Source organism: Mangifera indica, chromosome 5 (assembly GCF_011075055.1).
Source record: "Mangifera indica cultivar Alphonso chromosome 5, CATAS_Mindica_2.1, whole genome shotgun sequence".
NCBI classification, from domain to species: domain Eukaryota; kingdom Viridiplantae; phylum Streptophyta; class Magnoliopsida; order Sapindales; family Anacardiaceae; genus Mangifera; species Mangifera indica.
Window position 1 is genome coordinate 20,285,246 of NC_058141.1, and position 58,915 is coordinate 20,344,160.

The 58,915-nt window shown below is 32.4% G+C and overlaps 5 protein-coding genes and 1 long non-coding RNA gene across 9 annotated transcripts; 3 read left to right on the forward strand and 3 right to left on the reverse strand.

Moving 5' to 3' along the window:
- The first annotated feature begins 3,602 nt into the window (after positions 1–3,602).
- Positions 3,603–6,410, forward strand: LOC123217201 (scarecrow-like protein 22). Its single transcript, XM_044638026.1, has one exon. The coding sequence runs from the start codon at positions 4,071–4,073 to the stop codon at positions 6,222–6,224; it is 2,154 nt and encodes a 717-aa protein (XP_044493961.1). The 5' UTR covers positions 3,603–4,070; the 3' UTR covers positions 6,225–6,410.
- Positions 6,411–14,352: 7,942 nt separating this feature from the next.
- On the reverse strand, positions 14,353–18,797 carry LOC123217728 (phosphatidate cytidylyltransferase 4, chloroplastic-like). 2 transcript variants are annotated; one of them, XM_044638833.1, is made up of 7 exons: positions 18,267–18,797; positions 17,679–17,980; positions 16,804–16,994; positions 16,299–16,432; positions 15,795–15,928; positions 15,193–15,308; positions 14,353–14,897 (listed from the first exon to the last, which is right to left on the reverse strand). In XM_044638833.1, the coding sequence occupies exons 1-7, from the start codon at positions 18,528–18,530 to the stop codon at positions 14,806–14,808; spliced, it is 1,233 nt and encodes a 410-aa protein (XP_044494768.1). In that variant the 5' UTR covers positions 18,531–18,797; the 3' UTR covers positions 14,353–14,805. The 2 variants fall into 2 exon arrangements, with proteins under 2 accessions (XP_044494768.1, XP_044494770.1); XM_044638835.1 differs by having other exon boundaries at positions 16,299–16,423; positions 18,267–18,796.
- A 553-nt stretch (positions 18,798–19,350) lies between these two features.
- On the reverse strand, positions 19,351–22,799 carry LOC123215471 (vesicle-associated protein 1-2-like). The gene is made up of 8 exons (XM_044635584.1): positions 22,553–22,799; positions 22,398–22,468; positions 22,141–22,222; positions 21,943–22,058; positions 21,659–21,823; positions 21,467–21,517; positions 20,730–20,807; positions 19,351–19,691 (listed from the first exon to the last, which is right to left on the reverse strand). Exons 1-8 carry the CDS (start codon positions 22,602–22,604, stop codon positions 19,581–19,583), a joined length of 726 nt encoding a protein of 241 aa, XP_044491519.1. The 5' UTR covers positions 22,605–22,799; the 3' UTR covers positions 19,351–19,580.
- A 1,008-nt stretch (positions 22,800–23,807) lies between these two features.
- On the reverse strand, positions 23,808–26,171 carry LOC123215268. Of its 3 annotated transcripts, none has more exons than XM_044635294.1 (2): positions 26,035–26,171; positions 23,808–25,003 (listed from the first exon to the last, which is right to left on the reverse strand). In XM_044635294.1, the coding sequence occupies exon 2, from the start codon at positions 24,998–25,000 to the stop codon at positions 23,996–23,998; it is 1,005 nt and encodes a 334-aa protein (XP_044491229.1). In that variant the 5' UTR covers positions 25,001–25,003; positions 26,035–26,171; the 3' UTR covers positions 23,808–23,995. The 3 variants fall into 3 exon arrangements, with proteins under 3 accessions (XP_044491229.1, XP_044491228.1, XP_044491230.1); XM_044635293.1 differs by having other exon boundaries at positions 26,029–26,138; XM_044635295.1 differs by having other exon boundaries at positions 25,904–26,069.
- Positions 26,172–33,255: 7,084 nt separating this feature from the next.
- On the forward strand, positions 33,256–34,331 carry LOC123215310. Its single transcript, XM_044635350.1, has 2 exons — positions 33,256–33,443; positions 33,586–34,331. The coding sequence occupies exons 1-2, from the start codon at positions 33,280–33,282 to the stop codon at positions 34,064–34,066; spliced, it is 645 nt and encodes a 214-aa protein (XP_044491285.1). The 5' UTR covers positions 33,256–33,279; the 3' UTR covers positions 34,067–34,331.
- Positions 34,332–34,341: 10 nt separating this feature from the next.
- Positions 34,342–35,954, forward strand: LOC123215311. Its single transcript, XR_006502007.1, has 2 exons — positions 34,342–34,564; positions 35,206–35,954. It is a non-coding gene; the product is annotated as an uncharacterized LOC123215311 (long non-coding RNA).
- Positions 35,955–58,915: the final 22,961 nt, after the last annotated feature.

Here is a 58,915-nt window from a genome sequence, read left to right on the forward strand (position 1 = left end):
ATGAATGATAAATTAGATTAATATTGAGAAAAAAGAAAGAGAGGGATAAGAAAAGACTTTGAAAATTTGAATTAAAAAAGTGTAGAGAGGGAAGGGAAGCAAAGTGAGATTAATTTGGATGACTTTACACTTCATATGAGAGAGAGAATAAGAAGAGAAACTTGTTCACATGGGAAGAGAATATAAACTAAGCCTTCACATTGACATGTCCAAGTCATGGTTTTCCTAAAAAATTCATATCAAACCTTAGCATGTCCCCTCATCCCTCTCATTTTAATTCCCAAAATACCCTCTTTCTCATTATTCCCATATTGCCCTTCTCACTTTCGATTTCTATTTAAGATTAAGATTAAACAAAACTCAATTTAATATCGATTTAAAATCAATAAATTAATACTTAAACTTGATTTGAAAACAATTCAACTTTAAATTTTATCCAAGCAAATTTAAACTTGAATTTCCATATTAACTCAAATTCGACTTGTTCTATGAAAATAAAAATTTTTGTTTGAATTTGACTCGTTTAATCAGAATTTAAATTTGAGCTTGAGCATCTCTATGTATTTATTAACTTGGATAACCTCAATCATTTAAATCAGTTCTAACTCAACTTATTCCATTAGAATAAATTAAATCCTTAACTTTAACTCAACTTATACAATCATAACCTGAGCAGCTTAGAGTAAATTGAATCCTAATTCTGTCTCTAGTGTTTTATGAGAATGACTTGCATGATTAATATTTCATTCAATCAAGGATGTATATATGATTAATCCTTGACAACTAAATAAAATAATAACACTGTATGTACTAAAATTTGAGTATATAATTAATTATATATATTATATATTATCATGTAATTATATAATTTTAAATTAATGATAAAATAACATATAATTATATGATAATATATTAATTATGTATGTAATTTTACACCCAAAATCATATGTATATAGTATTGTTCCAAACAAAAAACCCCACCGCTATTAATGGCTCAAATTGCAAGGGCATTTATGTACATTCAATGGAACCACTTGTCTTTCGGTGAACTTGTTCTTAGATTTATTGGTCGAAATTCAATGCGTTCTCACTTTGTTGTCTTACTTTGCTTTACAATTTTTTTAATCCCAACCGTTCAATAGTTTTTGATTTCATCATCATGCACGCAACTGTTGATTATCTAAAAGAGCCGATTCATTGCTTGAAATGTTGCGTTTTACTACTTACTTTAATACTTAATAAGTAGCTGATTAGTGTAAATTATCACATTAATTGACATTTAGAACTTAATTACTCGATGACTATAGTCTGTAGTCTGTTGTCCCACTCTAAATTATTAAATCAAATGGCCAGTGTTTCAAATCAAGGATTAAATTGTTTAATTTGACTGAAAATCTATGATAAGTCCGTTTTGAACCATGGTCTAATCCAAATTAAATTAATTTGAGAATAAATCAGATAAACTATATCGAATCACAATTTAATTATGAAATCAAACTAGTTTAAACAAATATTTAAAAATTGAATTATATTATATCAATTTGATTGAAACATACTAACAATCTTCTATTGAATGTTTGATTAGGAGTTATTATAAATTGAGCTTAGTTCATTAACCTAAAATTAAGATAGTTTAAGTTTAATTTGGTTTTTAAATTTAAAATTTAAAATTTAGTTTTAATTAATCACTCAAGTTTCTAATTCAATTTTGAATTAATCTGAATTAAATTCTGTTTGAATCAATTAGGTTTAATTTAAAAAATAAGTTGATGTTTTTTTATTTGAGTTTTACCAGAATTTAATCCAAATAAATTTGATGGAGTAAATGTGAAATGAGTTGATTTTCAATTCATCTAGATGGATTGAAATTAAAAACTATTTTTGACCGGTCAAAACCTAATTTAGGTCTATTATTGAACTTATAATTATGATTTGATTAAATTTTATTTATAGTCAATTGCTTACATTGAGTATGTAACACTATAACAGATAAAATTCATAATTATAATATGGTTTCAGTTGGGTTTATACTAATATGTATGCTTATCACGATTTATGACATTCTCACAATTTACAGGTTCTTTGGAGCAAATGTAAGCTTTCGATCACAGCCACACAAAATTTTTCCTAAAAAAAATATCACAACCGTCAAAAACTGTCTCGATATTTATAAAACCAGTGAAAGCCCCACTCATTATCTCGTGCCGTCAGATTCAGTTTCGAAAAACAGGCCAGCAGAAAATGTTTCACTGTAATTACTATAAAACCCACTCTTTTAGCTACTTTTTACGAGTTATTACCTAAACAAGCAAGGTTATTTTAGGAATGTACGTAAATTACAAAAAAATCATCTGAGCCAGTTAACCTTTTCTCTGTATCATTGGTCTCTGTAAAAGAAAATAATAAACCAAAAAGCAGTCAGTATGTAACCTTCACGCTCCTTTAACGAGCGTCGCAAGCACACTTCATCAATTGAAATGCCAAGCCTTTCCAAGGGTTGGAAATTCGCTTTCTAGCTGCGGTTTTAAAATCCCAAATCGATCGGCCAGTCTGATCAGATTTCGATACCAAATTTAATTTGATACATAGTTAAAATTTAGGTAAATAAAATAATTCAAGAGTTAAATTATTGAATAAAAAATTCAATTGTTATCATTATATCACTATGGATACAATAATATTATACACAAATAAAGGTTTTTTATAATATAATTAATTGTTATTTTATCTTAAATTTTTAATTATCTAATTATATAATAATACGTTATTGTTCATATATAAAATTATATATAAAAATTATGTATATAACACTATTTTTATGAAATTATATAATTAAAAAATATTTTTAAATTTTAATTATATCATACTAATATTAATTATTTGGTCAATTAATTGACATATTTGACCCTAAACTTAGGGACGGATTTGAACTAACATAATATCTAAGTAAAATTAGTTGAATTCAAATTGGGATAAAACCAATTTGAGTTTGAGTTAAACCAATTCAACTTAATCAAATCCTCAACAAATTTGTTTTCTCCAATAATTTCATTCTTTTCAGATATTTTTTATCATCTTTGATAATTTTTATTTTTATTAGACATTTTTTTTCATCATATTAACAACTTCTCTTATTTTGTGATAACTTCTCAAATTTCTTTTTACAAATTCATTATTAATTCAAATGAATCTTTATTTAAATTTAATTTAATATAATTCACTTGTAAATAGATCAGTCTTTTGATCTGGCCTATGTTGAAATGGAACTAAAAACACTGATTTTGATCAAGTTTAAAAGATTTTTAATGAAATCATTCTAGATAAATTAATATAAATATATATTAAAATTATTAACTCGTTTATAAAATTTTCATGCATAAATGTATATTTTATAATTAAATTTATGATACAGTTAAAATATGAAAATTATGCGAAGACAGTTTGCTTTACGCGCTATAAGTTAGGAGTGAAAACGGTTGGAGTGAAAGAAACCCTTACAGAGATAACTACGTCAACAGACAAAAGCCACATAAAAAATTATAAATAAAAATAAAAAATAAAAAATAAAAAATAAAAAATAAAAAACAAACAACTAGAGAGAGAAAATAAAGACTAGAGAGAGAAAGGTGGAGGGCACTTTACTGCTTTTATATGTTGCACGCATCCATAGCAGAAAACAGAAGGAAGACAGCAGTGGTAGTACAGAGACCAAAGAAGAAGAGAAGAGAAAAAAAAAGTGTATATATATATATATAAAGGAGAAGTAAACATGCACCAAAGTTAACCACAGAGCCAGAAGAAGGAAAAAAATTGTACCAAAAACGTTGTTCTGTGGTACTTTCTCAGTAGATTGAGTTTAGGAAGTAAAGGGAAGAGAGAGCTAGAGAGAAGGTTAGCGGGTTTCTACAGTTGTGCATATATCTTTAGAAGTGTATTGTCGTTTAAAATCTTTGGTTTTGATCTGGGTTTGTCTTTTCTAGCCTAAAACCTTTTTGGTGGTATTTGATTTTGGAAACTGGAGAGATTTAGGTTGTTGGGTTTGTGGGCTTTTTGGTTCTTGAGTTTCTTAGATGAAGGCCATGCCCTTAGCCTTTGAGGACTTTCAAGGGAAGGGGGCTTTAGATTTCTCTTCTTCTTCTTCAGATTCTTTAGTATCAGAACATCAACGACAGCAGCAAAACTGGCTCAACAACAACAAAGAAGGTTGTTGCTATGTGGGCAGTGAGCCCACATCTGTGCTCGATAGTAGAAGAAGTCCAAGCCCACCCACGTCGTCCTCAACGCTGTCTTCGTCTCTCGGCGGTAGTAACGGCGGTGGTGGAGGCACTGCCTCCACCGAAACCACCGGCGTGGCTGCAGCGGCTAATGTCTCTGGCAACCCATCAGTAGAAGAAAAATGCGGGTTGGGAATGGAAGATTGGGAGGGTGTGTTGCCTGGTTCACCTAGTCAAGAACCATCTATTTTGAGGCTAATTATGGGTGATATAGACGACCCTTCTGTGGGATTGAACAAGATTTTACAAACTGGAGGTGTTTCTCATCAAGATATGGAGTTTAATGCAGGTTTTGGAGTTGTAGATCAAGCAGGTTTTGGTTTTGATCCTAATATTGATACTTCACTACATGTCACTGATTTTCCTCATAATATTCATGCCAACAACGCCAGAGTTGGTTCTGTTGCAAATCCAAATCATATTTTTTCAACTTCACCCGCCAATCTTTTGCCTGTTCCACCTCTTGCTGCAACAGTATTTCCACAACAACAGCAGCAGCAGCAACAACCAACAATTGAAGCTCTGGACGAGAAGCCTCAGATATTCAATCCTCAGCTGATAATCCACCAAAATCAAGCTCAGTTTACTCATAATCCAGCTTTATTCTTGCCTATGCCCTACGCACCATGGCAAGAGCATCATCTTCCATCTCCACTACCTTCAAAGCGGGTTAATCTGGGGCCTAATTCTCAGGTTCCAAAAATATCATTTCCGGATTCGGGTCAACAGGAGCTCTTTCTTCGGCGACAGCAACAGCAACAGCTTCAAATGCTTCAGCAACAACCAAGGCAAACAATGGGAGTTCCAGTGACAGCAACGAAGCAAAAGATGGTGAATGATGAATTGGCTAACCAGCAGCTTCAGCAGGCAATTGTTGACCAGGTTTTCAAGGCCGCAGAGCTGATCGAAACGGGTAATCCTGTACTCGCGCAAGGGATATTGGCGCGGCTCAATCACCAGCTCTCACCTATGGGTAAGCCTTTTCAAAGGGCTGCTTTTTACTTCAAAGAGGCCCTGCAGTTACTTCTTCATATGAATACCACTGATTCTTCAGCTTTGTCCACTTATAGCATCATTTTCAAGATTAGTGCTTATAAATCTTTCTCTGAAATCTCACCCATTCTTCAGTTTGCTAATTTCACTTGCAACCAAGCTCTTCTTGAAGCCTTTGAAGGGTTTGATAAAATCCACATTATAGATTTTGATATTGGGTATGGTGGTCAGTGGGCTTCTCTGATGCAAGAACTTGTTCTTCGAAGTGAGGGTCCACCATCTCTTAAAATCACAGCGTTTGCATCTCCCTCCTCATATGATGAGCTAGAGCTTAGTTTCACCCAAGAAAATCTCAAACACTTTGCTAGTGAAATCAATATGCCATTTGAGGTAGAAATTTTAAGCCTTGAATCTTTAAACTCTGCATCTTGGCCACCGCCTCTTCATGCCATGGAAAGCGAAGCAATTGCTGTGAATCTTCCAATTGCATCCTTTTCTAATTACCCGTCCACCCTTCCTTTGGTCCTTCGTTTTGTGAAGCAACTTTCTCCCAAGATTGTTGTGTCTTTGGATAGAGGCTGTGATCGAGCAGATGCTCCTTTTCCACACCATATAATTCATGCCCTTCAATCTTTCTCTGGTCTGCTTGAATCACTTGATGCTGTCAATATGAATATGGATGCTCAGCAAAAGATTGAGAGGTTCTTGCTTCATCCTAGTATTGAGAAAATTGTCTCGGGGCGCCACCGTGCTCCTGAGAGATTGCCTCCCTGGAGGGGTCTGTTTGTGCAATCTGGTTTTGCTCCATTGACATTTAGTAACTTCACCGAGTCCCAAGCTGATTGTTTGGTGCAGCGTACTCAAGTTAAGGGTTTTCATGTTGAGAAGAGACAGTCTTCACTTGTTCTCTGTTGGCAGCGCAAAGAGCTCATCTCAGCTTCAGCATGGAGGTGCTGAGGATTATTAGCATTTGATGTTGGCTGCAAAGGTGCCTCATAACTTACCGCTTTAGTTTCTGATCTTTTTTGAATTTTGTTGTCTGTGGATCCCCTATGCTAATTGTCTATGTGGTTTAGGCGTATTGTTTCCAATTGAAACCAAATATTTAGTAACTGGATGCATGGTTCTGTACAGTCTTTCTTATTTTCAGTTTCCTCAAGATGGTTGTGGCTGCTGCTTCATGGTTGTTCCTTTTTTAAAAACGTTTTCATGGTCAAGCTGCGACTAGAAGAAACGGATATTATGGAACAAGGACTAATGAACTCATCTAAACCAAACTGCTCTTTTCAATGCAATTTGTTCCATAATCGTCTGGTTCAGAATTCTAACTATCTGTGATGAATGAATTGTTACCATCTGTTTCTTAAGACTAAAATGTTTGGAATAATGGCTGAATTGCTTCTTGACTTTCATCTTTTCATTAAGTTTTTAACACACTTGTGTGCAGAGTCTTATATCTTTTTATTTCTGTCGTTACTATGAATGATTGAATTTGTTAATAAATTTTTTGCCAGAGAAGAGAACCAACATTCATGAATTTGTGAAAGAATTGTTTACAAATGAAGAGAACCCTGTGTTTATATACTTAAAATTCTTATGTTCAAGATAAATATTATTGTTATGATTATTATTACGGAAGATATACTACTACAATTCATATTTTGAAAAGTATTTTTTATAGGATTTATCATGGGTTAAGCTTAAATTTGCATATCGGTTTGGGATTGTTACATTAAGGATGAATTCGAGTTGCGACAAGTTTAAATATGGATTGGTTTGATTTCATTTCAAATCTATTATTGTTTATACTAATCGGACTTGAGTTGGTTAGAGGTGTTTGAAGGTCATTAATAAGATGAATAGTTATAAATAGTATTGATAATGAGATAAACAATATTATCGGAAGAAAATTTAAGTTAAACTTGTGTCGAATTATGAAACCAAAATTTTGTTCGAATTTGGTTTTAATCAAGTTGAAATTCCAATTCGGTTAAAGTGTGTGTCATTTGCCTCACCCATTTCCCATGCAGTGCGATCTGTGTCCTTGATCGAGTAACGAGATTCTCTTATGTTAGGGTAATATCTTAGACAAAGTGGTTATCACTCACATTATAATAGAGATATTCATATGGCTTTCGATGAACACATTTCAATGTTACGTTCATTTGGATTTTCATATTTAATTAAATATTTAAATAATATATTATTATATAATTAATTATTATTATTTTAGATTAAAAAATCATCTGGTTACGTTAAGATGTATTTTTAACTTTGGTATAGTTTTATCGAATTCACAAAAGGCCATGTTTCATGTTGATATCGGATAAAATAAGTTTATTATTACCAGAGCTGACTGCATTTGTAAGGCTGGCAACAACCTCCCTCGTTGTTGTCATTATCGGTAATAATATTTTTATTATTATATAATTATCTATTAACAATTGTTTTATTTAATTATTTATTATAGCGAGTGGTACAATTTTGACCCTACCCAAAAACACCGTCCCTCCGCCCGGATAGGCTGGGTAGGCATCCCTTTATTTGGGCAGAAAGAGAATTTAGCAAATCATCCTTAAACGCTGCGTTTCGATGCTCGAATGTGATTCCAGTTTGCAAATGACACTTATCATCAATACGAAAGGAGAGGAAAATTTGCAGAACAGGAAAGCTTTCCTAGTGTGCTGTAAGTGGACGGACGAAAGAAGAGTGTCCTGCTGTTTAATTTAGCAGAGGATTCATGGGGTACATGAATGGAGGAATGAGCTGTGATCCAATACTCACTATTCCAAATTCAGTCCAGACTTTGTACCAGATAACAAGTCTACGATTGTGACTCATTGTCTCTTGTGTTGCATTGTTTGGGGGACACTCTCATTGACAATGACAAATAAGAGTCCTTCCAATTAAATTAAATTTAAATATAGATTGGTTTGAATTTAGTTGAAATTTTAAATAATGAAATTAAATTTAAATTTAAATTTGTTTAAACTAATAAAAAATATTATCAAAGATTATTAATATTTATTATTAATTAGGTAAATAGTATCATCAAATAAATTAAAGCCAATATAAAAGATTACGATCGTGGGTCTTTGCCACTGTATGATAGATGATAGAGTACGAAAATTGGACGGACAAAAATGAAAAAGCAAGGTGGCTCCCATTGCTTGACAATGAATGGGTTAATGCAGTGAAAGGTGTCCCTCCCGATTAGCCTTGATGGTGCAACGTCTTAATCGGAGACTCGTTCAATTGATCATGACCGTTTGATCTTTATGGATGGATTGCTGTTTTTGGGAATGACCGTGTGATGTTAGTCCGAGAAGAAGTGGGTTCATATCAAATCATTCAAATAGTTTGATAAATAATTTACTTGTCTATTGTCGTTGAGCAACTACATATTTTAATAATATTATTTTCATGGTACTAAACTTATCTACAATGTCTTTGTTTGTATCGATAAAGATGTGTATGAATTTCCACGATATTTAAGGTTGATATTATTATTAATTTAGTGAGCTCCCCGTTTATAGTTCAGTTTACCCAAAATATCAGTAAAATTTTTAAAATATTAAATCTCATATCTATCCGTTCAAATTTATAATAAATATAAAAATAATTAATGAATATAAAAGTTATAAAAGTTAATATAATTTAGAAAAGGGAGTAAAATGTTAGTTCTCTTAATTGAGTTTTAACATATCATTTTTGTTTCAAGTTTGAATCTGAATTAAATATTATTTAGGTAATTTAAACTCTTAAAAGTTGACTTTCTAGATAAATAATATTCACATGGCATATTTTATATTTAATTTTAAATAATATTAATTTTATTAGTCGTAACTTTATTTTGGATTAATTATAATAAACTGTATATTTGTTATCTTTATTGTTTATGGTAAATAATTTATTTTATTTATCTCATATTTTATCCAATTATTTTGAATGGGACATGAAATTTCATATAAACTCTTGGACTCATGCATTATTTTTTTTTTATATAACTAAGAATCTATTTATATTTATTAGACAAGTAAACTCAAATAGTAGTAATCATATCAATAATTATTATATCAGATAAACTAAAGTTTTACAAGTGTAACAAAGATTTAAATCCAGATTTTTACTTTAAAAATTTTAATATTTTACTAATTTTATTAACCCTTATTTCCTTATGCATTAAATTTGATTATGATAGGATGGGAAAAGCATTTTATGGTCTACCAAATTTGTCTGTTAATTGTTAGCTTTGCTCATTAGGTCAGACCTAACACCTTTATAACCAGGATTTTATATCAAAATTGGATGTTAACCTAGTGAAAAGGTCACTTTTAGTCAACCAATGGTTTGACCACTTGACCAACACGCACATTATGTTAATTAATGAGATGTTGGTTTTAAGTCCGGATAAATACAAAAAAAAAAAAAAAAATTCCTTATAATACGAAAAAATATAGCTTAAACAAAAATTAATAAAAAATTGAACCCTCAGAACAAATGTAAGTGATTCTCAGTTTCTCCGTGGGTCATTTTAGTTCAAAGTCTCAATCAAGCATAAAAGGTTCTTGGATAAGAGGTGGATTGGCTCTTGAATTCTCGATCAAACAGGCTTGTTTGGTTCTATTTTTAAAACTTTGGCTCTAACAGAACAAAAACAAAGCTGATTACGAAGCAAGGAAGGACTGGGTGATGATTTATGTAATGGGAGAAAATAAGTATTTATTCTTCTATGAACAGAAGGAATTTTAGGATTTTAGAAAAGGCAAATGAAGAGTCCTTTTCTGATTGAGGCTTAAGAGATGCCTTTAAGTATATCGAAGATGTGGAACTCTTGGCCTCCACAAAATTTATGAGCTTTTATAACTTTCAATGGCTTTTCTAGAGCAATCAAAAAGTTCCATATGGACCAAGAACCACCCTCTTCTCTAAAAAACAAACTACACTACCAGTTAAAGCCTAGCGTCCAATTTCTTAATCTTAGCCAATTATAAGACATTTGACACATTAAATAGAGCCAATCAGGTGAAAAAAATTGGAGAACAAAATCAATCATATAAAACATGATAGAGTTACCTGATTCAGCTAATAATGTTTATGTCCACAAAAATATTAGTGTTTCTCGCGATGATTCTTGACCAATCTTACACAAAAGGTTTTTATATGTATAATAAGACTTTATACTCTAACCATAATGTAAACCATTTGTAGGAAAGAAAAGTTTAAACTTAAGAGACTATATCTAAAATCAAAGTTTAAAAATGTTATTTATATGTTGCTACAACCGTTAGGAAACTAATCGAGCAAAAAATGATTGGAAAACCAAATCAATCACGTAAAAAAGATAGATTTATATAGTTTGATTTATAATATATACTTCGATGACTATACTAAAGTTTTTCTTAATTCTTGACCAAACCTATAAAGATATTTTTTAGATATGATCAGTCTTAATATTTCAACATCAACGTAATCCATTTGTAGAAAAAGAAAAAGAAGGAGCACTGACAAATGTACAAAAAAGAAGCCTTTCTTATTTTTTTCTCATTATCGTGATTTTCACCAAACTAAAATGAGATTGAATTTTTGATGGACCTGGCATTGCTGCCTTTAGTCACCTCAATAGTTGAAAGCAGATTCCAGGAGGTAAAGGAAGAGTTAGAGAGATTACCATTTAAGCATCTTCTAGATATGGAAACCCATATAGAAAGTAAAACCCTTTTTTGAAGCTCAAAAAAAAAAAAAGAAAAATTCAGCCTTGCTTGTAAAGTATAATGATACACAACTCTTCATTAAGGAATTGAGAGGTAAGCACTTTTGTCTTGAAGAAGGCTCTTCCTAGGACTGAGTGATGTTATTATTATTATTTTTTTAATTTAGTTATGTAGATTTGAAGAACAAAGATATGCGAGACATTTGCCAGCTTTTGTCTTCTTCAAAACCTGAAAGATGCTAAGTGGGTCATTTACCATGCATCCACCCATCCATCCATCCACAACCACCTACTTACACTCTCCATATCTAAAGCATTCGATTCAAATCATGATACCCTTTTTCGTTATTAAAGAATGAGAATAATTTTATCCTATCACTATTTTACTTTCGCTTTTTACAATATAATAACTATAACCCAAAGACTTACTGCATCCCAGGCATTGGAATGGTGAAAAATCTTCTTTGGTTCTCAATATATATATATATATATATATATATATATATATATATATATGTATATATACGTATATAGATAATAAAGGGAGAAAAAGAAAGAAGATCTAGGGGTAAAGCCAAAAATGTAGTGAGCATCCAAGGCAATGGGCAAGAAAAGTAATAAAAAAAGTAAAGCAAAAGGTGCAAGGAGAGACCAGAGATGAGGTGAGGTGGGTTGGGTGAGACACATGGGTGTGCGTGTGCAAAAAAAAGGTAAATTAGTTTTTTTTAAAAAGATTTTATATATATATATATATATATATATATATATATATATATATATATATATATATATATGTATGTATGTATGTATGTATGTATGTATGTATGTATGTATTCAACTATCACTTTTAATTTGTTAAATTGATCCAACTCTTAGATTTTATTACGAACGAATTAAAATTTTTAATTTTTTTATAAAATAAATCAAATTATTAGTATTTTTTATCAAAAGTATGAACAAGATAATTAGAATTATTTATTTTGTTTTGAAAATAAGATGATTAATTTGATAAATTCAATAAAAATTAGTGAAGTTTAATTTATGTAATAAAAAAATCTAAAAATTTGATCTCATTGATATAAAAATTTAAAAGTTTAATATTCTGGATAGAAAAATAAAATTCGATCCTATCAGTTAAAAAAATAATAATTTGATAACTCTAAACGTGGTCATCTTTTTTTTATTTTTTATTAGACAATGTGTCTTTCTCTTTTCAGTTTCTACACTTTTATAGATGCTTGCTGCCCACCATATCTTCTTCTTTCTTCGACTCTTCTTTAAGTTTCCTTCATTGTTTTTATTTTGTCTTCTTTTCTATCCTTTTCTTTCTCCATTTTTTTCTTCTTAGTCAGCTTAGAAACAACGCATGCTTTGCATCCCACACATTTGTTTTTATTTTTATAGATATAATAATACCAAAACCCTAAAGTAAGCACTCATTCTTGTCAAAAAGACAATCATGGTAGGCCCTCCATTAACTACTAGAAACTGATCTGATTGGTTTTCTCACTACATCCATCTCTTCTTGATCAAGACTCTCTCTCTCTCTCTCTCTCTCTTTCTATTTTGTTTGGTGGAAGTTTGGCTCCACTGCAGTTTTTGCATGGACAAGATGAGTTGGCTGGCTACCCTTCAAACCAGCTTCTTCCTTTCTTATTATAATTAAAAGGTCAACCCAACCTTTCACTTCTCACGTCTCTTTCATCTTTTCTTTTTTATTTTTATGGTTACAATTATTTTGTTTGGATTTATATCAGCCTTCCCATATTGATCCAATCCAACAGTTTCTTACTTATTTTCCCATCAACTTTCTTTTTTTTTTAATAGATATGTTATCTGAATAATTAGATAATGATCATATATTAAATTGTTTAAATCTAATATAACTCAATTTATAATGGTTCAATAGTATTATCAATAAATGTATCTTAAACTCATTCTCTTCACTTGTACCATATATGAAGGAAGATAATTTGATCATAGAGATTGAAACATTGATACAAGTTAAATTCAAAACTTAACAATTCTGTTATTGATAAATCTGGAGTTTCAAATATCAAATTCACGTTCAATTCCAAACTCATATTCAAATAAACAATTTGGTTAAGATGTAAAGTTTTAAGCATGGAGTCAGAGGACTTAAGTTCAACTCTAAACTCACATTAGTAAATTTGAGTGAACATAGTAGCATCTTTTGATATGTCTATATTGAAATAAGAGATTATGACAATAGATCATTAGATTAGTTTTATAAAATTCACTAACTTGTTAGTTGATTTTCATTTGAAATGGGTGATCGAACCCCTCTCAAATGGGATTTCTCTTTGAAAAAAATATAAAACCAGCCAGAAATAGGAAAAGAAGACAACATAAACACATGACATGTAGGATGGGTTGGAAACATAATTCTGATTTGCAATTGGACATTGACCATGTGTAACTCGGTGTACACAAGTAAAACATACACACAAGGTTGAGAAGAAAAGCTAATTAGCGGACAAATCCTGAAAATAAAAAAGGGCCAAGGTTGTCGGTAGTGTTTAGTATGGGCCATGTTTCTACTGGCTCTGTCCTCTAAATTCATGTAACTGGTCAATCCATTCATACCTTTCTTTATTGAAATCATTTTGGTTGTTTCGGTTGTTTGTGGGAAATACAAGAGAAGAGATGACTTTCATGTTTTATTTAATTATATCATGTAGACGGCACAAAGAGTTGACAAATAAATGATAACTTCAGTTGACAACTAAACCAAGTTTGTCTGTGTAATGATTGGTCTCTCTAAACTAGGTTGACATCTTTGAAGCTTCTTCTGCAATGATTTGGGTCAAATTTTCAATAAAGAATTATTAAAGCATTCTTCACTAGTCAACAACCAGATGGACTAAATCATTTATGCATTGGAAATGTGAATGGGGAAGTTTTGGACAAAAAGATAAAGTTAGAAGCTGTTTTTGTTTTTCCCACAAATGAAAAGCAAAACAATTTATTTTTATTATTTTTTAGTTGTATTTTCGTCTAAATGCTCTACTAATATCAGGCCAATACCAAGCCAAAACAACTAAAAAAAAAACCAACTCAACATCAATAAACTTAGATACTTACTCATCATAAAACAAATAAAATTTAATTTAATTCATATTAAACTTTGATTAATTTTATAAAAACAAATTCAATCATTAACTTGAAATTGATTTATTCAATCCAAATCAACTCAAACTCGACCTTTTTTTTTTTTAAATGAATACAAGCATAATATTTAACTCAAATTACACATGTTTAATCTAAATTTGAATTAGTGTTTGAGCTACTCAAATCAAATCCAATTCGAGAAAGAAGTATCCTTCATCAATTATAATAGGAAAATCAATATAAGATGTAAAATTTGTTATTTCCAAGTCTTAAACTGAATACACACATGTAAAATTGGGTATCCAAATATACAATTGAAAATGGTCAGACGAAAGAAGATAGAAAACATACGGGAAATTGATGTGTAATAGTCACAAGTTAAGGAGAAGAAGCAGGTACTGCCCTTGAAGCAGAAAATTATAACAGTAACTACAGCAGATAGATCCAGTGTGATTGAAGACATGTATTTTGGAAGTATACACACAAATTTAGAATCTTTGAAGATATATTTGGAGATTGTAGAGTTGAAATTTCAATCTCATTTCCCTTCCCTAAAGCTGTTGAGGCAAGAATAATCTCTTTTCCTTGCACCATTACTCTGAATTTTGAGCGAAAGAATGAGCGCCCCTAAAAGGGAAAACCATAATCTGTCTATTTGGTAGCTTCTCTAGCCATTAATCATAAAATTTTGTATCAAATTCCATAAAGTGGTAGGAAGGTTTTCACAAAGGAGTAAGCAAGTGCACCGGTGAAAATATAACTGTCAACTCTGTCCAGTATACCACCTGCATTCCATGTTTCATATTTAACATATTAGTGAATAATAGTATGCTTAAATCAGCCATAGAATGGATAAATGAACATCTGATGGTTGCAGAAAAAGGTGACTAAAAACGACAACTGATGGTGATGTGAACTAAGATTGCAGAAGTCCAGTTTAACAATCAGACAAAATTAATCAGAAAAAATTTCTTTATGGTGAAATGAGGTCAAAGATGATAAATTAAACCTGTAGGATTTTATTTGTGCTTATTGTGTGTCCACTAGAGGAACGAAAAATGAAAGAAAAAGGGTGATTACCATGTCCAGGTATTAGGGATCCAGAGTCTTTGACACCAGCATCACGTTTGATCATCGATTCCGTAAGATCACCAAAAATGGACCCAACAAAGTTAAGAAACCCAAAAGCTATTGCACTGACAATTATACACGAAAATAAAGTAAGCAACCTATAATAACTTTGGAAAACATACAAGCTTTCTGATAATTGCATAGGTGTATGATGTATGTTCATGTAAAAGCAAAATAATAAAATTCACAAGCTATACTTCAAACTGATAAAAATGGTGGAAATTGAAAAATTCAATAACTTCAGCCATATCCACCATGCATAAAATAGAAACACACAGCTACAAAAGTATTCAAGTAATTATTACATAGAACCTAAATACAGAATGTTAGACTGGACAATATGATTCAAATATGGAGAATGAGTTTCATGAACTACTGCACAAGAATGGGTTGATATTTGATAAACCCGCCTTCCCCCATATAACTTCTCTCTAAAACTTCAATACATAATGTAAACTAAAAGAGCAACAAACAAATGTTAGACTGCATCTTTTAAATGAAAAGAACTTGTTACAGTTAATTGAACTTTACACACAAGGAAGATTATATACCTAAGCAGAGAGGTTGGCCAGCAAAATATCCTTGATAATGCAATGGAAGTAGCTATACAACCACCCAAGCCAACAATAGTTCCCTCCCATGTTTTCTTCGGACTAATACTAGTAAGTTGTGTTCTACCAAAAGCCTGCATCAGAGATTAAAATCTATCTCATTGTCTTGAAATAATAGGGACCCAAAAGTGCATAGCAACATCTTCCTCAATTCTGCTGAAATGATGGTAAATAAGAAGATAAAACCTAAAATGACAGAAATACACAAATTTCAATTCCACCAATTGTTATAAGAGATCCAAAGAAGTTCATGTGTCATGCAACATTAGATATGTAAATGCTTAGCATTCTTCTTTAAGATTGATCTCAAAGGCAGGAGGAAAATGTTCTCGCAGGTTATGGTCACAATTCACAAAAAACAACTACATGTTTTAGTTCTAATTTGTTATTTAAAAAACATTAGAAAATTAGAAGGTAGTATACACCAAATGAAATGATAAACACCTTGCCACCTAAAAATGCGAATGTATCTGCTGCAATTATGCTGCTGATAGAGATCAAGGTTGCCACAAGACCCACAGTCCAATGAGCTTGGCCACCGAGAAAAATGGGCCATGCAGATCCTATTCCTGCAAAACCTTAAGTGGTTAGGAAACACAGTTTAGCGTAAGCAACGGTAAAAGTGCAATGAAGTGAAGGAATTAAGAGAGGAGATTAAGAGTGAAGAAGGATAAAACATAACCCAGCATATAAGGTCCTTAACCAATCACCTTTAAAAGGGCAGCAACCAACACTTCAGTTCTTCAGTAGTTTATTTTAAAGAAAGCCAGAACACTTATAATCAAAAGGGCAGAACCAGCCTCTTCAATAGTTTCAAGATCTTTTACATGCCCCACTTAAAAGAATACATGTGGTTTGTTCAAGTGAGACAAGATAGGAGAAATTGGTGCATCTTTCAATAAAAATCTATGATATCTAACTTTACAATCAGATAAGCATAGAAACATACTAGTATTTAATGCTGGGGCTGCTAAACCACATCGAAGCTTGACCCAAAAACAAGGAAGATATCCACAGTAAAACAGTCCAAACATGGTGCTACTTAGCTGAGCAAAACGAGGATTTCCTCTTTGTAAAAGCAATGCCATGGCAACAATGAAAGCAGCTGATGTAACTGAAACATCAATTTGGCCAAAGTACCTGACCATATATTACAAAATTTATTAGCAACGAACATCCATCTAATTAATCAGTGACCAAGATTGGTCATTGATCTAGATGCAAAATCATGCACGCAAAAAAACCAATTCGAAAACTATTTTCTTGCAGATCCGATAAAACAGAATAAAAGGTTTTGTTGAAAGAACTAATAATTTAGATGCAGTCAAAACTTAACTGATCAATGATGTCATACCCCACTACAATCAAACAATTCTGGACAAATGCACAATGAAGTTCAGGATAATATTTGATGGGCAAAGAAGATATGAAATAAATATTCTCTAACAAATAGAGGGAAATTCAACTCACTTATTGGTAATTAGTTCAATAAGGACTTAAAATTTGCAGAATTCCCTAATCTCTACTCATGTTTACCGAATATTGGAGTTTAAAGCTGTCCAAGCCGTCTTTCACTAGGGAGCTGAATGATAAATAGGGTTCTCTGTTGCCCCCGCAAACATAGAATAAAAACTCCACTCAAAATGCTTAACACACAGTCAGCTACATCAACCTCAAGAAATGTGTACCCTAAAGAGAGGGTTCCAAAGCCTTGAAGAGAAACACATGAAATAATGTACTACAAGCAAAAACATTCTATTGTACACATCGGTAGACACTTAGACTGTGTCCTAAAAAAAAGTTACAGCAACTTAACAATCTTACAAGGTAAGTATAGGCATGAGGGCACATATAACAGAGCAAACTCGTGACACATATCGAGGTGGAGGAGTCATTCCTGCAGTGATTCCACGACTTCTTACCAGCTCAAAATACTCACGTGCACCGACAAAAACAACAGCTGCGAAGGCCAATGTAAAAACCCATCCTCCAGCCAGTACAATACCCCCGGAAGATATTCCGATGCCAAGTCCAAAAACAATCCTTTTCTTTAACTGACTTGCTTTCTCTTGTCGTTCTGAAATTGAATCCTCAATTACTGGTAAATTATTGCCTTTGTCGAGTTCCTACAACATAACTACTTCAATATTTCCACTCTACTATTTAACCAAAAAAAGTAAACAAAAACACAAACTTAGTTACTTCATAAAAACAGCAATCCCAAATTACCAATCAATTTGCATTAGCCTAAAACCTATGATCATAATGAAGTCATGCCATGTACCACTATCAACACGGACACAAAACAGAACTAAAATTAAACAATACGCATCTCATAATTGAATAAAAAAAAGTCAATTAAAATAAACGAATTTATATACATGAATTAGAAAAAAATAAGTATGTAATTACCTCTTTAGCATCGTCCTCATCAAGCCGGTCCGGCTTAGTTCTCACCACAGCTGCAACAAAGCGGCGGTCACAGGAAACGCCGGATTGGCGAACCCGAAACATGGTTTTGGATCCATCAAAGACTATGCGGAGATTAAATTTCGAATAGCGTCTTTGATTGAGAATTATAATTTTGTTCGACATGGGAAGACATGGGCAAGCACAAAGAGAAGACAGAGAAAGTGGAATTAGATTGTACCTATCGATTTCCACAAACGAGGCCATCGAATTAAGAGAAAATTAATGGTGGATTTAGTTACACAGAATAAAACGCATGTTTTATTGTCGTTTCTAGGGGTTTGACAGTGAATTTTCGTAGGAAGAAGAGAATGAGTTGTGTGACTGAGAGCGGTTTTCAGTGGACTGTGTCTGTGAAGTGTGAATAGCTTTGATTGGGTTTGTTTTGGAGGGATTCTATGCGGAGCGGATTTGAGGGACGAGCCAACGTCATTTTTTTCGGTTCAGGGATTACGTGCTTGAGCCATAGTACAATACACCATACACATTAAATATGCAGTGTATTAAATATTTTTATATATATAATATAATATAATTATATAAAAGGTATATAATTAAATAATTAAATATATTTTTAATTCAAAATTATTTATTAACATTATAATATATTAAAATAATTTTAATTTAATTATACATTTTTAATAAATTTAGTCTAATATATTAAAAACATTTTAATAAAATAATATATTATTAAAGGTTTCTTCCGGAGTGTGTTAGCCCGAGGAAAGAGTTGAAAGCAAAATTGGAAAATACCTCACTTCAAGGAATAACTCCTCCCACGGATGCGTTAGTGATAAATTCTGTCAATTCCTTTCTATAATTATTTTAATTGGTTGTGTGAAAAATACAAATGTAAACACAATTAAAACGATATAAAGTTTACAGAATAACATCTTTGTATGTTTAATTTTAATTTCGTGAAACTGCGTCTTGTAACAAAAAGTAATTATTCTCACAACATCCAGTCTCATGGTAGAGCTTCCCTCTGAAATTACCATCTACAAAACATATCCAAGAGTCTTCGGCATTTAGGTAACATCTCATAATTAAAAACGAGAAATTTTTTTACCTGGTAACTTAATGAACAAAGAAGGTTGCCCTACATACATAGATCACACACTCCACAAAGTTCTGGTTTTGATACAGAACACTAACAGATTGAAGACAAAGTTCCTGCTAATCAGTCACAATTGCTTTTTCAAATTTATGTATTTCATTTTTGCTTGGGTAAGCACAAAAAATAAAATCCTCTGATGGTCAAATCTTCTTCATAAGGTATCCCAAAATGATGCCAACCACACCAACTACAACAATATACATTAATGATATACCTGTGCCACTTCTGTTGGCTTGACGCCTTAAGAGCTCCTGTGAATCAAAAATCTCAAAGTAAAGCTCATGTTTAACATTAATCATGCTATCAATTATGATGCTACGACAATTTAGGAATAAACTCATAATTAGCCACCAGTGTGAACAACTTGTAACTATGGAGGCCGCTATCTGATTCCAATCACATATTGTAGCAACAATATTATATGGCATCCTGTGGGGCTGAGAATGTAATCAGTAGGAAGTTTTGGCCCAGATCCCATTCAAGGTGACATCTACATTAAAGAGAAATGGAGGGATTACAGCTAGCTGCAATTGTTGTATGAGCATAGGAATTGCCCACTGTCCTAAACATTCTCTGGGACATGACCACCCTTCTATTTGTTCTAGACTAACCCTTTTTGGTTGACTCCCATCCACGAGATTTCTTCCTCCCAAACTGTCTCAAGTGTCTTTTCATTTCAGAAAGAAAAGTTACAAACATTATATAGGAAGTTGACCAAAATCTTCTTCCTCATTCCGTGCAGTCCAAATTGTAAAAAACTTGCAAACAATACCCTCTTTCCCTTCCCACAGTTCTTAAGTTACACATAAGACCTAGTTACGTGAATTATGATGATTTCTAATGAGTATACTTGGGCAATAATTAATCAGAATGGTTGTAGCATCAGTGTTGAAATATCTTCCAAACAGTGTATTCCATACATTATTGCATCATACAAACCTTAATTAAACTCGAATTTCTAATGTTGCACATATCAGTTAATGCTTAGGGAGTTTCTGTCAATGAAACTAAAACCAAACAAGTCATACGTATTGATGGTAGTCTTAGTGCCAATCATGGCGAACTTGGCCAACAGGCAGAGCAAGCTAGGCTCAAGAATTGCCAAGTCAACATATAAAAAACAAAGAGATGTATCAGAGTACAGAAAAATAATTGTGCACATCCAGATGGGCCTGATCAAACCTCAAAAAGAAAGGCCAAACTCAGTTTAGCCACTTGATCAACACTACTAACAATATTGCAGATATAGGCTCCACCATATGATAAAATAACATGAAAAAAAACCTTACCAGCTCCTGTTGAAGCTTGTTATTTTGCTGAATAACAGAATTTTTCTCTTCAGTCAGCTTTGAAATGAAAGCCCCAGCCTGAAATTGCAAGCATAACTCAGAATACAAAACCAATAAACACTTTGGATATTTCAGCAATAACTGAGAAAGTTGAATTCGTATGGAAACATTTCTTGGCCCATGTACACCTTAAAATTTCTAAGTGACTCCTTTAAAAGAAAAAGAAAGTGGCAAATTGACCGCTTTAATATGCAACATGAATTATGCGTTGGCCCCGCAGAACATTCAGACAAAAGGCAATTAGGCAAACTTAATGTTTCCATCTAACAGAGGAAGACACATAAAGAAAATTTCATATTTTTATTGGTGAGGAAATTAGAAAACTCATCAAATGCTTGAATATATATTATATGTCAGCTCAATTATGACTAAAAAACTTAACCACTATACAGTCAACTGTTGTATTGAGTTCACGTTATGGTATTTGACTGTTTACTTGGATCAAACATACATACATATTCAGAACCTAGTCTACCACAGTTTCAAAAGGAAACTAACTCTCTAATTACACAACCCCAAAAAAGAACAATTGAAAATCTGAATCAAGTGCAATGACTAACCACTAAGTCTCACATTCATGTTCTGCCAAGTAGAATCTAGATTAAATAGTGATATGGTCTCTATATTTTGAGAAATAAAATACCAAATAGGTTAAAGGTGAGAAATAAAGGGGATACCTCTGTTGAGTTATCTATTCGTTCAGCTCGCTCAACAAAACCTCTTGAAGCCTACAGGAACAAATGCAAAACTCAAAATAAAAACCAACCAAAAAGGACGCAATAAAGTTTACAATACAATACTTACAAAAATTTAGTAACCAAAACCTTGTACTTAATATTCTAATGAAAAATAAGACCTTAAATACTTACAGGTGAAAATTCAGAAGCACCCAAATTTCCATTGTCTGACACAGATGCTCTAGGTGAAGAACCTTCTTCAGAACCTTCTCGAACAGGCGATGGTGCCCGAGGTGGAGCCACATAAACAACCCTCAATTTGCATTCTTCAACATTATGCCCTGCCTCCTTATTGAACTGACAAAAAAAAAAAAAAAACCAGAAAACCCCATTTTCCTAAGCCACAAAACTGAACTAATTAAGCCTTAACACTTAACAGATACTCAAAACAAAACCACGCTCATTTATGTCAATACCATCTCTGGAGTTACACCCTTTGCAGTGGCTCCAGGACTTGTCACTACACTTTGAAGTAAAAATTTGTCTTTGCATTGCATGTCCGGAGGTGCCTCCTTTTGTGCTTGCATTGTAACTAAATCATGTTTTTATCAGTTCTTCCATCAACAAAATCAATTAATGAAAAAAAAAAAGATGATTAGAAATGTGGAAATTACCAATGACATCACATGTAGACCTGGGTAAAACAACTCCAGTATTGGGTCGAACACAATACTTCTTTGGATTAGTCGTTTTAACCTAAAAAGTTCACGAATTTGACAATCACAATTACGGAAATCAAGACTACAAATCTCTAGGGCAAAATAATTTTAAAAATTATTTCGAAGATCTAGGTACATACGTAACTTATAAGTGGAATTTGAACTTGCATTAAATAAAGTAACCTTTGAAAATGGCATAAAACTTAAAATACCTTGAAAGCCACATAATCATCGCTCTTGTTTGACAACTGTAGAGAGCACGAGATCTGCTTCCGTAATTCAACTTTTTTTTATTAAAAAAAAATTAGAACACTTAATAAGAAAAATTAAAACAAAATTACGGATCTGAAAGAAACAAGAAGCTTACATGGGAACCGGAGTTCCTGAGGTTCGATACTGAGAAGATCGCCAGTACTCATCGCTATGAAATCGATTTAGACAGATATCTACTAGAAGTTTCCGGCGCAGGAAAGCCGGTTTAACGGCGCCGGTAAAAAGGACGATCCTGTTTCACCGGCGAGTAACAGAAAGAGTGAAGAGGGATCGCAATGAGTGAGTGTGCAGAGTAAGAACGTGTGACAGTGATGTTTGTCTAATACTTCCAAGTTCAACTAGTATCTGTTTTATTATTATTCCCGTCCGGTACGGAGTTTACAGTTTGTTCAGTGCAAAGTGAGGGTAATACTGTCTTTTAATGCAAAGCTCACAAACGGACCCAGGTGCGTTGACTTGACATGCTATCAATGAAATCAAGAAGACAACAGTACGTGTATATAATAAGTATTAATCCAATTATTATTATTATTTCTCGTTACCTTAAAAGTATTTAATCATATAAATTAATAATTATTATAAACACATATAATATTACTTATAATTAATATTCCACTACAATAAGCTGTCAATCAAAAAATAATTTATTAAAAGGTGAAAACTGCAAACCCAATACAGTTGGTTTATTGAGTTCTACAATGGTAAGTGCATTATATAATATAAACGTATACAAAAAACAGAAATGATTGAGTTTTTATACGAGTAACTTATCTAATACATTAAATCTAGACAACCAAAGATAATGGTGCGAAATGTAATACTTTAAGTAAGAGATAAATATGACAGGTTAAAGAAATCATAAAAAGTGCCAAAATTTATCATTATATAATTTCAAACTCATATTCTGAATTAATTTGAGAATAAATGATGTGTTTTGCATCTTACCTATAGATAACATGACTAATTGCTAGATACTTCCTGCATAACTTTTCGGTTACTTTTCTGCGGCTGGCTTATTACTTGCTCACATCAGCGGTGTAAAAATGACCACAAAACATTACGAATGCTTTTTGGAGAGAAAAAAAACAGTACGTGATTGGAGAAGCAGCTACGATGGCATTACTTTTTCTCTAGATTTTTCAATGTTCTAACTTCTAAAACAGTCACATATCGATCACTTCTTGGCTTACCTCCTGTTTGACTCTTCTGAAATCTCCCCCCTCTGCCCTCAGTCATTTCGCCTCCAAACCAATATACACCCTGTATAAGTTCCATTTAGTGTTGAAACTACATGGAATTTTCATTAGATACAAACCTTATCTTGCCTTTTCATGTTGTCACAAGATAACTGCAAGAAATATAGCACTAGATACCATTTAAACAATTCAAAATAAGAAAGGTTTTCATATATACAACATATGGTATTCATTAATAAGTAAACAAACAATAGCATAATCTTTTCATCATCCACCACTTATGCCTCTCTAGCACTATGCCTATTGAAGAAGCCATCATATTGCCAAACTGTGCATAACTCTTAATAACTGTCGACAGGTGCAGAAGAATCTTGCTGACGAGATTGAACAAAACCAGCAAACCAAGCAACCCTCATGAGTTGTATACCAAGAATCAGAATCCACCAACATACTAGCCCCCTAATGGTATGCACCATCCATGCTGGTGCACTAAGCTCAGCCCCAAGCTTTAAACCCCTCATCAACTGCAACACACGGTAAGACTCATACACAACTGGAGTCACCAACCATACTGGTGACTGCCAATGCCAGGTCAACATCTCGGTCAGAATCTGCACTGACAGAAGAAGTAGGTAGGGACCTAAAAGAACCGCAAATGGGATGAAAGACAGCTGGGGTTGGACAAAGCCCTTTTGGCATCCGAACAGCATCATCAAAGGGATGATAAATCCTGTCACATTTGCAACCATGTTCCAGAATTGATAACTGAAAGGAGGCTTGCTATGGCAGGCCTGAGTTGGGTTTTTTGGCTGAGCACATGAATCTGCCATAAGTAGGAAAAGCGTTGCACCAAGATTGAATATGCAATCAAGTCCAATTAAAGAAAGCAGACTGGCAATGTTGGGGCCAAGAAATATGGATGATATTGGTAGCCACAAAGTGGGCACCATGCCTGTGGTGAGTAGAAGAGATGGACCCAGAAGCCACATTGGCCATTTAAGAAACTGAAACTGCATAAATGGCTGATCACTTGCATCTGTGACTCCTTCAGTATTTGTTACTGTTGCTTCAGCCGAGTTTTCAGAACTCAGTGTTTCAAATAAATTGGATGTTTTTTTCAAAAAACTATAATCAGCATCATCGGGGGCAGCAGGAGCTTTTGTGACTGGTGATGATTCCCAAGGAGTTATGTTTGCACAACAGACACAAAGATGTTTGACATGAATAGGTGAGACAGGCAATAAATGGATCACGTTTGTGAATTTTAGCAATTTCAGGCTTCTGGGGAGTACTCGGCAAACACTGATGGTTGATATTGTGGATGGAGCCTGAGCTAACAATGCCATACCCTGATATTGAAAATTTAGCAACAGTAAGACCTATGCAATTCAACCACAAATGAAAGGAGCTCAAGAAAAAACATAATAATCAGCATGAGATATAAGCAAACATTTAAAATAAAGAAAATCGGCAATCCCAGCATAAGGAAAACCACATGAACACAGAATTTTCTAAAGCATTAGATTCATTTCCTCAAATGTAGAGATATGATTGATTCTTGGTTCAGCAAGCTAATATCAACTTCTAGAGTTAGCCTCTTGCAAAATAAAGTTGCCATTAACTGCCAATGGCAACTTCAATAAAACCAGGAAACATTCTTAATTGGGCAACGACAAAGTGAACACTAATTTCAGGGGAAAAAGGCCCACCGCACTGATAATTGGGCAATGATAATTAAATTATTTCTAAGAATAAAGCAATGTAGTCGCTTGCCACAAGCAGAATATAGCCATCAAAAGTAATTCTACAAATCAAAAGACTAATTATTTATTAATAAACTCGGGAATAATATCATCATTTTTGCCAATTAAAAATAATTAGAGTTATACAACAGATACAAACAGTGGATACAAATAAACTAATATATCATTATGTGATTGAATTAGTTTGTACCCGTAATACCCATCCATCTGCATATGAAGTAATATTGAAATAATAAAAACTTGCATGGTAACATTTTAAGGCATATTAATAATTTTAAATTCCAAACAACAGAAACTTGAAAAGCTGAAATTAAATATAACTAAGAACAACAAATTTAATTCTATTTCTTACACCTCTGTAAGATTTTGCCTATGCCCAAATTGAAATAAGTAAACAAGATTGCAATACTAGACACGATTTATGCAAATTTAAAGTTAAAAATTACAATAATATAACGTGCTCCCATAGAAACCTAGATTTTGAACCTTTTTATTGGCTTTCCCAAATCCCAATTAATTGTCAGCAATCAGTCAGGGCTAGAAACGAGAATAAAGAACTTGAAACCAGTTCTTGTTATAATAACATATATATAAGTGAAAATTTGACAAACCATTACCTCCTCCGCAAAACTCTTAATGAAATCTTGGCCTCAAATCAGATGATTTAGTGAGGTAATCTCACCTTTAGGAGAAACGAGAAACAGGAAAACGAAGAGCATGAAAAATGGATTTTTTTTTTTTAAAATCGGGGAAATTCACTAATTGGGCCCTGACTTTGTGTGATCCAAGCCCACAATAATTTTCTCGGACTCGGTTAGATTGCATATACAGAGTTTTAAACTTGAACCCTTCGAGCCAGCAGGATTTCAGTTTATGTTGGCGTTTAAATACGGCTGGATTCGAACCAAATCAAATTTTAACTCAATTTGATTTACATAAAATTAAGTTTGAACTCTCTTTAAATAGGCTAGAGCTTAGCTTGTTTTAAAAGAGTCAAGCTCGAATTTGACTTGAATCGAGTTTTTAACTAACGCGTTATTAAAATGACATCGTTTTAATATATATTAGTTAAAAAAATATTGTTTTGTATTAAAATTTTTAACTTGCGAGTTTGACAAGCTAAACACTCCAAATTTTGAGTGCAAAAATATTGAACTTTCAAGCTCAAACTTGTTTTGGACTTATTCGAATCGAACTTGAATAAGTTTAATTCGAATCTAATTCTAAGTTTTAAACTGTTTAAAACAGAAACTGTGGCTCAAATTTGGTTTTAAAAATATATCTTTTAATACCTAAATTTTAAAAATTATGTTAAACCTCTATACTTTATATAGGCCAAAAGATTTATTCTCACTTAAAGTTTGATTTATTTCCAAACTTTCACCGACTACGTTTAAAATACTTAAATATCAATTTTTTTGTTAAAATTTTTTATTAAGATTAAGAGTAAAATCGTTATTTAATAAAAAATTAAAAAACTTAAAATTTTATTAAATAACAATCATTTTTAACTAACGCGTTATTAAAATGACATCGTTTTAATATATATAAGTTAAAAAAATATTGTTTTGTATTAAAATTTTTAACTTGCGAGTTTGACAAGCTAAACACTCCAAATTTTGAGTGCAAAAATATTGAACTTTCAAGCTTAAACTTGTTTTGGACTTATTCAAATCGAACTTGAATAAGTTTAATTCGAATCTAATTCTAAGTTTTAAACTGTTTAAAACAGAAACTGTGGCTCAAATTTGGTTTTAAAAATATATCTTTTAATACCTAAATTTTAAAAATTATGTTAAACCTTTATACTTTATATAGGCCAAAAGATTTATTCTCACTTAAGGTTTGATTCATTTCCAAACTTTCACCGACTACGTTTAAAATACTTAAATATCAATTTTTTTGTTAAAATTTTTTATTAAGATTAAGAGTAAAATCGTTATTTAATAAAAAATTAAAAAACTTAAAATTTTATTATATTTTCTTTTTAGTTTTAAAAAATTAACAATTTCTCCTATCAAAAGTTTAGAAAGTTATCTTTTCTCCCCTAAGGTATTTTTTCCTCTTCTCAGACAACCATTTTTGTTCCAACCGACAATAAGCTTTCCCATCATTTTTCTCTTCTATCGATTTTTTAACATTGATAGCTATTTTTGTCAAACAAAAACAAATCGTTTTTATCTAAGCCTAAATTGGCATCAAGAAACAATTCAAAACCCATTGAAATTATCATAAGACGGCTTCAATGATCAGATAATCGATTGGTTAAACCAATCCAGTTTTAAAATCAACGTAAGTTTTAGTTGAACGCATGACGAAATCCAACACAAAATTTTGATGTTACATGTGTAATCCACCAAAGAAAATTTTGATGCAATCGTGCATGTGAATCATTTGTTCTAAAGAAGCACCTGACACTAAATTACTACTTTTTTCCATTAAAGGCAATTCAATGATTAGACATAATATACCCTTTTTTATTATATATATAAATTGGTATGCTATGATTGGATGATTGAAATCAATATAAATAATTTCTTTGGATTTTATTTATTTCATGTATATGATTTTCAATCTTTATTGGGGTTTGAATTTTAACCAAATTGATTTGAGTTTAGAGTGACTTGAATTTATATAGAATCCATGTAAATATTCATTTTGAGTTTATTAAAGTTAATACATAATGCTATTAAAAAATTATTGATAGGATAAATAATATTAATAAAATAAAATAAATAATATTATTTGAAAAAACAATATTATTAGTAAGTTGAATAAAGTCATTGAATAAATCAATAAACAAATTTCAGTCTAAACAAGTGAGTTAGAACTTAACCTTCAAGTAGACTTTTTTGAGCCTTAAAGGGGCGTTTGATTTGGGTAATATTTGATTACTAAAATAGAAATATTACCTTAAAGATAGATTACTTAGAAGATTATTAGGTATAAATGATTACTATATTTGATAAGATTTAATAGGTATAAATAATTATTGTGTTTGTTTAAAGGTAATAAAAGATTACTAGTAAATTATTTTACTTAAATACCCTTGAATATAATTATTTTAAATATTTTTTATATTATTTGTCATATTAATTAAAAATAAATTTATTTTTATCTCAAAAAATTAATAAATAATAATATAATTATAATAAACTCAAGATTATCCCAGTAATATTTAAATACCTAAGGTGAAAGTGGTAATCAGATTACCACCTATATTACTTGTCACGTTAGCATTAGTAATAGAAGATTACTATAATATTTTATTATTGACAAACCAAACAAGGAAATAAAAGATATATTACCAAGATAATCTTAAAATCCCTCAACCAAACACACCCTAAAAAAAAAAAAAAAAAAAAGAGGCCTACAAAAGTTACAAAACCATCATTGATAACCAGTGTGCGTAAGTATGTTGTGCTACTTTAAAAAGTGCTATTACAAAGGTTACTTTGGACAAATAAAAAGTACATTGATACTTACTTGAGCTTATTTTATAACCTAATCAATCGTTTCTTGATTAATTATGTCCCAACTTTGGCTTATTATGAGTGAGTAATTCTATACTTATTTATTTTACGTATATAAATTTATCGATATTTATATATATTATTGTGATAAATATTATTTTATATTTAATTTAAAATTATTCGATCATATAATAACATTTATTAAATATATACTTATTTATATATTCAAAATAAATATATATAATTTATTATTGTGTCTAATTCTATTGCTCACTCCTTTCCAAATAATTCAATTCAACATAAATAATTTAAGATTTCTTAAATGGGCTCTAGCAAATAAGACCCAATTTGAGGTCAACTCAAATACAAAAAAATCAATTTGAGAATACTTTGAGATTGATAAGTTGAGAACAAATATAGTTTGAAAACAAATTTATTACGGGTTTGATACGAGCTAAATCAAGCTTGAATGTTTGATCGACTGGTTTTATGAAAACAAGTCTTGTGATATTTATAGGCAAATCTTACATTGATATATTACGGGAGCGATTTTGGATATGTATAAAAATCTCGTATCGTTTGAGAACATAAGACAATACTAATTAAATAGTTTATGTGTTACTAAGTTGTTAAGACATATTTTAGATTATAAAGTCTAAAACAAAATCATGACAAACTATTTATTCAAAATAGATAATATTTACCTTACATTGAACCAAATTATTAGATATAATGTTACAAGCCTAATTTTTCGCTGGAACTCAATTAATTTAATCTAAGCTCAAATTTGAATTAAAACAATTCAGATCAAATCTAACCCAGAATCAAATTCAAATGCTCATGAACTTTATTCTTTCTTCATACGGGCCATCGTGTTAACTAAGGCACCCACAAAAGAAGAGAAAGTGGCCCCTCCTGAGCCAGTTTGTGCACAATCAGTAGGCCTATTAAATCGAATTCTGCTCGTTAACTTATTCATATTGTAAATAGGGAAGTCATTTACCTAAGCAAATGAAGTCAATACAAAGAAACAATGAGGTTAGAGTTAGAGGAGTAGGATATTCTGCAAGACCAATCCGCAAATTCAGAGTTAGCAGATTGATAATCGCTAAAAGGGAAAGTAAGATGAAACCAAGGCTTCGGAGCTGTCCCTGCCCATATCATAACAACCATGCAAGGTTCAGTGTCTTCCTATCATATTGCAGATCAGTTTCCATCTTTCAGTTTTCTTCATTTTCTGATTTGTAATTTTTCCTTCTAATCCTGCATGCTTCGTTCAACAATGCCTTCTGCTAAACTTTCAATAATACTAGTTCGAATAAACTCAAACTCGAGTTTGACATTATGGATTCAAGAATAAGTCTTTTGTAATAGTTGAATTATCATCTAAAATATTTGTGTTTGGTTTTTTACAGTTTTCCCGTTGAGCAACCGATAATTTCATCAATCCGGCACCATTTTATATTCTTATTCTTAATACAGCTGCTGATCGGGCAGCTACAGGTGGATTATCAGAACAAGACTGTCTCTCCATTTGAGGTGCATTGTTTCATCTCCAAACCCTTGTAAACATCCTTGACCCAATCGAGGTTGCGCTGACGGGAATACCGCTGCTGGCGGCTGCATTCGCATGCAGGCGAGGAGGCAAAACGTAGAAGAAGTGCGCGTGACACCTTTCTTTTCTCCTCCTTAATTATAAATTAGAGTATCACGCTCAGGAATTCTCAGTTGCAATTCCCATGTTAAGGTATTTGGATTTTGTAGGTTCAATTATATTTAAAGGCCAAAACACACAAAAAATCCCCAGAAAGCAGCAAAGCAAAGAACTAAACAAGCAAAAACTCAAAGAATGACCAGAAGAAAGAGATCCCATCTGCAGATGTTTCTCTCTCTCTGTTTTTCTCTTCAAAGAGCCGTAACTACTGGTGGGTTGTGAGAGCGCCGCCAGATAAAGAAAGGTCTTGATCGGAGAACGGTAGCTAGACGAGGAAGGAAAAATAAATGAAATTATAAAAGAGAAAAGATATTTTTTTCAAAATTAAGCTGACAGAAATTATCAATTTTTAAAATTACAGTAAAAAAAAAATTATAATTATAATTTTTTAATATTATTAATTAAATAACAATTATACCATTAATATTAATAATTTTTTTAATAATAACAATTAATGAATGAATATGTGGATTTTTAAAATTTAATAAGTCAAAGTTTAACAATAAATTAAACTTTGGTGGAAAATAATCTTTTAGCCATAATTAAATGGATGCAACTTTTCTTTGTCTATAAGTTTATAATGTGTATCAGTTTTTAAAAGGTCAAAAGACTTATTCCCACCCAAGGTTTAGTAAAAGCCCAAATTATCATTTTTTAACTTTTAAAAATCTAAATATCTATAATTCTGTTAAAATTAACTATTACAGTTAAAGGTAAAAATGTTATTTATAAAAAATATTTAAAAAATAAAAATTTATTATATTCCTCCATCTTAGATTTAAAAAATTAATAATTTCCTTTATCCAATATTGAAAAATGACCATTTCCCTCCCCCAACCCTAGGTTTAATACTTTTTAAATTTTTATCTTCAATTGCCCCCCAAAATTTTAGAACTTTCATTTCACCCCCAAATAGTTTCCATCTATTGCCCTCTCCTAGCGACCTCCTCCCTTCATCTCTAGTCGTCCCTCTACTCGAGATCGAGTAACTGGTTAGCCTAGCATCCATCATCGACAATTTTGTTCCTTCCCAACATGATGACAATGCAATTTTGTGGCCTCTCTTCCTCCTCTCTCTCTCTTGATGTTAGACGGTGACGCGATTCTAGTGTGATTGTGATGCAACTTGGTTTTGAAGCTATAGTCGTCTCTTCCTAAACAAAGAAAAAGAAACAAAGACGTATTTTCATCTTTGTCGATGAGAGACGAAGAGACATCTCTTTGTCTCTTCATCGACAAATCTCTGTCTAGGAAGAGACAGTAATGATGCCTGAGATGTCATTGTCTCTTCTTCTCTTCTTCAGCTTGTTGTTGTCGCTGGAGTAGGAACAAAGAAAACCTTGGATTTTAGGGGAAAAATGGGGGAAATTGTTATATTTTTAAACATGGGTAAGAGAAATGATAAAACTTTTAGTTTTAAAATTTTTTAAGTAAATTACGATTTTACCCCTAATTATAACTAAGATTTTTAATGAAAATTAACTCATAGGTAGGTGTTTGGCTTTTAAAAATTGAAGAGTAAGAATTTGAGTTTTCAAAATACCTTAGGTGGAAACAAGTCTTTTAGTCATTTTTTAAAGGCCAAAGGTAGTCCTGGCCACGGCTCATGAAACGACAGTTTTGAAGTTCGAAAAAATAAGGTCCCTGAACAGAAATTGTAATAGGACAGTTTGTAACCGGTTCAAAACCGACAATTCTAGTTCATGACCTTGGTTCAGAATCGATGATTTCGGTTCGAAATTGATATTGAACCGTCAATTCTAATACATGATCTTGATTTAATTTTTAAATTATTAATTACAATAATTTAAAATTAAAAGAAAGACTTGGACTTAATTTTTCAATTAAACTTCCTACGTATCTTCTTGAGGTTTAGAAGAATTAAAGTTTACGTAGTTCTCTTACCTTTACATATCTAATAGCCGACAGTACCCCCTTATCTTATCATTCACCATTGTTATCTTGACTATTATTTCTCGTTATCGAACTATCCGTAGTTAAATTAAACGATTCTTCATTGAAGTCCACCTTTATATCTTGTTGACGTAATTCAGCTCTTGACCTATCCATTTTTATATAATAAATAAATTTAATTATATAAATAAATTATATGATTAATTATGAAAGATAATAATAAATAATAATAAATAAAATTAATTATAGAAATAAATTCTATAATTAATTATGAATTGTATAATAAAAATTGAAATTGAAATTATTAAAAAATAAAGAAAGAATTTAATTAAATTTGAGAGAATTTAATTGAAAGATTGAGAAAGTATTAAGAATTGAAAAGATGAGAATGAGAGTAAATAAGAGAGTTTGAAGGATTTAGTGTGAGAAAGTTGAAATTAACCAGTAAATAAGAGAGTTTGAAGAATTTAGTATGAGAAAGTTGATATTAACCAATAAATAAGAGGGTTTGAAGGATTTGACGTGAGAAAGTTGAGATTGACCACTCGCGCCTAATTGCACTTGAGGTGAGAAAGTTGAGATTGACCACTCGCGCCGAATTGCACTTGAGGTAGGTAAAGTCAATCCAACGTGGCACTGCGCCACGTATTACACCGTAAGTTGCAAGGTAACTTCGTCGAATGCATAATAAAGGGAAACGAACTCACCTGATTCTATTAGTAAACCAGAGCTCACAACCAAAATCATAAAACCTAAAAGAAATGACTTTGGGTGGGGGAAACGATGAGATTAAAGTAATCGGAGAATCTGAACCACCAACACCCAAATTCAGAGTTCGGACAGTCGGCAAAGTGCCGAATAAGAAGAAACTGAGTCGACCAAAGCCGCCAAGCTGCCTCTGTCCTCCCCATCACAATTTTGCAAGGTTTGTATCATTTTAAACTTAATTTCAACAGTTTCATTGTTTCTCTTTGCAGGCCATGAAAGCAATCATGTTTGAATATTTTTAATGCACGTATTAACTTTGAAATGGTCTTCTGCTTTGACACTTGATTTTGGTTTGACAGTTTTCCAGGAGATGAGCTACCAATTTCCTCTACCAGGCACGATCTGATATTCAAGTTTTTGATACCATTGCTGATTGGTCTGCTTCAAGTGGACTATCAGAGCAAAAATGTATCTCCATTTCATACACACCCCATCAATATGTGGGGATTTTTAGCAGCTACTTGTATTTATTGTGTGGTACTTGGTACTACAACTTGCTCTAAAATCGTCAGCCATATCATTCTCAGTTCAGGAGCTCTTGCTTCAGTTTGTCTGGCATCGGTTTTGTTCCCGGGTTTCATTGGATGGCTTCTTTTATGCTTGTGGACTGTTTTCACTATCACGCTATTCAGAAAGTTGCCAAAACATATTTATGAATGGCTCAAGCCCATAATAAGCAAAGCCATTGACGTTGGTCGTCCCAAATTCAATAGATTCTGGGAATGTCTCCCATTGAAGAAGAAGCAACAGTCGCCTAATAAAAGCGATTCAAATGTTTGAGTCCTACTTCGATCTTACTGGAATCTTTCTTAAAAAATTGTTGTGTTGTCTCTTTCTTATTACTAAAAATTTTTCTTTTTCTTTTTTTTTTTCTTGTGGCAATACCCCTGCTAAGTATACGTTGTGGTACACACAGAGGAAATGAAAACTTTCCAGAGTATTGTCCTTGAGTGATATTATCCTCAAGGTAGTCTTGTAATATGTCAAGAGTCAATGGGTCATTTTGTAATTAATGAATTAAGTTGGTATATAAACCCAAAAATATGGGGGGTGGATAGATTTTACAAAAAATAATAAAACTTTGTTCACCTTCTCTTTAATCAATTTCTCTTATATCTCTCTCACCTTCAACTCTTCGAAAACCCTAGTTAACGTACTTTATTTTTGCGAGTTTCTCACTGTTCACATGAATCTCCACGTGGTGTCAGAGCACTAGACTATCATTGCTTCTCCTGGAAAGGAGTTTATAGTAAGTGAGTGGGCTTTGCGGTGTGAAAGGTGACCTCCATCCTTAAACTGCTAAAACGTGGCTATTATTGTACTGTTTTTTATTGATTTTTGATTAATAATGATACTCGTTCGTGATTCTTTGCTTGTAATAAGTCCGAAAATGTTCTGGCCTACCTGTTTAAGTATAGATGTTGAATATTGTGCTTATAATATGCTTGATCTGAAATATTTTGTTCATTATATGCTTGATCTATGAGCGATTTGAAGCGTTTTGTTCACAATTATGTCTGATTTACTTTGTTCAAGTGCTAATTTAACTGTTTGAGCATAGATCTTGAATTGTTAGTGAGTAATATGCTTGATTTATATAACTTGAGTGTTGATTGGAAACATGCTGTCAACATTATGACTGATCTGTTGAACTTCAATACTGATCTGAAATATTATATTAGAAATAAGCTTGATCTATATGCTATTTGAGTACTGGTATAAATTTCTGTTTATTATCTGTATGCTATCTGAGTATTGGTATAAATTTCTGTTTTTTTTTTATAGTTGACCTGTTTGATTGGAATATTGGTCTGTTTATTATCTCCTGGGCTTTTCTCTCTCGTTGTTGAGGGTGTTGATGTTATTTGTTTCTTTGCTTTTTGGGTTTGTCCTCTGTTCCCTTGCTCTGGTTGCTGCAGGTTTTTGCTCTCTTGGTTCTGAAGATGCTTGCTTGTGGGTTTCCCATTTGTGTTGATCCATGTTGAAGAGCTTTTCTCAATCCTGTTTTTGTTGCTCCTATGATGGCTGGTTTCTGTGGTCTGCGGCTCAGGTTCTGCTTGCTCTGGTGAGCTGATTGTGCTTCTGGTGTGGTGCTGTTGCCTTCAACATCATTGTGCTCCGGTAAGAAATTGTGTGGTTGCCTATGTCTGCTGTTGCTCACTGGTTCAGGTTGATGCACAAGCAGGGGTGAAGTTTTGGAGGTTTCAGGTGGTCTTTTGTTTATTGTTCCATCTGGGGTGCTGAATGCAGTCTGCTGTTTTGCTTCTAAATGATTCTCTTGGCTGTGTGGACGGGCTGTTTCCTCCCTGTCTGTCGCTCATACTTGCTCCAGTTGCTGCTGTGAGGCTTCCCTGTGCTCTGCTTGCTGGAGTCTGAAAAAGCAGTGTAATTTACAGTGAACAGCCATTGAGTCTTTTATTGTGTAAACCTATATTGTTGGGTGGGTAATTCTGTTGCTTATTTGTGTCTGTAGCACTTGGTTTGGACTAGGGACATTTGTAGTGAGGCTTAGATGTTCTTTACTCAAATTCTGTTAAAAGTCTAGACGTGTTTCGAGCTGTGTTTCAATGTTTGTGGTAGTCTTACTAACCTCTGTTTCTTGAGGTTGAGCTTAAGTTGTTTGGCCTTTGGGTTTGTGGTTTGTGTAATGCATATATTTATTAAAACATATCACTAGAATTCTGGAACAAATGTTTCAAGTGAGGAGCATGCATTTCATTTTGAAGGACCGGAGTTTCAACTGAATAATGTTGAACAATCAGAGGAACAGTTGGTTCCCTTTTGAATGGCCGCACTATCCAATGAAATGGCTGTACCACAGCGGAATAAGTCTGTTACTTTCACGGGTTTAAACAATTTTTTTGCGGCTTTTAAAAGAGTGAGCTAGAGTTTTAAGTTTTTCGCACTTAATATTTAAGGGAGCTTTCGATTTCTCTGTTTTTTGCCCAAACATGACACAGCTTCGAAAACTATTAAATCTGACTCAACCCACGTAAAGTATTTTTATTTGTTCCAGGTTTGAGGCATTCATAAATTTGTTTTAGATTTTGTGATTTTGGCTCGAGATCTGAATCGAGTGATTTAATAAGTACAATTACCAATTAAAATAATAAATTATTATATTTTAAAATTTGGGGTCAAGTTATCCCACTTTATTGTGATGCAATCATGTAACAGACCACTGACTCAGGAATTGAGAAAGTTTCTTTATTTTATTTTTCCTTTTTTGAGGGAAGTTCAGATTCCTTGTCAACTAGCGGCAAAATTGCTTCGTAACTTGACCTATCAGGAGGTTGCTCTCCTTGAGTTGAGGACTTGAGGTACATTATCCGTATCCAGACGTTAAATTTAACCCCCTGTACGTTAGCGAAGCATTAACGGTTGGGGCAGAATGGACATTTCATACAAATGGTTATGATTCCTCTCCAAACTGTGTCAAATTTCTTGGTATAGTTGTTTCAGCCCCAAATCCTTGTAAACATGCTGGACCCGATCAAGGTTGCGATAACAGGAACACTGCAGCCGCTGGTGGCACTAGCAGGCGAGAAGGCAAACACATAAAAGAAGCGATTACGGTGATAGAAAGAGCGCAGTTGGTGTCTTGGTGGCAATGACAGAGTCAAGAGAGTCGATTGACTCTGTTGATTTTGAAAATTTTACATTTTAGTATAGATAAAATATTAATATAATTATTAAAAATTTTGTTATCCAATTTAGATTTTTTTAATTTATTATAAACCTCTTATATTTGTTTTTATTCAATTCGATTTTCTAACTTTTATTTATGAGTCTGCGGCCTCTGCCACTAGCTGGTTGGTTCAAAGGGAAATTCTCCGTTATGTTGTGCTTTGTCTGACGAAAAGGCTAAGGTTAATTAATATATTATTATTTATTTTGTCTCCCATCATCATGTTCGATTAAGAGGGAAATTTTCATAAATAGCCTCTTACCCTTCTCTGCATGTATATGTTTTTTTTTTTTTTCCGATTTAAAGTGAAATTGAATATACCAAAAGGCGTTGATTTGAGATCTGCATGGAAATTCTCCAGCAATTTTTTTTTACTTTGAATCTGAATTGACTACGATTGTGTTCGAAGGCTAGGTTTTTTTTTTTTTTCCAGATAAGAGTAGGTGGGAAATTGCATTTTGTGTGACTTTGGTTTTTGAGGTAGGGGCTCTAGTAGATGATTTTTTATATCATACGTATTTTTGTCATTCTGGAGAAGATACCGTTAACACTGTCAATTGACCCCCAATATATATGGATATAGCGAAAAGTTTCGCATTTTTCTTTGGCTTCATTTTCATCTTACACGTTTCCTTTAGTGGCTTAATATTGTACTCCCACTAATTGAGATGCCCCTTCTTCGACTATAAAAACACAATACTCAATCACTCGATTCAGAACACGAACCAAGATCACAACATCTAAAAGAAATGAGTTCGGCCAGGAGAAACAATGAGATTAGAGTAGATGGAAAAACTGAACCACCAGCACGCAAGTTCAAAGTTGGGAAAGTCAAAGTAGGCAAAATGGAGAATAAGAAGAAACTGAGTCGACCAAAGCCGCCAAGCTGCTTTTGTCCTGTCCATCACAATTTGGCTAGGTTTGTATCATTGTTAACTCAATTTCAACAATTTGTTTTTCACTGCAGGCCATTTAAGCATTCATGTTTTTAATATATGTATTATCAACCATGAAAAAGTCTTCTGCTTAAGCTTAATCACTTTATTTTGCTCTGACAGTTTTTCAGGAGATGAGCCATTAGTTTCCTCTGCCAGGCACCATCTGATATTCTTGTATTTGATACCATTGCTGATTGGTCTACTCCAAGTAGACCATCAGAGCAAAAATGTGTCCCCATTTAATACACACCCTATCAATATGTGGGGATTTTTAGCAGCTACTTTTGTTTATTGTGTGGGACTTGGTACTAATTTGGAATTACAGGCTCATCCTACAACTTACGCTAAAATGGTTAGCCATGTTATTCTCAGTTCCGGAGCTCTTGCTTCACTTTCTCTGGCATCGGTTTTGTTCCCGGGTTTCATTGGATGGATTATTTTATGCTTATGGACTGTTTTGCCTATTCCGCTAGCCATTTATGCGGTTCGTGTCAAATTCAAGAGATTCTGGGAATTTCTCGCATCGAAGAAGCAACATGTGCCCAATACAATAATTTCAGCTGTTTGAGTCTTGCTTTCATCTTACGGGAGTCTTCCTTGAACAATTGTTGTGCTGTTTGAGTCTTCGCAAAATTTTTCCTTGGATCAAGTCTGAACAATTCTTAACTTGAGTTTAGCTCGGATTGAAAATGGTCTAACTATAATTTGGTTTGAGTTCATCGAATCAAAATTAAGTTCGACTCGAGTTCAGTTTAGATAAAAAATGGTTTAATGCGGTTCAGTTTAAGTTTAATTGTTCGAATGTATGGGTAAGATTATGATTTAAGTTCGTAGTTCATTGATAAAATGATATCGTTTTATTCAAATAATATTCAAAATTTTTATTCAAATTGAACCAAATCACAAATTCGAATTGATTTGAGTCATGAATTTGAGTCGAATTGAGCTATAAGTTTAAACTATTGATTCAAACTAAAAACCTCTTGGCTCGAGTTCGGCTCAAATTAAAAAACGAGCTAAATCTTTCTGTTCAAATTTTAATCAAATGAATTTGAGTTAAGCTAAATCGAACCGAATCAACTTTGAAGACCGAGTTGACTCGAATCATATCCAGGCCTAATTGGATACACAAATTATTTATTTATGTAATCACAAAATTAGATATTATTTTTATCCTTTAATTTAAAATCACCGAATCACATGATGACACTATATATCCATTTGTTTACTCAAAAGTGTGTATACATAGTTTTATTATAATTAATAAAATTATGTGTATATAAAATTAATACATAAATAATGTGTCATTATGTTATTTGATAATTTTGAATTAAAAATAAAATAATACTAGATCATATGATGACATATCATCTGTATACTTATTTTATATATTTAAAATGTGTTCATATATCACATTGCTTTTTTTACATGTATTTATTAAATATATGTATTTATTAAATAATGCGTATTTAGTTAATTTCAACCTTAAAAATATACTTAAAAAAAAAACACACATTTACTTTTCCTTTTTATTTTCTTCATTCATTGCCCTTTTCCTATTTTCTTTATCTTCTATTGTGGGGCCTTTGCAAAATCTAAACGTTAATCGAATCAAATTTTGCAACTTTGATTCAGAGGACATCAAACAAGTAATAGAGAGGACATAAGATGGTGTTCTTTTGTTCTTCATATTTTATTTTTTTCCTTCATAAATTAGTTGTTTTTTCATTTACATAAAAATAATTGAAATTATATTGATATTTATTATTTTTATTATTAAGGAGTACAAATTTGGTGTCACATTTCCTTACGCTTTTTTTTATAATTATTTGTGTTTTAGCGAAAAAATACTAAGGGCTCCAAATTGTTTATTCTTTGAATATAAATGTCTACTAGAAAGTATTTGAAAAAAGAAGGGAGAAAAACTAATTCATTCCTAAAATCCTAAAACTGTGTGCTTGATAGAATTGTTAATTATACAAAACACCAAATACTAGACAAACCAAATGAAAATTTAACTGAAAAAAATCAAATGAAAATTGCTAAAAAAGAAAAAAAAATAAAGGTAACAATTCAAATTCATCAAATACTAGTGAATAATATCATGAAAATTTAGAATAGAATTTGTTTAAATTTTATAACTTTCCAAGACATGTCAGAATTATAGGTTTTAAAAGAAATTACAAACCTGAAAATTAGAGAACCATCAAAGTATCGTTTCAATTTTATCGGATGTCTCCGAAGAGACAGAGGACCACCAAAGTAACTCTAGCCTAACACCACAAATGCTCTCTTGTTGGCTTAGCAGAGATCAACTCAACTTCCCTATTAATAACAAGAAGGAAAAAAATGGAAAGATGGAAACTAATCTCCAATCTAAAAGGTACTTTCTCTTTTAGTGATTATCACTCTATTAACTCTGAATTTGTAAATTGGTCAGTTGAAATATGTAAGCCTCATCTGGGGAAGAAAAATAAAATCTATATAATAATATATTAAATATTCATGTTAGATTGGTTTAAGACATTTTAACAATTGAAGTCTAAATATGTAAAAACTCACCTTAAGTTTTTAACACGGACCAATAAGAGTCCAAACCCTGTTTCGGGATAAACCAATAAAAACAAAACCAAAATTTAGATGAATCACCTATGCATGGCAAGTATCAATTGACATCCAGGACGCATTCTTGGGTGGAATCCATAACGCAAAATAAGTTGTACTTCCAATGTGGCAAGGGCCCGCAAAACACGGTATATTTAACTGAAGTTGCCAAGCAACTTCTTCAGAATACATAACAGTAAAAAACGAACTCACTTGATTCTCTAAGTAAATCAGAGCTCAGAACCAAAATCACAAAACCTAAAAGAAATGAGTTTGCGAGGGAGAAACTATGAGATTAGAGTAATCGGAGAATCTGAACCACCAACACCCAAATTTAGAGTTCCGAGAGTCAAAGTAGGCAAAATGCAGAATAAGAAGAAACTGAGTCCACCAAAGCCGCCAAGCTGCCTCTGTCCTCTCCATCACAATTTTGCAAGGTTTGTATCATTTTTAACTTAATTTTAACAGTTTCATTGTTTCTCTTTGCAGGCCATGAAAGCATTCATGTTTTTAATGCACGTATTAACCTTGAAATAGTCTTCTGCTTTGACACTTGATTTTGCTTTGACAATTTTTCAGGAGATGAGCCATTAATTTCCTCTCCCAGGCACCATCTGATATTCAAGTTTTTGATACCATTGCTGATTGGTCTGCTTCAAGTGGACTATCAGAGCAAAAATGTATCTCCATTTCATACACACCCGATCAACATGTGGGGATTTTTAGCAGCTACTTGTATTTATTGTGTGGGACTCCGTACTAATTCGGAATCACAAACTCATCCCACAACTAGCTCTCAAATCGTCAACCATGTTATTCTCTGTTCAGGAGCTCTTGCTTCAGTCTCTCTGGCATCGGTTTTGTTCCCGGGTTTCATTGGATGGCTTCTTTTATGCTTGTGGACTGGTTTGACTATCACGCTCTTTACAAACTTGCCAAAACATATTTATGAATGGCTCAAACCCATAATAAACAAAGCCATTTACGTGGGTCGTGTCAGATTCAATAGATTCTGGGCATGTCTCACATTGAAGAAGAAGCAACATTTGCCTAATACAATCATTTCAGCTGTTTTAGTCCTGCTTCGATCTTACTGGAATCCTTCTTAAAAAATTGTTGCGTTGTCTCTTTCTTATTACTAGAAAATTTCTCGTTTTCATTTTTTTTCCTTGCGGCAATACCCCTTGTAGGTATCTCGAACCTTTTGTAATGTTATAGTGAAGGCGTTAGTTTGAGTTTTTTATGCTTCGAATTCAACCCTGATCAAAGTATATCCTTATTTTTTCTCCCAAAACAGTATCTCCGAAGTGTACTTTCTTCATTTTTATTTTTATGCATCCATCGGCGTGTCCTGATAAGTAAACTTGACTTGAACTTGATGGTTAGATGTTGCACATATTTGGAATTTCGGGGCTTTACTTGTGTTTTTCAAGTCAATTGGATAAAAATACTTGGCTCCTTCCTCTCCTCCAAAAGATAATATTAGCTTTACTTGGAGTTTTTAAATTTTCTTCTCTTGTTTTTAATAAGTATTAAAGACGAGAAAAATTGCTTTTTTTTTCTTTTTGGGGTTTGGATGTTGGAAAATTTTTTTATATTATGGGTATTTTCGTTATTCTAGAGACGATACCGTTTCAGTTAGTAAATACTAATAACAGTTGTCATGTTAAGGGAGTCTTTCTTATTATTAAAACAACTGGATCAAGAGGAGAAAAACACCACAGGGGAAATTAACTTTTTCTGCCCGGTCCCCATATTTTCTATCCACAAGTGGGAACACATGTGATGAGTAAAGTTTAGGAATTAAGATGAGAAGCTTGCACGAGAGGAGCCAATGAGCCATGCAAATTATTTTTATACGCTAATAAGCATTTAAAATTATTACTTTCTGAAATTAGTTTAGAGTTATGGACTACTTTGAATTTGAATAACTTGATACTGGCTAAAATATAAATAATTCAATTTGAAAATAATTTAATTCTAAATTTGATAAAAATTGATTCGAATTTAAATGTTTGAATAGACTAATTTTATGAAAACAATTCTTATAATATTAATAAACAAATCTCGTATTGATAAGAGAGATTTTGAGTAGGTACGAGTATTATATATTGCTTGAGTATTATCGGACAATATCGACTAAATAGTTCGTGCACTCTTAAGTTATTAAAAAAAGTTTTGAGTTGTAAAATTAAAAAACAAAACTATAACTAACTTATGTCTATAATGTTTTATATATTGACAACATATATAATATTACAAGTCTAATCTTGGCTTGAACTCAATTTGTTTGATTTAAGCTCAAATTCGAGCTTAAATAGTTCAAACTGAATCTGACCATAATTCATACATTCACATTTCAATATGAAGTTTATGGTTTCTTCAATTGGCCTACCGTGTAAGGCACCCACAAAAGAAGAGACAGTGGCCCCTCCAGAGCCGATTTGTGCACAGTCAACAGGCCTATTAAATCGAGTTCTGCTTGTTAATTGATTCATATCGTTAACCAAACCCTAATAGGGAAGTAATTTACCTGAGCAACCAATCCGCAAATTCAGAGTTAGCAGATTGATAATCGTTCAAAGGGAAAGTAAAATGAGAACAAAGCTCCTGAGCTGCCCCTGCCCATCTCATAATTAACAACCATGCAAGGTTTACTGGCTTCCTTTTAGATTGCAGATCAGTTTCTATCTTTCAATTTTCTTCATTTTCTGATTCGTAATATTTCCTTCTAATGTTGCATGCATGCTTGCCTCAACAATGCCTTCTACTAAACTTTCAATAACACCAGCTCAAATGAGCTCAAACTCACATTATGGATTCAAGAATATAGTTTTTGTAATAGTTGAATTATTATCTAAAATATTTGTATTTTGTTTTTGACAGTTTTCCGGTTGAGCGACCGATAATTTCCTCTACCAGGCACCATTTTATATTCTTATTCTTAATACAGTTGCTGATCGGGCTGCTCCAGGTGGATTAGCAGAACAAGACTGTGTCTCCATTCGAAACATACCCTTTAAATATGTGGGTGTTTTCGCAGCCATTTGTGTTTGTTGTACTGTAATTGCTACTAACTTGGAATTACAAAATCATCAGTCAAGTTCGTCTCAAATGGTTGACCATGTTATTCTCAGCATTGGTGCTCTTGCTTCAGTCTCGCTTGCATCTGTTTTATTCCGGCCTTCACTTGGATGGCTTTGTTTTTGCTTATGGGCTGTTTTTCCTGTTACGCTAGCTAGACATTTGATAAAATATCTTTATGAATGGCTCAGAGACGGAACTAGCAGAACAATTTCACTTGCAAGTGACAGAAGTCTTACTTTGAAGGAGCAACATTTGCCTATGTAATGCTCTGGACGATCAATTATTTCGTTCCCAGAAATCGTCAACTCTCTGTCACAATGTACGGTTCTAAATATATATCAGCCTCACAATTTGTTTAAGAATCTTTTGTTGGATATAGTCACTAGAATTCTGAAACAAATGTTACAAGTGAGGAACATGCATTTCAATTTGAGGGACGGGTGTTTCACCTGAATAATGTTGAACAATCAGAGGAACAGCTTGGTTTCCTTTTGAATGGTCACAAAATAACGTTCCAGAACGGGCGTTCTATCGAATAAAACGGGTGGATACAAGTTTGTTATTTTCACGGGTTTAAACAATTTTTTACAAGGTTAAGAGAAAGTAGAATTTTAAGGTCTTTTGCACTTAATATTTGAGGGAGCTTTCGATCTCTCTGTTTTTTGCCCAAGCATGATATAGCTCCGAAAAATTTTCGGTGTTGCTAATACTAGTTTTCCCAAAACAGCAACATGCAGAAAACTCTCAAGATTCAGACATAAAGAATACCTACTAGAAAATACTTTCCTAATCATCTAAGATTGTTAAAACCTTTATAATTGCATGTCTATTACAAGAAATTTATTTTAATTATACTCGAGGAAACCAAAATAACAAGTATTACAGAATAAAATCAGTTTACTAAAAGAATTGAAATTCCCAATTCGAACTTTTATATGAGCAACCATCGGACCAGTTTCTTTATTGTCTTGATGTCTGGAATTGTAGCAGAGAATCGCCAGGGAAGTGAAATTGAAAAATAAAGATGTAAAGACTAAAGAATTCATTAGAGTTCTAGTAAAAGTCAATCTCCCTCTGTTTTTTTTTTTTTAATGGGATAGAAGCATAAAATTAAACAGTCTCCTGGGAATTAAGTTAATGTTTGTGATCACTTTCTTCTTCTTTCCTACGGGTGGATCATCTGACCAAAAAATATACAAATTAAAGTTCTAAGTTCATAATTTCATAACTTATATAACTCGACATCACTTTTTACTTTTATATATATATATATATATATATATATATATATATATATATATATATATATATATATATATATATATGTATGTATGTATGTATGTATGTATGTATGTATTATTTGCTTATCTTCTGATTAGATTACATGACTATGTTTTATTTAATAATTTTTATTGTTGAATCACAAATATATATCTAATAATTATAATAGTCAATTAAAATAAAAAATTATTATATTTAAAAATTTGGGGTCAAGTTATCCCACTTTGTTATGTTACACTGCAGCTGCATCACTGACTTAGAAATTCATTAAAGTTTCCATAGTATTTCTTTTTTTTTTTTTTTAGGGTGGTTTAGGTTCAGGTTCCTTTATATTTTGACCTTCTGCTTTTTCGCCTCCTTAAGCTGAGGTAAGAGCCAGACGCTTCACAACTGCTTAGCAACTTCACCTACCGGGAGAATTGCATTTATCTTGCTAGAGTTGAGGTGCATTGTTTCAATCTCCACATGTTGGACCCAATCGAGGTTGCGCTGACGGGAATACAGGGTATAATACCCCTAAATAATAAAAAAGATAATTTGATTATTTTAGTAATATTTGGTATTTTATTTATTACTCAAATTATGGGATTTAAAGTGTGTATACCCTTGTATTTAGAGATTGTGTATGTTCGGGTATGAACTCCAAGGATATTATATGTCATATGTTATCAAGATATTTCATTTATATAAAATTTGAGTTAGAAAATTATCTATGTATATTTAGGTAGAGCACACCTTAAAATGGAAATCAAAAAAATTATAATCAAGCTTGAATCCTAAAAATATGTATAAAGGAACGTGAATCTGGGAGGATTGCCCTGAAGGGCATTGCCTTCAACTCATCTAAAAAGTTAACAGTATTAAGAAGAAAAAAAAAAACGAAGATAAAAAAATTAAAAAAAGAAAGAAAAGAGAAGAAAAGGGAGAAGAGAAAAGAGAGGAAGCGGACGCATTTTATTCTCTCATACCCAGCAACCATTTTCGACGAGAAGGAGAGAGAGCAGAACCTCCAGTACGTCGATTAGGGAAGGAAGTCATCAGAGGAGCCGTCACCACACGAATATCGTCGAGATCGCCGGAGAAAAGGTAGGCCACCATCCATACTTTTCTGCACCTGAGCTTTGTGATCTGAAGTTTCTGAATGTTGTGTATGTATATTGGATCTTCTAATAATCATGTGTATTATGTGGCTGGGTGGTATTGTTTCTGAGAATTAGAATTTAGGCTAGCATTGATTTTATGTATACATTTGTACACTTTTATGATGTTGTTGATGATTGGCGATCATGGATGTCGGGAGGCCGGGATCTTGCGTTGGCTCTTGGTTGGGTCACCGACGGCACCGCCAAGGGCTGGCCTAGCGGCTAACAACTCCGGATGGGCAGCACGTCAGGCCAATTCTCGCTGCCGGCATGCCGCAAGCTCGCCGAACGTGCACCACATCTGGCAAAGTTCTTGCTGCCTGCATACTGCACGTTTACCGGAGGTGTTGCACTCTTGCCGGTATGCCGAGTTCTCGCCGGCACGTACCTTGCCGTCGAGCAGCATGCATAATCGTCGGTTGAGAAGCTGCCTGCGTGCATGGCAGACTCTTCTGTTTTGAAATTTAACCGTGATGGCCAAGTGCATACCACGTGCTCATTTATATGCAGGGTGCAGGTGCACCCAATAAGCTACAGTGTACTGCACCACATGGCATATTTCATTTATTGGGTGCAGGCGCACCCACCTTAGTTACGGTGTACCAGCACCATATGAAATAATATTTATTATTCATTTATTTAATTAATTATTTATTTATTTTCATCCATCGGGTTTTGGGCCGATTGCATATTATCAATATTATATCATGAGAAATTAATTCTCACTCTGAGTATCGGTATAAGAATCAATGTAGGGTCTGTAAAAGATTATAACAAATCTAGTCAAGAAATTGTGAGTATAATTATACATAAATATGGTAAATTATGTTGAATGCAAGTTGATGAGATGTTTTGGTATTAAGGAAATTATATAGAAGGTCAGTTAATGAGACTTCCCGGTAAGAAGAATACACATATCGATTGATGAAATGTCTCGATCTTGAGAATTAGAATTAAAAAAATGATTTGGGAAGGTAAGCACTACTTGAGATGGGTGTCTGTATCAGGTATGGTTATACGAGATATTTGAGATGGGTGCTCAATTCAATATGCATTAGAGATGGTTGCTCATAAAAGCACATGAGACAAGTGTCCAATCATTGCTTCTGGGGCATGTTTGACACTGAGACTCTGTTAGAGAAAAAGGTTGTTAGAGAAAACCAATGACATCATAAGAATCTATGAGTATCTATGCTTATAGTATATATTGTTCTGTGTTTTATAGGTAGAAGAGACAACAGGTTAAACAAAGAGGGGAGTGGATCGGCACACTGAACTGCAAATTGATTGTTGTTTTTTAGTTATCTTGATTTATGTTATTCTTTTTTTTTTTATTGTGCTCGTGGGAATAATTAAATTATTAGTAATTGTTAAACTCAGTTTTTTGGGGGTATCTTTGGATATGCCAATTTAAGTTCAATAAATAATAATTCGTCTACAGTAAATAATGTATTTTAATTTAGATATTTATTTACACGAGACATGTCCCTTCAGGATAATTACCACTTGGGTTATATTTTCAAAAAGGGGTGTTACATAGCGATATACAGACGAGAAGGCAGAACGTAGAAGAAGTGCGCGTGACACCTTTCTTCTCTCCTCCTCAATCATAAATCAGAGTATCACGCTTAGGAATTCTCAGTAGCAATTCCCATATTAAGGTTTTTGGATTTTGTAAGTTCAATAACATTTAAAGGTCAAAACACACAAAAAATCCCCAGAGCGCAGCAAAGCAAACAACTAGACAAGCAAAAACGCATAGAATGACCAGAAGAAAGAGAACCCAGTTAAAAAAAAAAAAAAACGAGGGAGAGAACTCAGTTGAGAATAGCTGAAAATAAAATGTGGATATTAGTTTAATGAATGAAACTGAAGTTAACTAGTAAAAGATGAAACAACAATGGTGAAAATGAGACCCCATCTGCAAATGTTTCTCTCTCTCTGTTATCTCTTCAGAGAGCCGCAACATTTAAATGGATACCTTATTTTCTCTATGAATGCTTTTATGCATGCCTCTAAGGCCAAAGGACTTTTACCAAAATTGTAATGCAAAGACAAATATATATCTATGAGTTTGAAAAACTTAAAGTTTTATCTATAAGCTAATTTCTGTTAAATTTTTTTTGTTAAAAACAAAGATAAAATTATATTTTATCACTAAACCCTAAAAATTTATATCATTTTTCTCCATTAGTTGGAAAAACTAATAATTTATTTTCAGGATTAAGTTTCAAAAAATTGATTTTCTCTCATAAATCCTAAACCCTAGGGTTTTCAAATCTGCCACAACTCCTCCATTTTCTTCCCTTCTCTTTCTGTCATAGTCAACAACGTTCGATGATAGGTACCCAAACATTGACCGATGATGAAACGCGATGATCAAAGATGAAGAGGCAAATTTAAATAGGTGACGGATGATGAGAATCCACTGCGTTTTCAATTGATTTAACTTTAGAGGAAGATGAATTGCACAACGAAAGTTTTGTCCAGTGCCGATTCAATGGAAAACATGACGAATCTAGACAACATGGTCGCGGCTTCTTCGTCTTCGATTCATCGTTGTTGGGGCTTCTTTGTTTATCATCGAATGTTGTTAGCGGTGGCTGTTGGAGAAAGGGAGGAAAATAGAGGAGCTAGTGGCTATTGCAGTCACTAAAGAGGGGATAAAACCCTATGAATTTGGGAAAAAAATATTACTTTTTAAAGTTGAGATTAATGGATTAAATGAGAGTTTTTAAAACTTGAAGGAGAAAAAGAAAAATTAAATATTTTTTAATTGATAAAATGACAATTTTATTTTTAGTTTAAATAAAAAATTTTAACAACAATTAACTATAGATCGATATTTGAGTATTTAAAATCTTATAAATACATATTTATTTATACATTAAAACTAGTGTGAGAAATAATCTTAGGAAGTTTTGTTATTTGATTTGATATGATTTTATTTATAATTTAAAATAATTTAATTATATAATAATATATAAAAATTAATACAATAATCACTTTTGCATTATACAATAATTTAATTATATAATAATTTAAATCAGTGAATATAATAATAAAATAACAAAAAATCCATTTGCATTTTTCTGATCTGAAACTAAACAAATTGAATCTTGCCTTTTTTCTCCTTCCAAAAAGCGGTTTGTTCTTTCCAAAACAATGAAAACCTAAAGCAAAGAATAATCACATTTGATGCGAAGACTGAAGAATCCATTTTAATGGAACCAATTTAAATGATGTAAACAAATTATTTATCTCAAAGAAGTGAAAATCAATTCTAATGGATTCTTCCCGTCATTTCAATTGCGATGACGTACTTTGCTCTTTTCAGTGAGAATATATCATTTCAATAAGATTGGTTTCAAAGAATGAATTTTAATGGAACCAATTTAGACCATTTAATTCTAATGGATTCTTTAGTCTTAGCAACTTTATTTTTTAGACTCTTTTCTATCAATTAAAATAAGAATATTTCTTTTTTGTTAGAATCAAATGCTTTTTTCTTTTAATTAAAATAAGAATATTTTTATCTTAAAAGTTTAATTGAAAAAGAAAAGGAGATCCTTGCTGTGATTAGAATTAATGCTTGTATGATTCTAACACTTTTAATACCTTTACTTTTTGTTATAATCTGGAATAAGTTTGGGTTGGAGAAACAAGGTAAAGTCGCGCGTGAAGCTGCTAAGCAATTTCTCTGCATTTTACGAATTAAAAGTTTCTATGTTTTTTGTTCTGAACACTATAAGTATAAACTCACAACCAATTCAGAACTCAAACCAAAATAACAGAATCTAAAAGAAATGAGTTTGGGTAGGAGAAACGATGAGATTAGAGTAGTCGGAAACTCTGAAACACCAATAGGCAAATTCAGAGTTCGGAGAGTCAAAGTTGGCAAAATGGAGAATATGAAGAAACTGAGTCAACCAAAGCTGCCAAGCTGCCTGTGTCCTCTCCATCACAATTTCGCTAGGTTTGTATCATTTTTTACTTAATTTCAACAGTTTCATTGTTTTTCTTTGCAGGCCATGAAAGCATTCATGTTTTTAATGCACGTATTAACCTTGAAAAAGTCTTCTGCTTAAGCTTAATCACTTTATTTTGCTTTGACAGTTTTTCAGGAGAAGAGCCATTAATGTCCTCTACCAGGCACCACCTGATATTCCTTTTTTTGATACCATTGCTGATTGGTCTGCTTCAACTGGACTGTCAGAGCAAAAATGCATCTCCATTTCATACACATCCGATCAATATGTGGGGATTTTTAGCAGCTACTTGTATTTATTGTGTGGGACTTGGTACTAATTTGGAATCACAATCTCATCCTACAACTTCCTCTAAAATCGTCAGCCATGTTATTCTCAGTTCAGGAGCTCTTGCTTCAGCTTCTCTTGCATCGGTTTTGTTCCCGTGTTTCATTGGATGGCTTCTTTTATGCATGTGGGCTGTTTTGACTATCACGCTATTTAGAAACTTGCCAAAACATATTTATGAATGGCTCAAACCCATAATAAACAAAGCCATTTACGTGGGTCGTGTTAGATTCAACAGATTCTGGGAATGTCTCACATTGAAGAAGAAGCAACATTTGCCTAATACAATCATTTCAGCTGTTTGAGTCCTGCTTCGATCTTACTGGAATCTTTCTTAAAAAATTGTTGTATTTTCTTTTATTTTGTCTTGTGGCAATACCCTTTGTAACCGTTTATACGATATAACCTCGAACCTTTTGTGATGTTTAGTAAAGGCGTTAGTTTGAGTTTTTTATGCTTCGAATCCAACCCCAATCAAAATACATCATAATTTTTTCTCCCCAAACAGTATCTCCAAAGTGTACTTTCTTCATAGATAAGTAATCTTGTCTTGAACTCGATGGTCAGATGGTGCACATATTCGGAATTTTTGGGGCTTTACTTGGTGTTTTTCAAGTCGATTGGATACTCCTTCCTCTCCGCCAAAAGATAATATTAGCTTGGAGTTTTTAAATTTTCTTCTCTAGTTTTTAATAAGTACTAAAGACGGAAAAAATCGTTTTTTTTTTTTGGTGGGGGGGGGGGGGGGGGGGTGTGGGGTGGTTTGGATGTTGGGGCTGTAAGTTGTTTAATTTTTCATATTATGGGTATTTTTGTTATTCTAGAGAAGATACTGTTTAAGTTAGTAAATACCAGCAACACTTGTTATGTTCAGGGAATCTCTTATTATTTAAAACAACCGGATCAAGAGGAAAAAAACCACAGGGGAACTTTTTTCTGCCCAGTCCCCATATTTTCTACCCACTAGTATGAATACATGTGATGAATAAAGTTTAGGAATTAAGATGGGCCAAAGGACTATTTCCCACCTAAGGTATACTGCAATCTCAAGTTTCTATTATTTATCTTTGATAATACTAAACACCCACCCATGAGCAGTTAAAATTAACGATGGTAAGAGTAAAATCGTTATTTTCTCTATAATATTAAAAATAAACTAACATAGAATCTATTTTTACCCCCCTAAACTTTAAAAACTAAATTTTTTCCCTAACCTAAGTTTTAAAATATGGCAGTTTCACCCTAGGGTTTCGTTTTGAAATCTCCGTTGACATCTCTGGCTCCATTGTCGATGGTCTCTCTCTTCCGAAGCATCCTCTTCTTTTGGCGATCTCTTTCCTCTCATTTGGATGCCTAATTGGCGTCAGAGAAGAAGTTGTCCTCTTGTTTGGGAAGATTATCGTCTTCCCAGAAGAAGACCTCTGGGAAGACAACCGTCTTCCTAAACGAAGACGACAACTTCGTCTTCGTCTGGGAAGACGAAGATTCGTTTTCTTCAATGAAGTTCTTCGTCTTTCAAGGCTTCTCCGAAGCCGATTGGATATCCAAATGGGAGAAAAGAGATCGTCAAAAGGAGAGGATGCTTCAGGAGGGAGAGGCCATTGACAATGGAGCCAGAGATTTCAAAACGAAACCCTAGGGTAAAACTATCATTTTTTAAAACTTAGGCTAGAAAAAACTTTTAGTTTTTAAAGTTTAGGGGGGCAAAAATGAGATAAAATTTTAAGAGGTTAGGGTTCCATTAATTTTAACTGCTCATGGGTGGGTATTTGATATTATTAAAATTAAAGAGTGGAAACTTGAGATTGCAGCATACCTTGGGTGGGAAATAGTCCTTTGGCCATTAAGATGAGAAGATTGCAGGAGAGGAGCCAATGAGCAATGCAAATTATTTTTATGAGGTAATAAGCATTTAAAATTATTACTTTATGAAATTAATTTAGAGTTATGGACAACTTTGAAAAATGTTAACTTAAGATCAACTCAAATTTAAATAATCCAATTTAAGAATAATTAAATCCTGAATTTGATGCAAGATGACTCGATTGGATTGACTAATTTTATGAAAACAATTTTTATAACATTAATCAATAAATCTCTTATTGACAAGAGAGATTTTGAGTAGGTAACAGTATTATGTATTGCTTCAGTATTATAGGATAATGTCACTAGATAGTTTGTGTACTCTTGAGTTGTTAAGTAGAGTCTTGGTTGCAAAATTGAAAAACAAAACTATAACTAACTTATGTCCATAATGTTTTATATATTGACAGTGGATAGATTATTACAAGTTTAATTCTTGACTTGAACTCAATTTATTCAATCTAAGCTCAAATCTGAGCTTAAATAGTTCAGACCAAATCCAATCATAATTCATACATTCACATTTCAATATCAAGTTTATGGTTTCTTGCACCCACAAAAGAAGAGACAGTGGCCCCTCCAAAGCCGATTTGTGTACAGTCAACAGGCCTATTAAATCGAATTATGCTTGTTAATTAATTCATTACGTAAACCAAAACCTAATAGGGAAGTAATTTACCTAAGCAAATGAAGTCAATACAAAGAAACAATGAGGTTAGAGTTAGAGAAGTTGGAAATTCTGAAAGACCAATCCGCAAATTCGGAGTTACCAAATTGATAATCGCTATAAGGAAAGTAAGATGAAACCGAAGATCCAGGGCTGCCCTTGCTCATCTCATAATTAACAACCATGCAAGGTTTAGTGTCTTCCTTTTAGATTGCAGATCAGTTTCCATCTTTCAGTTTTCTTCATTTTCTGATTCGTAATATTTCCTTCTAATGTTGCATGCATGCTTGCCTCAACAATGCCTTCTACTAAACTTTCAATAACACCAGCTCAAATGAGCTCAAACTCACATTATGGATTCAAGAATATAGTTTTTGTAATAGTTGAATTATTATCTAAAATATTTGTATTTTGTTTTTGACAGTTTTCCGGTTGAGCGACTGATAATTTCCTCTACCAGGCACCATTTTATATTCTTATTCTTAATACAGTTGCTGATTGGGCTGCACAGGGTGGATTATCAGAACGAGACACACCCTTTAAATATGTGGGTGTTTTTAGCAGCCGTTTGCGTTTATTGTACTGTAATTGCTACTAACTTGGAATTACAAAATCATCAGCCAAGTTCGTCTCAAATGGTTGACTATGTTATTCTCAGCATTGGTGCTCTTGCTTCAGTCTCACTTGCATCTGTTTTATTCCGGCCTTCACTTGGATGGCTTTGCTTTTGCTTATAGGCTGTTTTGCCTGTGATGCTAGCTAGGCATATAATAAAATGTATTTATGAATGGCTCAGAGACGGAACGACCAGTACAATTTCATTTGCAAGTGGCAGATTTGATAGATTTTGGGGTCGTTTTACCTTGAAGAAGCAACTGTTGCCTATTTAAATTTTGCTAAGAAAAGTTTACCCAAGGAAGTCATTTTTGCTAAGAAAAATACGAGCTACTCTCTCCTATTGATGTCAAAATATGTTTCCACAGTTCAATTTGGAATTAATTTGTTTGACTATGTGATGGTATTGTTTATTTTACAAATAATGCTATTTATTCTTTTATTCACCCATCGTGAGCCTTTCAATAATACTATGCGTCAGCTCAAATAAATTCAAGTTTGATTTCAAACTGATCACTACAAATTTGATCATTACTTGAACCGGCCACAAATAAAATCCACCTCTGACCAAAATGCATTCTAATTTTTTCTCCCATGTTTCTCATGTATTTCGGTATTATTGGCTTTCTGTACACACTTGTTCTTTCTCCATTCCAATTGCAATTCTTAATCACACTGAGAGTTCTCTCCAACAATTCCTGATGTGAAACAACGGAGAATCTGGTCGATTGGTTGGTGATATACAAGTTGACATAGGGAATTTCATTTCTTTTATTCTGAATTAAGCATATATATATTCAATTTACTACTTGCGAAGTGTATAAAAAAATTAGCAAATTGAAGTTCACCTGAAAGATTGCATTTTCTTAATTTTGAATTATAATTAAGGCCAAAAGACTTGTTTCCACCGTAGTGAAATTTTAAAGTGTTATTCTTTAATTTTTAAAAATTTAAATACTCACTTAAAATTGTTATTTATTTAAAAAATTTAAGAAATTAAAATTTTATCACATTTTTTTCTAAGTTTAAAAATTTTATAATTTTTTTCTACACAAAGTTTAAAAAATAATAATTTTTTTAGAGTTTTTTTTTCTTCTCTTCAACAGTAATCTGTCATATCCAACCATTGGCCATCCTCCTTTCAATTTTATCTGTCCTCTTGGTCTCTCTCTTTTTGCTCTCCAACAACTTCTCCAAACAAAAGTTGTTTGAAAATCTAGACGATGTCTAAATAAATTGTTTAGACGCATCGTGGTGGATTGGATTTCCAGAGGAAAGTCATCTAAATTTCCAGCTCTAAATGATTTTTGTCTGGACGCGAATAGAGCTCGGCAACTCAGATTGCTCAAAAATTAAATAACTGATGCTTTTAGAGCCATGTCCTGATGTATATGTGCCTGTGTACCCGTGTATTGATGATGAATGATGTTTTTGTTCACGTCGTATTTTGCACGGGAAACTCTGCGTCATGCCTGATGGGCCAAAAGACTATATCTCACTCAAGTACAAGTGAAATTCTAAAGTGCCGTCATCCCAATTTTTTAAAATTCAAATATTTATTTATAAGTGAATTTGTATTAAAAATTTTAATTAAGATCAATAATGAAATTATTATTTAATAAAAATATTTAAATAATTAAAATTTATTATATTTTATTTTTTAAGTATTAAAAATTGATAATTTTTCTATTATCCAAATTATAAAAAATCGATTTTTGGAAGGGGCGTGGGGATGATGGTGATTTTTTCAACCTAAACAAGTTGTTGGAAGGGGTGAAGTGTCGCCTCATTACGTGGTGTTCTATAAGGCATTGCCACTTCATGTCCCACGGAAGACTCTGTTAAGTACTTCATGTCTCACAGAAGACTCTGTAACTTGATCTCCGAACCAAAATCACAAAACCTAAAAGAAATGAGTTTGGGTGGGAGAAACAATGAGATTAGAGTAGTTGGAGAATCTGAACCACCAACACCCAAGTTCAGAGTTCGGAGACTCAAAGTAGGCAAAATGCGGAATAAGAAGAAACTGAGTCCACCAAAGCCGCCAAGCTGCCTCTGTCCTCGTCATCACAATTTTGCAAGGTTTGTATCATTTTTAACTTAATTTTAACAGTTTCATTGTTTCTCTTTGCAGGCCATGAAAGCATTCATGTTTTTAATGCACGTATTAACCTTGAAATAGTCTTCTGCTTTGACACTTGATTTTGCTTTGACAGTTTTTCGGGAGATAAGCCATTAATTTCCTCTACCAGGCACCATCTGATATTCAAGTTTTTGATACCATTGCTGATTGGTCTGCTTCAAGTGGACTGTCAGAGCAAAAATGTATCTCCATTTCATACACACCCGATCAACATGTGGGGATTTTTAGCAGCTACTTGTATTTATTGTGTGGGACTTGGTACTAATTTGGAATCACAAACTCATCCTACAACTTGCTCCAAAATCGTCAGTCATGTCATTCTCAGTTCAGGAGCTCTTGCTTCAGTTTCTCTGGCATCGGTTTTGTTCCCGGGTTTCATTGGATGGCTTCTTTTATGCTTGTGGACTGTTTTGACTATCACGCTATTCAGAAACTTGCCAAAACATATTTATGAATGGCTCAAACCCATAATAAACAAAGCCATTTACGTGGGTCGTGTCAGATTCAATAGATTCTGGGAATGTCTCACATTGAAGAAGCAGCAGCAGTTGCCTAATACAATCATTTCAGCTGTTTGAGTCCTGCTTCGATCTCACTGGAATCTTTCTTAAAAAATTGTTGTGTTGTCTCTTTCTTATTACTAGAATTTTTTTTTTTCTCTTGTGGCAATACCGCTTTTAAGAATTTACAATATAACCTCAAACCTTTTGTAATGTTTAGTGAAGGCGTTAGTTTGAGTGTTTTTATGCTTCTAATCCAGCCCTGATCAAAATATAGGGAAATTGAAATTTGTACCGCTCTTTTATTCCGTGTATACAAAAATGCCACCTATCATAAAACTTTAATAAATATACTATAACAGTAATCATCTTCTCCAAAATATCCATCTTTAATCTTTCATTGAGATATTCTCTCTCTTTTTCTCTGTAACTTTTTCTCTCTTTTTTCTCTTTTTTCAAAGTGATAAAAAAATCACTCTCTTTTCTTCCTCATCTTCAAAAACAAAAGAAGGAAGGAAAAAAACTAAATTCTTTAGATTAAGAATTCCCCAAAGTAAGGATATAAAAAAAAGAACAATCCATAAAAACTCAATCATATCTATTTTATATCTTGAAAAAATGACGATCAAAGATGATCATTTAGTAGGATTTAACTGAAAAAAATAAAAAATTAGTATTTAAGGATTTAAACTGAAAAAAAAAAATACTTAATTAAAAAAAAAAACGTGAAAAAGGCTTGGCTTTAACTGGGAAATAAGGTTGGCGTCAATACCAACCCCTGCTTAATTATATAAGGATCGGTGACAGACTCCAACCCTTCTTATTATATATATATATATATATATATATATATATTATTAAAGTGCTTCCAAATGAAATAATATCTTGAGACTGTAATATTATATTTTAATATAATATATAATATAATATTAATATTATAATATATAATATATAATATTATATAATATATTATATATATAATTATAATTATATAATATTATAATATATTATATTATAATATTAATTATATATTATATATATAGTATATAATGGTATTAATAACGCAAAGGGTTGGCGAACGCCAACCCTTATTAATAATATATATATATTATAATTATATTATAATATATTATATTATATATAAAATATATTTTATATTATATATATATATTAATCTTATAATATATTATATTATATATTATAATATATATATATAATTAAGCAGGGGTTGGTGTTGACGCCAGCCTTATTTCCCAGTTAACGCCAAACCTTTTTCACGTTTTTTTTCAGTTAAATATAATTTTTTTTTCAGTTTAAATTTTTAAATATTAATTTTTTTATTTTTTCAGTTAAATCCTACTAAATAATCTTCTTTGGTCGTTATTTTTTTCAAGATATAAAGTAGATGTGATTGAGTTTTTATGGATTGTTTTTTTTTTACATCCTTACTTTAAAGAATTATTAATTTAAAGAATTTAATTTTTTCCTTCTTTCTTTTGTTTTTAAAGATGAGAAAAAAAAGAGAGTGATTTTTTTTATCACTTTGGAAGAAGAAGAAGAAGAGAGAAAAAAGTTACAGAGAAAAAGAGAGAGAATAGAGAGATTTTGTGCATGAAAGATTAAAGAGAGGTATTTTAGAGAAAGTGATTACTATTGTGATATATTTGTTAAAGTTTTAGGATATGTGATATTTTTGTATACACGGAATAAAATAGTGGTAAAAATTTCAATTTTCCCAAAATATATCCTAATTTTTTCTCCCAAAACAGTATCTCCGAAGTATACTTTATTCATTTTTATTTTTATGCCTCCATCAGTGTGTTCTGATAAGTAATCTTGACTTGAACTCGATGGTCAGCTGGTGCACATATTCGGAATTTTCGGGACTTGACTTGGTGTTTTTCAAGTCAATTGGATAAAAATACTTGGCTCCTCCCTCTCCGCCAGAAGATAATATTCTTCTCTTGTTTTTCAAGTCAATTGAAGAAAATACTTGGAGTTTTTTAATTTTCTTCTCTTGTTTTTAATATGTATCAAAGACAAAAAAAACGTTTTTTGGGGGGTTTTTGGATGTTGGAGCTCTAAGTAGTTATATTATGGGTATTTTCGTTGTTCTAGAGAAGATACCGTTTGAGTTCGTAAACACCAGTAACAATTGTTATGTTAAGGGAGTCTCTTATTAATCAAAACAACTGGATCAAGAGGAAAAAAACCACAGGGGAACTTTTTCTGCCCACTCCCCATATTTTCAATCCATGCGCGGGAATACAAGTGATGAATAAAGTTTAGGAATTAAGATGAGAAGCTTGCACGAGAGGAGCCAGTGAGTCATGCAAATTATTTTTATACGCTAATAAGCATTTAAAATTATTTCTTTCTGAAATTAGTTTAGAGTTTTGGACAAGTTTGGATAACATTTAACTTGAGGTTAACTCAAACTTAAATGATTCAATTTGAAAATAATTTAATTATAAATTTGATATAAACTAATTTGAATTTGAATATTTAAATATACTAATTTTATGAAAACAAGTCTTGTAACATTAATAAGCAAATCTCACATTGACGGAAGAGATTTTGAGTAGGTATGGGTATCTTGTATTGCTTGAGTATCATAGGACAATATCAACTAGATAATTTGTGCACTCTTAAATTATTAAAAAGAGTTTTGAGTTATAAAGTTAAAAAACAAAACCATAACTAACTTATGTCCATAATATTTTATATCTTAATAGCGGATAGAATATTATAAAGTCTAATCCTCAATTTAAACTTAATTTGTTTG

Excerpts from the sequence above, each read along its gene's own strand:
- LOC123217728 (XM_044638833.1), bottom strand. The coding sequence starts at position 18,530 with ATGGCCTCGTTTGTGGAAATCGATAGGTACAATCTAATTCCACTTTCT. Across the intron at positions 16,995-17,678 it reads CTCATGCCTATACTTACCTT|GTACTTTGGCCAAATTGATG; the intron begins GTAAGATTGTTA and ends ATATATGGTCAG. Across the intron at positions 14,898-15,192 it reads ATCCCTAATACCTGGACATG|GTGGTATACTGGACAGAGTT; the intron begins GTAATCACCCTT and ends CATGGAATGCAG.
- LOC123215471 (XM_044635584.1), bottom strand. The coding sequence starts at position 22,604 with ATGAGTACTGGCGATCTTCTCAGTATCGAACCTCAGGAACTCCGGTTC. Across the intron at positions 22,469-22,552 it reads TCAGGAACTCCGGTTCCCAT|TTGAATTACGGAAGCAGATC; the intron begins GTAAGCTTCTTG and ends AATAAAAAAAAG. Across the intron at positions 21,518-21,658 it reads GTGCTTCTGAATTTTCACCT|GCTTCAAGAGGTTTTGTTGA; the intron begins GTAAGTATTTAA and ends TTGTTCCTGTAG.
- LOC123215310 (XM_044635350.1), top strand. The coding sequence starts at position 33,280 with ATGACTTTGGGTGGGGGAAACGATGAGATTAAAGTAATCGGAGAATCT. Across the intron at positions 33,444-33,585 it reads CCCCATCACAATTTTGCAAG|TTTTCCAGGAGATGAGCTAC; the intron begins GTTTGTATCATT and ends TTGGTTTGACAG.
- LOC123217201 (XM_044638026.1), top strand. The coding sequence starts at position 4,071 with ATGAAGGCCATGCCCTTAGCCTTTGAGGACTTTCAAGGGAAGGGGGCT.